Source organism: Erpetoichthys calabaricus, chromosome 3 (genome assembly GCF_900747795.2).
Source record: "Erpetoichthys calabaricus chromosome 3, fErpCal1.3, whole genome shotgun sequence".
Classification (NCBI taxonomy): Eukaryota; Metazoa; Chordata; class Cladistia; order Polypteriformes; family Polypteridae; genus Erpetoichthys; species Erpetoichthys calabaricus.
The window spans coordinates 33054239-33126327 of NC_041396.2; the positions used below are offsets into that span (position 1 = coordinate 33054239).

General features: G+C 41.5%; 1 protein-coding gene across 2 annotated transcripts; it reads right to left on the minus strand.

The window, feature by feature from the left end:
- Positions 1 to 42188: 42188 nt before the first annotated feature.
- elf3 (E74-like factor 3 (ets domain transcription factor, epithelial-specific)) lies at positions 42189 to 50248 on the minus strand. Of its 2 annotated transcripts, XM_028796575.2 has the most exons (9): positions 50099 to 50248; positions 49358 to 49495; positions 46802 to 47026; positions 46606 to 46707; positions 46229 to 46369; positions 45892 to 45984; positions 45693 to 45809; positions 45416 to 45611; positions 42189 to 43143 (listed from the first exon to the last, which is right to left on the minus strand). In XM_028796575.2, exons 2-9 carry the CDS (start codon positions 49485 to 49487, stop codon positions 43032 to 43034), a joined length of 1116 nt encoding a protein of 371 aa, XP_028652408.1. In that variant the 5' UTR covers positions 49488 to 49495; positions 50099 to 50248; the 3' UTR covers positions 42189 to 43031. The 2 variants fall into 2 exon arrangements, with proteins under 2 accessions (XP_028652408.1, XP_028652409.1); XM_028796576.2 differs by lacking the exon at positions 46229 to 46369.
- Between the last annotated feature and the right edge of the window lie 21841 nt (positions 50249 to 72089).

Here is a 72089-nt window from a genome sequence, read left to right on the forward strand (position 1 = left end):
GAGAAGTATGTAAGAGTTGTACAGGATATGTACAAGGGACATGTGAAAGTGGTGAGGTCTGTGGTAGGAGTGATGGATGCATCAGGGATCGGCTCTGAGCCCTTTCTTATTTGCAATGATGATGGACAGGTTGACAGACGAGATTAGACAGGAGTCCCCGTGGACTATGATATTTGCTAATGACATTTTGATTTGTAGCGAGAGTAGGGAGCAGGTTGAGGAGGCCCTGGAGGGGTGGAGATATGCTCTAGAGAGGAGAGGAATGAAGGTCTATAGGAACAAGACAGAATACATGTGTATGAATGAGGGAGAGGTCAGTGGAATGGTGAGGATGCAAGGAGTAGAGTTGGTGAAGGTGGATGAGTTTAAATACTTGGGATCAACAGTTCAGAGTAATGGGGATTGTGGAAGAAAGGTGAAAAAGAGAGTGCAAGCAGGGTGGAATGGGTGGAGAAGAGTGTCAGGAGTGATTTGTGACAGACGGGTATCAGCAAGAGTGAAAGGGAAGATCTACAGGATGGTAGTGAGACCAGCTATGTTATATGGGTTGGAGATGGTGGCACTGACCAGAAAGCAGGAGACAAAGCTGAAGGTGGCAGAGTTAAAGATGCTAAGACGAGGATGGACAGAATTAGAGATGAAGACATTAGAGGGTCAGCTCAGGTGGGACGGTTGGGAGATAAAGTCAGAGTGGCGAGATTGCATTGGTTTGGACTTGTGCAGAGGAGAGATGCTGGGTATATTGGGAAAAGAATGTTAAGGATAGAGCTGACAGGCAAGATGAAAAGAGGAAGGTCTAAAAGGATGTTTATGGATGTGGTGAGAGAGGACATGTTGGTGATGGGTGTAACAGAACAAAATGTGGTGGACAGAAAGATATGGAAAAAGATGATCCGCTGTGGAAACCCCTAACAGGAGCAGCCAAAAGAAGAAGAAGAAGACCAGAAGTGAGTCTCAATTTTTTGTTAATATATAATAATCTTTTACAATTTAAAACAAGTACGTATAAATATACATGAACCCATGACAGAAGGAATTATTAAAAAATCAGCAAAGGGATTGACTGTAATTCAAGGGTTAACTAAATGTAACATTAAGATGAAAGCACAAGAGCTCTCTGCCACGTCTTAGAGAAGCTACCAACATAATTTTCCAAGGTTGGAATGAGGTAAATGAGTTAATGAACACTTCTCCAGAAAGCAGGGATAAACTAATGGGAAAGTAGTGCTAAGATCAAGAGGACAATCCGCACAACACCCCTGTTAACGAAGCGGTGTTCAGAGTAATGGGAGAATTAACATGAGTCAGAAATTAGTGGTGACATTAGTTGATTGGAGGAGGTAATAAAGGTCGGCCTATTGACAGTCTGATGATGTGATGTATTAAATGAGGTAATGGTAATTAGAAAAACAGATGAATTGTTTAATTAATTGCTCACTCTAGGGACTGAGACAACAGTACGTAATTCTGTGCAAATAAGGAAATGTTCTGTATTCTCATCTGGGCTCCCTGACTTCCTTCTTTGTAGGTGGAGGAAAGTTTTTTCCATGCCAATACTTGGTTTAAAAAAATCAACTAAAGCTGTTGGAAGACTGCAGTATTTACTGGGGTACAGAGAAGTTGTCCGGTAATTATGTAAGCAGCTGAAATGAAAATTCGCAGAACTGTTTGAGAGCTTTGGACTAAATTAATACAAGGAGAAACTGCAGCTCAGTAGAGTGGAGTCAAAGTACTGAGTATTATTACTGGGTAGGTAAAGCTCACCTAAAAAGGACAGTACAAACAATAATGGACAATAAAGGGTTGGGGTATAAGAATTGCTATGATTAGTATTTTTCTGAAATTTTTTGTACCTTTCCTGAGTAATTTTTTGAAAATATATGCATGAAGTTTGGGGTTTTTAACCCAAAAATGCTTAATTTTGCATTAGCTTGCTTTCAGACATCATTGTTAAAAAGGTTAGTTATTTTACCGTCTATAATGTGACTCCATTTTGTTTGGTTATGGGGTTTGCCATTTTAAATCAATCAGGTCTAAAATTACAATGGTGATCATACCCGGGATGATCTGTGACTATGTTATGATTATGTTTTGTTTCTAATTGTTATCTTGGTTTCTAGAGATATTCCTGCACTTAGTGTTTTGGAAACTATGGTTTTTTCAGTTGCTGAATCCATTTCCAATGCTATTTTCTTGATTAGGTTTTATTTAAAATTATTTGCGTCTTTTTCCGATACCATCTTGTTTTTCACAGTTGCTGGCATTGTTATGAGCTAGAGGGGTCCCAAGATTTAAAGTCCCAAATATACTCAAGTTCCCCAATAGAGGGGGAGATACCACCAAAAACCCTGCTAGTTACACAAAGGGCAAAGTAGAATCTTCATAAAAAATGTATGTTTACAAAAATGCTGTTGAACAAAATTAAATTCCATTGAGCACAAATAAAAAAAAAAGTGTTGCCTAAAATAATACAGGCAATCTAGGTCAAAGTATCAATATGAAATCTAAGGTGAAGTCAAAAATGGTCACATAATCCAGTAAATCCCAAATAGCACACTAATCCACAAAACTCATCAAGTCCCAAGCAAATTCAAAATTCAAAACCACAAGGGACTATGGGTTTTCCCACCCCTAGATAGGGCTGAGGGCAGCCTCTTAATGGTGATGGAAATATGGCCTCACCTCTTAGGAGACCACCCACAAAACAAATGACAACAAGTTCTCTCTAGGCTACTAACACAAATCAGAAAAATCAGACGTGTGAAATAGCAACCACCATCTTAAATAGCGCCGACTCGATGACGCTACACTTTCAGATTTCACTTGTTGACAATGGGACACCGTCACAAAAAACAACACAGCTGTTGTGTGTCTGTCAAAAAACACAAAATGGTGCCACATGTGCACAAAAACAATAACCAAAATGGTAGTACAAAAATTTTATAAAAATTACAATAATAAATATTTTGTCCAAAATGAAAATATACACATAAAACAAGCATACAAATTAATTCAGCACACCTTTCAAAATCTCCAAGTCATTACAGACACAAATAAAATAGTAAAAAAATAACAAACATAACTAATTCACCTTAATAAAAAGATACATGTCTGTGTGTCTGTCTGCGTATATCTGGTTGCCATGTCTCTGTTATCGCAAAGGATGGCACATCACAAACGTTAACACTTATTTTACAAATCCCTTGCATATAACAGTGATATATGCATCATATTTGTCCTGTCAACAGATGGTGCATCACAAACATTTGCAGAAATGAATTTTATTACTACAAATATTTGTGATGTGCCATTTGTTACATTGACAAATACAATGCATTTTTTTTACTACACGCATTCCAAAAGAAAAAAAAATGACCAGCAACATCTGCTGAACCTCAAGAGGATTTCATTGGCTGATGCCATGACAAAGAATATCATAATAATCCATCCATCCATCCATCCATTCTCTTCCGCTTATCCGAGGTCGGGTCGCGGGGGCAGCAGCTTGAGCAGAGATGCCCAGACTTCCCTCTCCCTGGCCACTACTTCTAGCTCTTCTGGGGGAATCCCGAGGCGTTCCCAGGCCAGCCGGGAGACATAGTCCTTCCAGCGTGTCCTGGGTCTTCCCCTGGGCATCCTCCCGATTAGACGTGCCCGGAACACCTCACCAGGGAGGCGTCCAGGAGGCATCCTGATCAGATGCCCGAGCCACCTCATCTGACTCCGCTCGATGCGGAGGAGCAGCGGCTCTACTCTGAGTCCCTCCCGGATGACTGAGCTTCTCACCCTATCTTTAAGGGAAAGCCCAGACACCCTGCGGAGGAAACTCATTTCAGCCACTTGTATTCGCAATCTCGTTCTTTCGGTCACTACCCATAGCTCATGACCATAGGTGAGGGTTTGAACATAGATGACTGGTAAATTGAGAGCTTCGCCTTGCGGCTCAGCTCCTTTTTCACCATGAGAGACCGATGCAGAGCCCGCATTACTACGGACGATGCACCGATCCGCCTGTCGATCTCACGCTCCATTCTTCCCTCACTCGTGAACAAGATCCCGAGATACTTGAACTCCTCCACTTGAGGCAGGATCTCGCCGCCAACCCTGAGAGGGCACTCCACCCTTTTCCGGCTGAGGACCATGGTCTCAGATTTGGAGGTGCTGATTCCCATCCCAGCCGCTTCACACTCAGCTGCAAACCGATCCAGAGAGAGCTGAAGATCACGATTATCAAGATTATCATAATTATGATAATAATAAGAAGAAGATGAATCACAGCGTAGGGTGGACCTCAACGTCCTGGCCATGCTGGCCGCCTAATCATCTCCTGTCCCTAATTGGCTAACTATCTCTTTCACCCTTTCACCACTTAAATGCTAATGTGTTGGTGAGCATACTTGCACAAAATGGCTGCCATTGTATCATCCAGGTGGATGCTGTACATTAGTGGTGGTTGAAGTGGCTCCCCACTCAATGTGCAGAGTGCTTTGAGTACCTTCTATCACACACGTGCACATGGGATGCAGTCAAAGGGCTTAATGGAGGGTAAGATGTCAGTTTGAGGGTTGATAAAGTGCACTAAACTCTCTTCTTCTTCTTCTACAGATCCACAGAAGGGAAACCCGTGTAAACCAACACCAACTTCCACCCTCTTTTCCAGTCCATGCCCTCCTACTGATCTCACTTCCGCCATTCCCCACATGGACCCACCTCTTCCTCTACAATAACTATAAAAGCCTGCACCTTCCTTCCTCAGTTATACTCTTCATGACTGTTTTGTTGTTGCCTGTTATTATACGCGGTGGAATCCCCAAACCTTTTTCTCTGTCCTGTCTTTTCATTACACTTGAAAAACACTCATATAAATTTAATGAATTAATTAATTATCTGCTTAATATCAAGTGGGAGGTGTAGAAGGAAGGAATGACAAACACAGAGACATGCTTGCAATCGTCACAAAGGTGTTCAGAATCCAGAAGGAAGCGTGAGTTCTTATATGTGTAAATAGTTGGTGGAGAATTTACTGTTGTCTAACTTTTTGTTGTGTCACACATCCCACTCCCTAATATGAGAGGCTCCTTCCTTTACTACTTTAAACCATTATGCTTTACTTTAACTGGCTGTTTACACACTGAAATACATGGTAACAACTGAACCGATCATCAAACATTCAAACTTCTGACCATTTAAAGCATTACCTTTACCTCTTTACATAGATCTTTCTTTGAAGACCACTATTTAGCAAAGTTACCGTCCATCAGTGATGTGTTCAATGTCACACTGTATTTTTAATGCTGAAAACAAGAGTGTGTGTTGTCAAAATAGAAAAGTTTAATCTTCAAATACTGCAAACATCCAATCACATGCAAGCATTGCTTTACATTCTTAGATCAATGTTTGTTTGAGGAGCAGTGCTTAGGAAATTTACGTCACCACTGTGGTCACTGTTAAGTTCTATTTTTTAATGGTGAAAACAAAAAGGTTGTTATGCCAACATGGAAAATTTCAGCTCACTCCGTATGACTGAGTAGGGTGGAGGTAGGCTCTGGTAGGGCGGAGTGGTGGCTCTGAAGCTAGGGATCTGCACTGGTAAGGTTGCCGGCTCAATTCCTGTAAATGCCAAAAATGACTCTACTTCATTGGGCCCTTAAGCAAGGCCCTTAACCTGCAATTGCTCAGTCTCAGGTATGATGTTACCCTGCATGTAGGCCCTCCAACCTTCAAGGAAAAACCTAGGCGTTGGTGGTAGAATTGGCACTCCAGCCACCATAAAAATCCTCACACTGTTCCATTGCACCTGAACTAGTGTGGTGCTGAGGTGTCACCCGTTGCATGGCGGCACTTGGGTCCTAATCTGGGATTCTGAGTTGGTTTGTGCAGCAATGTTCTCTATCAGCATGTGCTCCTAACTCCCTCTCTCTATATGACCCACCTTTAATTTAGCATCATAAATCCATGTGTTTCACTAGCTTATACTAAAAATGAGCAGAATTTAGCAAAACCAGATCCAGAGTCCTAAAAATTAGGATTCATAACACTCAGAGGAGCAATACTGTTACGAGATACTTAAATATCTGACGATAATTGTAAGTGGCCAAAATGGACCATGATCTTATATACGTATGCAAAGACGTTGTCAATACAGGCAAGGAGTTTGAACTGAAGGATAACCATCCATCCATCCATTTTCCAACCCGCTGAATCCGAACACAGGGTCACGGGGGTCTGCTGGAGCCAATCCCAGCCAACACAGGGCACAAGGCAGGAACCACTCCTGGGCAGGGTGCCAACCCACCGCAGGAAGGATAACCAGGCAACCAAAAATCAAAGGATTAAGACATGAATGAAAAAACAACTTTGAAGTATAGCTACCTACACTAGAGAGATTTTTACGACCTTAAGTACGCACTGAGGGATAGCACATAGTGTAACTGACACCATATTTATAGCATGGAATCAACAGTGTAACAATCATAATCACAAGACAAGAACAACATTTCAACTTTGTTAAAACAAATCAACATGAAAAGTGAACCTTAAAAATGGAACCTCAATAGCAAAAAACACAAAACATACCAAAAATAAAATGTGTTAAATATTATTACCGTTCTTGAGGGATTGGGAATACCTCTGGGGAGATGCCATCATGGCCAGATCTACCATGAAGGCATTCTGGGTGCGTAACCAGGGACCTTATCAAGGTGGAATTAAAGCATTGAAATCAGCAAGGGGGGAACTCGATGAATATTTTAGGGAAAGCCCACCCCACTTGATGAAATGATCAGGCGCCTACACGTGGAAATCATCAAGGGAGAATCCCCTCAGCCTTCTTTACTGCTTGAGTCTCTGCTGAATTAGTGACTCGGTGTGTGTTAAATTTGCTGCATTGTTTCACATATGATCAACTCTTTGTTAAGGAGCTCCATTTGTTAAGTCAGCCAGTGGGTTCTGGGGGTCTTAATCTGACCTTGGATGTAATAATGGAGTTACTGGAGGAATTTAGTAGTATGGGCCTGGATTAACAGAAGGAGACATATGTAATAAAATTAATAAGGCGCAATGGTAGCACTGCTGCTTTGCAGTAAGGAGGTTGTGGGTTTGCTTCCCGGATCCTCCCTGCATGGAGAGCACTTTGAGAAGTGAGAAAAGTGCTCCTTAAATGTTCAGAATTATTATTTAATGTTATTTTTTTTGAAGCGCCATCTCAGCCACCACCAAAGTGTAGCATCTGTCATGAACTAGGAGTTCCAAAGTGCGTTAAGTTGCAAAAGCAGTTCCGAAAATGTACTCTAAAAAGAGAAATCCCATGAAAAACCCTGACTTGACACAAAAAGGACCTCATAAAATCTTACTTAAATAAAGTATGTATTCTTCATAATAAAATGTTTTCTAATAACAACGAAGTTCCATGGAGCACAAAGGCAAAAATTGAATTAAGATCGTGTATCAAGAAGGCAATCCAAATCAAACAAGTCCCAATTCAAATTCAAATAGCAAGACACAGAGCAGAAGTCCAAAAAAATAAAAACAAAAATCACAAAGTATACTGAGTTTGCAAAAAGCACAAGAACTTTGCTCAGGATAAACCAGCAGGTGCTATGGAAGGATTTATAGGGTGAAGGGCAGTTCCTGGTGGTGATTGGCAGGTGGCCCCACTTCTTGAAGGACCACCCAGAAAACACAGGCTTAGATCAAGATATGTAACACCTGAAGAGTACTGCAAATCTTAAACAAAAGAAACAGTAAGACATATAAATAAAGCAAACATGTACGACAATGACACAACAGTTATATGAACCCCAGCCAGAGAAACATATGACAGTATCCACCTGGATGATGAGATAGCAGTCATTCTTGTGACAGCACACTCACCACACATTAGGTACTAAGTGATGAAGGGTGAAAGAAAGAGATACTCAGTTAGAGACAGGAGATAATTAGGGGGCCAGAATGGACAAGGTCATATTGGGAGATTTAATCAGAACATCTGGAAACATTCTACTCTTTCCAAAAAATGCCCAGGGATCTTTTAAGACCACAGAAAGTCAGGACCTAAGTTTTATGTCTAATCTGGTGGGTGCCACCAGTTTTTACAGCAAAGAGTCCCTGTTACTACACTAGGGCGTTGAGACCTACACACAGACCATAGGGTAAGATCCCTCTGGTGGCCTCACCAACTCCTCTTCCATCAGCAACCCAAGCTTTTCCTAGATGGTCTGCCATTCAAGTACTGGCTGGGCTCAGACTGTCATGATTAAGTCTGAATGTTGGGGTCTTATAGCCTTTTTCTATAGTGGAAGCTATTTTGCATAACCGTTGTTTGGGGCGTGGTCTGTGGGGTCATAACCCCAAGTTCATCAACAATTAAAGGTCAGCAGTTGCATTAAGTTTTATCTGATCTGCAGAAAAATCCTGCAAAACTCTTATACTGTAGTTGATCTCTCTTTGTGATTGATTTTCGTATCTTGCCTGGTTTTCAAGTTCTTGCCTGAAATTTGGCTGTGATTCTTCGGTTGTTTTGTTCTTCTTTTATTTGTTTCATTTTACCTTTTGCACATATCTCCAGTTCAACTCATAATATTGGTTATCGGTTTCCTGCCAAGTCAGGACACAAACATGGTTAGCTTCAGGAGGATTACCTGTTAGAGTAGGTGTGTTGTCTACTGGCATTAGCAGCTGCTATAGCTTTATACTACCTGTGGGGAGTTCTGTTCTAATGGGGGCTCCAGTTCGTGGGATCTGTTGTTAACGCTGGCCTATACTTCAGGGCAATGGAGATTCTTTTACATGGGGGCTCTGGTTTCTAGGGATAGGTTGAGGTGACAGGAGCGGTTCTGAAAGTCTCTGTTACAGAGTGGGTTGCAGTTCTTTGGAGAGTCTTGAATTCATAAGATGGAGCTCAAGGGAGGCTCCCACCTCACTGATCTGCTGAACCTGTTCAAGTGTGAAGGCCTCTGATTTAATGGCTGCCCCGGGCCTCTAAGACTTGATAATCCTGAAACTCTGCCTGCCTCTCTTAAGCCGTTAAACTAATGGTCACAAATTCCTGTTCCCTCGGCAAACTGTCAAAATCACTTTCTCTTTCTCTTTCTCCCTACAATATGAGTCAGTTTTAATTTATTGAAAAGAGAAAGAGAGACAAAATAAAACCCTTTTGGAAGAAGGTAGATTTCCTGAGAAGGCCATGCATAATGGCTGGTTTTCTATTAGCCAGGCAAGTGGAATGCCTCCTTGAATTAATAATGACCCTGTGTAACTCGATCCCTTAAAAGTCTCAAACAAATTCCAGCAACAGCATTTCACACCCATGTGAATTCAGAATTGGCCAGGTTTCCAGTCATGGGGACAGAAAGGGGGGCTTGGAGAATATGTACAAAAGGATGATTAGTGGATCTACAGGGCTCTTCATTGTACATCTGATCACGTTACAGGGACAAGAGGGTGTTGGGCTTCAAATTGGCACTCGGGTGCGTTAGCGGTCACATCTGACAGCACAGGATGTCTCAGAAAAGAAGCTAGAATGACCTGAAGGGCAGCGGTGTTAGAGAACAATCACTTCGACAAGCATTAATGCATTTAACAGACAGAAACAACTGGGGACATTATATGTAGATTCAGCTGGGCATGAATGACCCACAGTGAGGAGTGTCTTACAGGCAGATGGGCACTTGGCACTCACACTGTCAGCATTGTGCATATCAATTACATAGTTAACAATGTACAAGTTAGTTCTTCCGTCAGCTGGGCAGAGAGCTCCAAGAGGCATTCAGATGGGCAGCTAGTACCTCAGTGAACACTTGGCATTTGCTCACTACTGTGCCAATCAGTCGTAAATTTAAGATGAAACAGTTGGCAGCATTCAGGTGAGTACAGAGCTCTCATGCATTCAAAAGGGTAGCTGGCATTAGAGAGCTGTTGTTCATACTGTCAGCACATGTGTATCTCCCAGAGAGCCTTCACTTATCCTGGCACTTACACAACATGTTGGGGACGCAGTGTTCACACAATCAGAGGGGCACCTTATACCCAAAGAGTCTTTACTGTGTGCTATCAGTCACAAACTCGAGTGGGTACTTGAAATTTGTCAAGTCAGATGAGCATTGGGCCTTCATAGAAACAAATGAGTATCTTGCTCCCTCCATATTAAGGTTGGCACCTGCCTATCAGTTAATTAGATGGTACCCAGCACTCACACAGCTACTGCTGCATACAGTATGTTCACCACATAGTTAACAGAAGTTTTTGTTAGTCCTTCAGTCAAGAAGTCTCAAAGCTGCTGGCATTCACACAACATGTCAGGAATTTTGGGTGAGACACTCGCACCTGCATATTCACTTACTAACCTAAGGGGGGTGGAGGGGACCACTGTTCAAGGGGCTACTATTTGAGAAAGCCGTAATTAGCATATATAATAGCCCTCCTTTCAGACTGGCACAGATCTCTTGTGTATTCTAATCAACAATTCTCTTAACTAGATGGGAACTACGTTTTCACTGTCATACTCAGAACATTGTAGTCCTCCATTTAAGTGGGCAAAGAGCCGCCCTCATGTAATCAAATATTCACTTTCCACTCACATAGCAATATTAGTACAAGGCTCGTCATGCTGCATTTCCACATTAGAATCCTTCTCACATACATAGGTGGGCACATAGCCATCAGCCTTTCCGAAGGTCATTTTATTTTTCTATTTTTTATGGGCGCATAGATACTGCATAATTGGATCGGTATTTTATCTTTCTGTGGTTTACTAAGACATTGTTCTCACTTAGGCAGTGTCCACACTACCAGCATTTTCATTTAAAAACACAAACATTCGTCTCCATTTTCTCCTTTCATCCACTCTACCACAATGTTTTTAACCCCTGAAAACTGAGACTTTTGAAATCCCTCTCCATCGCTTTAAACTTTTGCAAATGCGGTCTCAGCAATGAAATGTCAACAGAGAAAAATGCAGATATTTCATAACACAGACTCTAATCTCACTCTGATTGGTTCAAGCTTTTTATGTGGCTTTTCTCTGATTGGATCCTACATATCCTAATATCTGTATGCATCTAAATTGTTTTGTATGGTTTGAATGCTGCATACAAGTGCAAAAAGCAAAAAATGTAATGGCCACTAGAGTCTTGCAGTAAATCCTGTGGCTGGTGGTGTTACCACTTCTTCAAGGATTTTTCTGCTGATGCACGCATACACGAGTGTAGGAAAATGGCTGTGTTATATGCGTTTTTGGTCATTTTAGTGTGTTTGTAAATGATGTGAAAATACTACCTTCTACAGAGATCATTTTCATTCAAAACAGTCGTTGCTGTGACGAGGAAGTGCATCACGGGTAACAAAACCATGATAACAGTAAATGATGGTACTCATAAAAAATAATAATGGCACACAGAAATACATTCACCTTGACAACATTTAAGAAGTATCTGGCTGAGATATTGGGACAGCTTGGCTATTAGCTATACAAACGAGCTCTGATGGACTAATTGTTCTCCTCTTGTTTGTCAAATTTCCTTTGTTATGTTTTAAATGCATTTAATGTTCTTAAGTACAATTCTAATAATTATTTATCTAACAAAATTATACTCTACACATATTCAAACCACCAAAAGGAGGAACTTAGACTAAAAGACAATATAAAAACGATAATAAATTAAGCTCAGATCATAACAGCTGGTTATGGAGGCTGTATGGGGTGACATCATTGACATGACACTTTATAAGCACAAATCTTTCTTCAAGCTTTTGAATTCTAACTAATCATTCTACATATTTCAAGATTTTGGATCTAAGGCAGATGATCCAGGGAATAGTAAGGAGGTATCTAGCTTTTTGGAAATTGTAGAGGGAGAAGTGCTGTATAGATTAAATAGGCTGAAATCTAGCATATCACCAGGTGCAGATCAAATTTTACTCTTGAGTGCTTTAGGACGTTTGTGAGAACATAGATATAAACCCTTGGCACACACTTTTAGAAAGTCACTGCACACTGGGGAAATTCCTAAGTACTGGAAAATTGGAAATATTATCCCATTAAATAAAAAGGGCAATCAAACAAATCCTAATGACTATAGACCAGTAAGTTTAACATGCATCACAGGTAAATTAAAGGAAGGAATCATCATGGGGCAGCACATGTCTAGAACAGGAGTTTTACTGAACAGTCAGCATGGGTTTAAACGGGGAGGTCATGTTTTAATAACATGCTTTAATTCAATGAGAAAGCAACCGAAAGACACGATCAGAGTGGTGCATATAATATTATTTATCTTGATTTTCAGAACGCATTTGATAAGGTGCCACATGAGAGGTTGGGCATCAAACTGACAAAAGTTGGAGCTCGGAGTGTAATGTGTAGATTGGTGAAGAATTAGCTTAAACACAGAAAGTAGAGAGATACGCAGCAAGAAAACTTAAGAATTGGGTGAAGTTAAGAGTGGTGTCCCACAGAGGTCAGTACTAGAAACGCTGCTATTTGTAAAATATTTAAATGTCCTTGATAAGAATATAAAGAACAAGATGGTTACATTTGCAGATGATGTCGAGCAAGTAGTCTTGAATCTACTGAATCATTACAGAGGGACTTGGACAGCATACAGGCATGGGCAGATTTGTGGAAGATGAAATTTAATGTCATTAAATGTAAAGTAGGAAGTAAAAATGTTAGGTCTGAATACACAATGGAGGAGGAGGAGGTTAGGAGAACACGCTGATAGCACATGGCAAATCAACTCAGGGTCCCAGATTAGGGCCCAAGTGCAGCCATGCAACGGGTGACACCTCAGCACCACACTAGTTCAGATGGAATAGAAACAATCTGAAGTTTTTTATGGTGGCTGGAGTGTCAATTCTGCCACCAACCCCCAGGTTTTTCCCTGCAGGTTGGTGGGTCTACATGCAGATTAACGTCATACCCAGGATGTAGCAATTGCAGGTTAAAGGCCTTGCTCAAGGGCCCAACAGAGCAGTGTCACTTTTGGTGCTTTACAGGATTCGAACAGGCAACCTTCCGATTGCCAGTGCAGATCCCTAGCCTCAGAGTCACCAAAAAAATGAAAGAAGGAGAAGGAGATAGGAGTCGTAGTGGACTCAACAATATCAACTACCAGATAGTGTTCAGAAGCCATTAAGAAGGGTAACAGAGTGTCAGGTTATATAGCGCCCTGATGAGTACAAGTCCAAGGAGGTTCTGCTCAAGCTTTATAACACACTGGTGAGGCCTCATCTGGAGTCCTGTGTGCAGTTTAAGTCACCATATTATGAAAAAGACACAGCAGTGCAAAGGAAAGACCAGAGAAGACTGTCCAGGCTGATTCATGTACAGCAAGGGATGAGTTATAAGAAAAGTTTAAAAGAACTGAGCCTTTTCAGTTTAAGCAAACAGAAATTAAGTGGAGAAATGATTGATGTTTTTAAAATTATGAAGTGAATTAGTCCAGTGGATTGAGTCTGTTAATTTAAAATGAGTTCAGCAAGACACAGTTGTAAACTTCCATCCATCCATCCATTTTCCAACCCGCTGAATCCGAACACAGGGTCACGGGGGTCTGTTGGAGCCAATCCCAGCTAACACAGGGCACAAGGCAGGAACCAGAATAGAATACCAATCTCGGGCAGGGTGCCAACCCACCGCAGGACACACACAAACACACCCACACACCAAGCACACACTAGGGCCAATTTAGAATCGCCAATCCACCTAACCTGCATGTCTTTGGACTGTGGGAGAAAACTGGAGCACCCGGAGGAAATCCACGCAGACACGGGGAGAACATGCAAACTCCACGCAGGGAGGACCTGGGAAGTGAACCCAGGTCCCCAGATCTCTCAACTGCGAGGCAGCAGCGCTACCCACTGCGCCACCGTAGTTGTAAACTTGTTAAAGATAAATTTTGCACAAACATTAGGAAGTTTTTCTTCATACAGAGGGCCACCGACACATGGAATAAGTGACCAATTAGTGTGGTAGACAGTAAGACTTTAGGGTCAATCAAAAAACGACTTGATGCTATTTTGGAGGAATTAAGTGACAACTGTTCTCATCAAAATTGTTCTCATGTTCTAAAGTTCTAATGAACATTCTTGTTCCATCTTCTGACCTATCCTTTTCTGTCCTTGCAGCCTGCCATTTTTCCCCTCAGCACAAACAGATACTTTACTCTTACACCTGTGTATCACACAGTTGAATGAATCCTTTCATCTCAGCCAGTCAAATGAGCTTTTATGCCATCAGGTGGGCATGGGGCAATCATACAATAAGATAGACGACAAGCTGTCACACATTCAAACAGTCAAATGGGCGTCTGTTTCTGAAATTGGCAGGTGAGTGCAGAGTTCATATGTAGCGGGCACGTGGCTCTCGGCCTCACTGAGCTGGCAGTGTACATTTTCACTGTTTTTCTTTTTTTTTGTGTGTCATCTTTTTGTGGCTGCTTTTCTGTGTGCCTCACCCGCACTGCGACAAAGCTGTGTCACTTTTCCATTTGACTGTCAAAATCAAGTGTGCAGGAGGTGCTGGTCTTTCACACCGCACACTGAGATGGCCATTGTTCTCTAAACAAAAGATAGCCTCAGGAGTTATCAGCTGATCTAGGACCTATCTGAATGGCTGCTTTCAGTGCGGATTCTTAGGCTACAATTTGCGTACCCATAGTCAGTAGGATCCTCCTACTCATGTCGCCCACAGATTATTATCTTCAACAGAGAACAGGCTTGTTGTATGTTGTGACCATAAGCACTGAGCTTGAAGTCTGGAAACAGGCAAACTTGGCAGACTAGCCCTCTGACAACGCTGCCAATGATTTAATGGTGCCCTAAATTAGGAAAGGAACAAAACAACCAATCAGAGTTTGGAGGCCAGACTCAATTTTATCCATCCCTTATCTAAACCTGCTTTTCCAGCGCAGGGTAGTAGGGAAGCTGAAGCCTATCCCAGCAAGCATCATGCACAAGGCAGGAATAATTCCTGGATGGGGAACCAGCCCCTCACAGGTAGAAGAGGACTTAAACCCCATTTTCCTTGTTGTGCCACCTCATCTAGATTATAATCAGGATTTATTTTGAATGGTGCTTTTCAAGATAAAACACCATCACAAAGTTCTCTGTAGGTCAGTTTGTGATACTTTAGTTCTTAAGGACTGAGTGATTAAATAATAGGATTGTGTAACCACATCTGTGTAGAATTTGAATGTTCTCTCCATGCTTGTTATGATTAGTGTTCTTTTTCAATTTTTCTCAGGCTTCCTTGAACCTGGAAACCTAATTTTGTTGTCATTTTGGGGGGTGTTGACAGCCTAATTCTATAATTAGAATTTGTATTAGAACCTTCATTTTAAAATTCATTTATTTTTACTCTCTTTTCCGGCACCATTTTGTTTTGATGATTTTCATCATGATTTTACAGAGTTTCAGTCGCCATCACTGTGGAATTTTATGCCATGATGCAATGGGTCATCACCATTTATGGCGTCACCTGGCCTATCGGTATAAAGATCCTCCAAACAGACATTTAATATCCGAGATTGGACCACTTTTGACAATTTTGATTACTGTTTTTTTGATACTAGTTTTGCATTTTGTCGTTGACTTTTAGTTTGATGATTCTCTTTTTTATATCACAGTTTTCACCTTTGCTTTATCCCTCTAACCCAATTTTTTCTCCTGATCCTCACTCTCTGTTTTGAACTGACTGAATGTCTTGTGCAATGACCCTGCATCTCCATCTCTGTGTTTTGCTGCTGTGCAGGAGACTCTTATTCCTGGCAATCCATCCCAGCATCCACCCAGCCATTTTCTGAACACACTTATTCCAATACAGGGTTGCATGAAACATCAGGAAGAAGGCAGGAAGCAACCACATATGTTCTAGCTTTCCATCTCTTTCTATTAATTTTCAATTGAGTTGGTGTCACCTCATGGTGACTCTATGGACAGTTTTTCTGAATTGCACCCAGTTGTTAGCTAATTAGGTGAGACTTTAGAGAAGGGCGTCCATGGCTGGATTGATTGTGTCCACATTGCACATTGCAGGTCTTCCTCTTTTGCATTGATCTTCAGCTTTGCTGAGCAAGATGTCCTTCTTCAATATTCTCTGTGCAGTAGGAAAGTTAGGATCTAGTCAAGAATAACTTTGTCTTGATCTGCTCTAATGCTATTGTGTTTGCTCTCTGAGGTGTTCAGGATAGGCTTTCAACAGCTTTCCTTAGCAAGGCCAATTCTCACACCCTTAGACACTTACTTGTACAATAACAATTTTCAAGATGCCGAATCAAAATAATGTACATGTCACTGAGGTGTGGGGAAACCTGGAGAAATATTGAGAACATGAGTATGCCACATAGACATTGGCCACTCAAGGACTTAAACAAAAACATGCCCATAAAACTGTTGAGATGCCACCCTAGCCAATGTGCCACCCAGTATTAGTCCACTATAAATAAATATTGTAAAGTTGAAGCAGCTGTGGGATCACATTACCCTTTAAGAAATTGTACTGTCCAACCAAAATGGTCTTCAATGAGAGGTTAGTGACTGACAATGACAAGGTCACCCAGTCGCTCTGTTTTTCTCTTTCCATGCTGGACTCTTTGTTCTATTCCCTCTTCTTATGTGGACCCCAGCAGCTTGTTTTGTGTGAGGCTTCAAGGTGACAACGCTGTCAGGGTTAAGGAATGAGTAAATAATCTGTTTGATAAGCTGATGCCAAGGAATTTATATGACACCTCCTTCCATGATGGTGGAAGACATTGAGAGCAAATGAGTTGCCAGGTTAACATTTCAGTAACGAGTACTAAATAGCGTGGTGTTCAGCAAGATGGCCTCGCCTCCAGGGTCTTAGATACCACGGAGTCTGATACTTTACATTCGGCGCCAGCATGCCGCTCATTCGCTAATGTAACGGGTGGTGCCCATGCTCCTTTGATGCTGATCAGTTTACTGCCCCCCTTGTTTTGGGTGTAATCACTGGGATGGCTGCCCGTGTTTAACTTTCAAGCACCAACTCCTGTTGTGACAACACAGAACCGATAGTCGAATTTCCAGATGCCAGGTGTAGGCCCGTTGTATCCAGCTTAAACAGTTAACCTGGCCCTGACCTAGCAGCGGTCTACTGTGACCCCCACCAAGGATGTTTTGAAATAAGGTTTAGGTGGCCGTCCTCTCACGATGGCAGCATATAAGTAAGAGGCATGTAGAAGAAGCCTTCTGTTGTGCACATAAACTGGCACACAAGTAGCTTTAACCCTGTAACTGCTACCTACTGGGCACCAACTGCAGCCTGGGCGGGGTAGCTCATTGTACAAACATCTCAGTTTATTCTGAATTTTTTTATCAAACCTCCTAAAATCTTACAAGTATGCCCATGAGCATACTATTTTAAGTCTGACACTGAAAAAGTGCAAAGCAATAAAGGCTGTCAATATTAATTTTATAAAACTACATAACAAATGGATGAAAAGCACAATGGCTAGGTGCAGGAGATCAGGGACTTAATCCTCTGAGGCCCCCACCCATCCATCAAATATACCCACACATTCTACCTTCTGCAGATTCATTCTTTGTAAAAAGAGGTTGCAAAACAAATATTTCCATTATTAATATACAGATAGGCAAATCTTTCTAGATTCCCTTTCATAAGCAGCTGATGCTGTGGTCACATCTATTGGGAACAGAATACCTGCAGGCATGACATTAAGAATCGACTTCCATATATGCAGATATCCTGAAACCTGTTGCTTGCCATATCCTGCTGGGATATTGCTCAGAGTTTACACTCATATATTCAAATATTGAAAAAGCAGGACTTTAAAGATCTGCCTTCATTCATCCCTGTAAAAGTTTTCTCATTTTCGTATACAACATTGAATCACCATGGATTTGGCTTTTTTAGCAGCGATTAACAGAACAAGACTCTTTAATGTCAAAGTGAAAACAGATCTCTACAGAATGGTGTAAATTAATTATAAATATAAATAAAAAAATGCAAAGTGTTCACCTGCTTTATGTCAGTTATGATAGAAATAAAGACTCACAAAGTCTCACAAAGAGTTGGGAATGACCCCGTATAATGTCCTGGGACAAAATTACTTGAAACATGGCAAAAAAGGATCAAAGTAAGAACATTTGACAGTTGAGACTTGAATACATTGGGTTTTTATACAAAATGGTGGCAGGAAATGAGGTTGACAGGAAATGACATCACAAGCAGATGGATGGAAGTCACGTCATCATTGAGGACCAGAAGTGATGTTATTATGGCGAAGCCAGAAGTGACGTCCTAAAGAGGAGACGGAAGTCACAACATCTCAGGGGAGCTGAAAGTCACGTCATCGTTGGAATACGAAGCTGGGATTATTAAGTGGAAGCCATTTTGAGTGACTGGAAATATGGATGGTAACTTATTGTTTATCTTCTTTAGTTCTGTTGATGAAGAGAGGGAGGCATTAGTAGGTTTAATCAATCCTTTATCCTTTGTAGTATCACTCACCTTAGGGCTTGTTGGCTGCCTCCTAAGCGCACATGTGTGACACAGTATATAGTACAGTGGTTCTCAATCTGTGGGGTGGGCCCCCTAGGGTGGGTGCGAAGATGTGAAAAAAAGAAAACAAGAACCAAAAATATGAAAAATACATCTATTGAAACCAAAACAGATGAACTTAAACTACATTCTGACACTAGAAAAATAAATAGAGTTAGATAAATTTTGATAAAAGTTAAGTAGGTATAATAAAATATGCATCTATGATATATCATTAATTCAAAAAGAACAAATTGGTATTAGTGGGCTCTTTTCAAAAAAACATTAGGGGGGCGCGATTAAAACTGTTATGAAAACTCGGGTCGCAAATACTTAAAGGTTGAGAAACACTGATATAGTAGATGCACCTCTGGAGGCCACTGTCAATCTGTGTGCTCAGGTCTCTGTCAGCTTTGCACATCTGGACGCTGCCATTTTTCCCCATTCTTCTTTGCTAAACTGCTTAAGCTCTGTGAGATGTGTGATCAGCCTTTGTCAAGTCCAGTTTCAAATTCTCAGTTGGATTAAGATCTTTAACTCTACATCAGCCACTCCAGGACATTCACATTGTTATTTTGAAGCCATTCCTGTTTAGCTTTGGCTTTATGCTGGAAAACAAATCGTCTCCCAAGGTGCAGGTTTCTTGCAGACAGTTTTTCCGCCAGAATTTCCCTGTATTTTTTTTCATTCATTGTGTCCTCTTCCTTAATAATAATAATAATAACTTTATTTATATGGCACCTTATCATACACTTACATGCAACTCAGAATGCTTTCCACAGATTAATCAACAAACACATTTGCTTGGATTATTATCAATAATTAATGCTATGATAATTTCTAATAAATGTAAGTATACTAAATACAAAATCAACCAGGTATTGTTAAGCACAATTTAACCTCTAAAGTGCAAAACATACCTTCACTCTTATCAGAAAAAGGTTTTCTAATTAAAACGTTTATACATTGAGATCGACAATTGAACCACCAGATCTAATTAATATAGAGTATATAAAAATAAATATGTACAGTGTATATCCACGTTTAACCGAGGCATATGTACATGGCAACCCATTGAGTAGAAACAGTCTGATGTTATTAAAGTTAATGAAAAGATACAAAAGCAAATAAAACAGTCCAGAGCTGTTTCCGTTGATTAAGGGTGTAGATGAAGTTCTTGATTCCTGAATGTGATTGTTTGAGCAGCTGACACGGAGAAGAGGAAAACAAAAAACTCCTAGGATGGGCCATAGGAGAAAAATGGATCTCTGGAGGGCCGCATTCGGAAAACAGAAACGAGCAAATCAAATAGTTAGGTCTGATAGTAATTAGTTTCTTTCTTCACAAGCATAGCAGGGCCTGCTGCAGAAAGCATCTCCACGTTATGATGCTACCACCACCATGCTTCATGGTGAGGATGATGTGCTTTGATAATGTGCAGTGTTCAAACATGGTATTTAATTTGATTTCAGTTTTGATCAGGATCAGTTTTGCTCTCATCAGACCCCAGAACCTTCTTCCAACTGAATTCAGGCTCTTCTTTGTGCCTTTGAGCAAACTCTACCTGAGAGGTCATGTGCATTTTTTAAAACAGTGGCTTTCTCTTTGCCACTCTTCCATACAGCTGGTGAAGCACGTGGGCACAGTTGTCTTCACAGTCTCTCCAATGTGAGTCACTGTAGCTGGTAACTCTTTTTGAGTTCTCCGAGACCTGTTGATGGACTCACTCACTCACTCAACTTCTTCTTGCATCATGCACTACATTTCTGTGGATGACCGGCTCTAGCAGATTTACAGCTCTGCCATACTCTTTCCATTTCTTAATGACTGATTTAACTGGACTCCAAAGGATGTTCATTGTCTTGGATATTTTCTTGTCTCCATCCCCTGACATCATCATCATCTGATCTCTTCAATCCTCTTTCAGTGGAGTTTTTATTTTGTAAGTTAGAGTGCAATGCTGATCCCCTACAAGTTGGCCCTTCCACGTACGGTGCTTTTATACAACAATTGCTTGAAACTCCAGACAGGTGACCTCCATTAAACAAGTTCTGTCACTTCTAACACCAATTGGCTGCACCACTGATGATTTGGGTGAGTCATACTAAAGGTGGGGAATGCAGTACTTACAGTATGTGATCAACTACGAGGGGGGACCCAAAAATAACCGGAAATAAATAAATAACCTAACAACAACAAAATTCCGGTTATTTTTGGGTCCCCCCTCATATTTTATGATTTATATTTGTAATTAATGTAGACCACTTCACAGAGACCTGTTTTTACTTTAGTATTTAAGAGTCTTTTACTGTTGATGGTGTCAAAAGCCAAAATAAGTCCACTGTGATTCAATATTGTATAACAATAAAATGTAAAAACTTCCAAGGTGGTGAAGGCTTGTATAGGCACTATATGATGAAACCTACCATTGGGCACACTGGTCACATTTCCTGTCACATTTGTCATTACCTATTTCTTTACATTTAGCACATAAATTCATAAACCTGCTGCAGACACAACTATTATTTTGTGAGCACAAAATGCCCGCTGCTATGCCTCAGAGGATCACTTTCTACAAAGACACCAGCATGCCAAGGACTGGCATAGGGCACAGTAGTCATATCCCACTGATGCAAGTTTCAGAATTTACTTCTGTATATAAATATAAATACACACCCATAAATGTACAGTGGGCACACTGGTCACAACGCTTGGGCATAAGATATCCACCAGAATGATTCTCAAGAATTGTTTCAATTTAAGCGTCCATTCTAAGACCTGCCATCAGTAGAATCTGTCAGACATGATTTTCAGGATGTTCTTTACGTATCGAAAGTGTATAATATATGTAAACTGGCTGACACTAGGAAAATGTTGTTGGTTTAAAATATCCACAGGCACGATTCCAAGGCTTTCGCACATGTACACTGACACCCACCAGTCACAAGTATCCAACAATTCTGGGAATGCGTTTTTCACAAAGTTTCATGAGCTAAGCTACGGCATGCAGATGTCATGCCCGAGGGGTATAAATCTGAATTTGCAGGGATTTGATTTTCTGCAGACTCACACACGTGCTGAAACCTGCCCCATTCCCACTGGCCATGACTTCTGCCTACGCACTGTGATGAGATAAATGTTCGTTCATGAGCAAGCCTAGCCTGGAGTAAAATGCTTAGAATTTTCCAGGTATGCCAAAAATAATTGTTTTATTACATCAAAATAATCAGGATGAAAATGACGCAAAGGAGAAGCTCAAAAGTAAAAGTTACATAAGGGCTTACGGCCTCTAATGCTTCTCAGTGCATTTACAGGAGTAGCGTTAAGAAAACAGAACCTGACTATTGAATGTCACACTTTTTCCCAATCACTTGACCCTTTTACCCCAACTCTCAGTCCGACTCCAGACTCAATGGGCTTCTTTTATGAAATGGCAATAAAAAGTCCTCCAACATCTCAGAATTGCTCCCAGGAATTGCACTAAAAGTCTGACTAGGATAAGCTCTACCTCAGGGTAGGCCATGAGACGTAGTTATGAAGTGTCTAACACCCACTCCCAGCAAGTAGTAGGAGTTCATGTTTGAGAAAGAATTAAGAACAAAATGGTCCTCATTATGGCGTTTTGTAGTTTCCTTGGAAATCACGATGACATTTTGTAGTTTTCTAATACTAAGCTGAGGCTTCACCACAAAGGCAATAATAATAATAATAATAATAATAATAATAATAATAATAATAATAATAATACATTTTATTTATATTGCGCTTTATATTTAACAATCTCAAAGTGCTACAAAATAAGAATAAATTAACAAACAAGATAATCTATAAAAAATAATTTAACAAAATGTCTTTCTAAAAAGATAGGTTTTTAGGTTTTGTTTAAAAACATCAGTCGACTGTGGGGCTCTCAGGTAGTCAGGGAGAGAATTCCACAGCCTCGGCACCGCCAAAGAAAAGGCCCTATCACCTATACTGCTAAGCTTAGTTCTGGGAACTTGAAGAGTGTTAGTATGCACAGAACGGAGGGTGCGTGAGGAAGTATGAGGGATAAAGAGTTCCTGTAAATACAGGGGAGCAGATCCATAGATGCACTGATGGGTAAGGAGGGAAACCTTGTACTCTATTCTAACTGGTACAGGGAGCCAGTGAAGGGATTTCAAGATAGGAGTGATGTGGCTATGTTTTCACACCCTCAACAGGATCCTGGCAGCACTGTTCTGAATGTACTGGAGTCTCTGGATACTCTTGCAAGGAATCCCAATGAGGAGCACATTACAGTAATCCAGTAATAATAATAATACAGTAATAATCAACAGGAAGTAATTATGTTCAATTGAAAAGTTTATTCTGCTCTCATGAAGTACTCTACAGTCATGCATTGAACTGGACCACTGATGTCTTGTTCCTCCAAGTAATCTGATTGGTCCATTTGGCTCTGGTGATGAGACCGAGAGAGGAATTGCTAGTGTGAGACCCACAAGGAGTATAGGTGTAGGAGGAACGCTGAAAGTCATCTTCATAAATGAGAGTATAAAAGTGGACAAGGGTCCAAACAAGTGATAGAAGCTGAGAAGTAGGCTTTATGGGAACATGCTGGAGAGAGAAGGAGAGTGCTGGTCAAGAGACACACGGAGATACCGGGGAAAGGCGTTGAAGGTACACGTCGTGAAAGAGAAATCAAACATATTTAAAATGCATTCTTTCGACTTGTTTTCAGTGTTGAAATGAGACTAGTAAAGAATAATACTGTAACGAGCACCAAGTTGGAAACACAAAGACACCAAATGAGAGTTAAGTCCAATAACGAGTCTGCTTATTCAACAATAAGTGCTTCACAACCACACTTTTAGAAGAATCACTTTCCTGCTGTTATGGCCATGGGAAACGCCTCATAAAATAACAGTTACTTGGACTAGCCAAGGCTATACCTGTGCTGCACTCTTCCAATGTTCTCAATCATCTTCCAGAGTCACATGATGTATCTATCCTCATCTCTGTGATCCACAATTATCTTCTGCAAGGCTACCTTCTTGAATCTTCTTGGCTTGTAAAGTGTAATGTAAATGTTCCAGGGGTTCATAGAGTGCAAAGCTCTGTGTACCTGTGTGACATTTCACTGTCAATCACCCATCCAGTTCCTCCTATCTTCAGGGTGATATGCTGACTACTAAAGTACAGTTTGCATTTTTGATACTGTGAGATCATTTTCAATTCGAATATTCAGCTCAGCATATGCTTGGGTCAAAGTTCTTTCCATGTTTGCCATCAATCACACCAATGATGCCAGGAAATCTAGCGATTTGCATGAATTCAGCTTGCTTTAATATTACCTCACATGGGGGATGTGGAGAAATGTATAAATTTGTGCATTAAATTACACGTAAGGATGTTCAAAGTTTGTTGCAAAAGTTGAGAAACGGTTGGCCGTGAAATGCCAAGATCATCACTTATCGCAAAGCTGCATTTTCTCCATAGCCAAAAAAAAAAACATATTACCAACAATTTAATTTCAGCTGAGCGTTTCCGGCTTCTCTGCATAGAAGGAACAATCACATAACATGTAAGATTTGTAATGAATATTATTCCATCTCTGCCAAATTGTTATATTTATACAAGTTTGTTGTTGTCCAGTGTTTCGAAAAACCTATTCCTATACTGGAATGTGTGCAATCTCTGCCTGAACGCCATCTTCTGTCACCTCAGAATGAGTTAGGACAGCTTCTGAGCTCTTCTAAATCCTGGTTGAGTTAGGAAAACTGATAAAATTCTATTACTCGTACTCCTAAGAGTAAGACCAAATTTGTATCTCCCTGAGATTTTTGGCCCATTTTCCCTGAGATGTTTGATAATTATGGACACTAGTAGTATCTAAGAAAACTGCCTCCTGGTGACCCTAGGTATTCCTGCATGCCTAAACCCCAATTCTTGTTTAAAGGAAAAGGCAACCAAGGAACTGTAGTTTCTGATCTGCCATCCATCCATAATTAGCAGCCATGTCTCACCTATACCACACTGCCACTAACTGGACAGGAGGACTGTAACTGATCTCTTTTCATTTCCCAGTGCCTCTCTCTCTCTCTCTCTCTCTTCCAGTCTGGTACCCATAAAGAATCTCTATCCTGGGCACCCAGTTTATGTACAGTGTGTACCACTGGTGACCCTGGAACCAAATCAACCATATGGCGGGACACTTTACTAGCCACTTTGCACATGAATTGCTTATTGATACAGTAAGTGGAAAACCACTTGCCGCTGGGGCCACCAGTCCCAATACATATTGACAATCAAATCTAAAGTGGGTATACTGTGGGAAATGTGAGGAGGCACGTTAGTGAAATCCAGTAGGCACAGTCTGAAGATATGCCTAACTCAATGAGATTAATGCCAAATACCCTCAGAAGACATCAACCCCTGCGGTGCTCCATTTCCAAGATCTCCTCTTTCAACTTGCACGTATGAGGTGGTGGGTTGGGGTATTATTCATTTCTTTATAGGCTGCGTCAATTTTCTGCTGGGAGTGGAGAGGAGTCAGATTTCCATCCCCTCCCCCCCAAGTCCCTTGAGATTTTCCATCCCTAATTATTACACTCTAGTGCCTAAAAAGGAGTAAGTTTTCATGCTGTTTGTCATTCTCTCCTGTTTTACTATCTCCCGGCCCCTTAAATGCAAAAGCAGTCAAATGCATGCAAATGGAGTCACAAAGTGCTGAAGGATCATGAAAGAGCACGCACACTGATTTGCTGCCACTGAGTCAACTGAGCATAGCTCCTTGCAGTAAATATTGACTCAGCCCAGATCCTCCTGATCTCCACGTGTTGGCATGTTCTGCCCAGGCTCTGATGTCAGCAGCAGCTCTAGGTTTTTTCCCTTCTGTGTGACCTTTGAGCCCATCAAACAGGGTCTGGTCATGTCCTGGAGGTGAGAGGGATAGTGCCTTCTTTAACAAGTTTCATTCTCCTTGACTTTGCTAGTGCATGTCTGTCACAGGCCACAGAGGGTGCAGTATGGGGGGCAGTAGGGCAATCAGTCATGACTAGACATCTCAGGTGACTGTTTAAAATCTGACTGCTTCATCTCACTCTAGCTGGAAGAATTAACGTTGTTAAGATGAATATCCTTCCTAAGCTTCTGTTTTTATTTCAAAACATTCCAATATACATCAATAAATCATTTTTTAAGCAATTAGATTCAACCATAATCTCATTTATTTGGAACTCAAAACATCCACGTATCCAAAGAGCAACCCTACAAAGACCTAAGCCAGAAGGTGGCATGGCTTTACCTAACTTTCGGTTTTATTACTGGGCAGCAAACATACAAGCTATAAAAACCTGAACATGGACACAAATAGATGAACATACACAGGCCTGGTCCGCAATAGAAATAAAATCCTGCAGTCCTTCTTTATATTCCCTGTTTTGTGCCAATATTAATGCAAGTTATCGCCAATATACTAATAAGCCAATTGTGCTTCACTCACTCAGAATATGGAAAAAATGTAGAAAGATGGAGAATATTTTGTCTGTGGCACCTCTGCATGAGAACCACCTTTTTCATCCCTTGCAAACATATGCAGTTTTTAATATCTGGAAAACATCTGGGATTAAATTGCTTAAAGATCTGTACATAGACAACATCTTTGCATCCTATGAACAATTACATTCCAAATTTAACTTTCCAGCAACACATTTCTTTCACTATCTTCAAATTAGAAACTTTGTTAAACAGAACCTGCCTGATTTTCCACACCTTGCACCCTCCTCTATGCTGGAAAAAATATTGCTCAGTTTCGGGGACTCAGTCAGTATTTCTGCAATATATAAAAATATTTTACAGTCCTTCCCTTTCAAAGATCCCAGAGTACAGTGGGAAAAGGATCTCTCACTCAGCATATCAGAAAAGGAGTGGAAGGTAGCAATGTAGAGAATTCACTCGAGCTCCATATGTGCAAAGCATACGATTATTCAACTTAATATTATATATCGAGCTCATCTGTCTCACTTAAAACTGTCCAAAATGTTTCCAAAGCAAGATCCAACCAGCGAACGCTGCAATCAAGTTCCAGCCTCACTGGGTCACATGTTCTGGGCATGCACCAAATTAACACCATTTTGGACAAAATTTTTTAAGTGCCTTTCAGACAGCCTTTGTGTCACAACCCCTCCTAATCTACTAACAGCTGTGTTTGGTGGGCTCACAGAGGGGCTTAAAGTGGAGAAGGACAAACAAACAGTGATTGCCTTTACTACACTATTGGCACGCAGACTTATTTTGCTAAACTGTAAGAATCCTAACTCTTTCCTCTTTTAAGTCTGTGGGTAACTGATGTTTTAAATTATTTGAAATTGGAAAAAATCAAATTCTTAGTTAAAGGATCTGTGCAGAATTTTTTCAAAACCTGGCAGGATCTAATCAATAATATTTTAGAATAAGCTCTTAATGCACTGAGGAAATAAATATCTTCCCATTTCTTTTTATTCTCCATTTATCTTTATCTATCTATTAAACCCATCAATTTATGTATTTTTTACAAGCTTTAAGTTTTACTCCGTTGGCCATGCTCTCTTTCTCAGGGGTGGGGGTTGATTTGTTTTCAATCCTATTTTTTGTAAAAATGTATCTATTTGCATGGAATGAGTACAATAAAATCAATAAAATTAAAAAGACATGGAGTCTTGCATGTTTAACCTCAGTCTATTCCCTCAGGTATTTCTTACAAACTTTCTGTTTCCACTCTTAAACAATTTGACCACATGCGAACTTAAAAAATATAATAATCAGGCAAAAAGCAGAGGATTAATGTATTTGGGTTATCTCACCAACTTTGTTGTCTCCTACTAAATCACAAGGTCCTGGCATCACCTAAGAAACCAAGGATGCCAGTTCATCACAAGGCAAAGTCATTCATACTTTCCATAATTCAGTCTCTGTGTTAGTGTCTTCTAAGTGACTTCCCTGCTGAAACCTTTCACCACATTCATATCTGACTCCACCAAGATTAACAGGGAAGAGTCCAAGTGTGAAAACAGAAAATCAGCCTTGAATGACAAGTTACACTTTATGGTTTTGTATGATTGAAGCGTGTTGTCGATAGGCTGGTTGTAGTTAGGTACTCTGTACTTGCCAAGAAAATTCTCATCAACGTCCTGGAATGCCTTCCACATGATTTCCTGTGGCCCCACTAGCACATCTTCAAACTGCTTGCAATTAATGACCTGTTTAATTTGTGGACTAGCAAAAATCCCTTCCTTAATTTTGACATAAGTTATTCATGGAAACATCTGTCTCAGTTATCACAGTCGTTCACCTTCCTTCCACTTTCACAAAATTTTTCATCAGACCAAATTTTGTATATAGAGGAATCAGAAACATCTTTTTTGGGTCGACAAGTGGCTGATGTGCCACACTGGAACCAAATGCTTTATGGATCGGTCAGTTCTTTTTAATGTCACAAGACTCTTAAGCATGGCTGTCCCAACGGGACTTGGGACATCCAAGCTGCATTTCTAGTAAATGGCCACTACTTTAAGATCACCACACATGTTTTAGTTGTAGTAGCTTTATTTTACATGTATACTTTGTCACACATGTGCGAGTAGAAGGCAGCTAAAAGGCCTGAATAATTGTAATTCTTCAACAGACCAGGGGGTGGCGGAGTGCACTGACTGTCTCTCTCAGTTCCTTGCAGACCATACTCAGGAAATCTCGCCAGGTTCATGGGCCACTGATGATGGCACATTCGGTCTTGATGTCATCACTTCCGGTTCCACCCCTAATGATGATGTCACTTTCAGTTCCGATAACATCACTTCCGGTTCCAGCCCCAATGATGATGTCACTTCCTGTACTGGACTTTAAAGCCACCATCTTGCCTCCAAACAATCAGTTCTGTCTTGGACTCAGACCAGTGAACATCTCTGTTTAATTTCAAACCTATTTAGCAGCCATGGAACAATATGCAGGTGACTGCCCCAAACCTTTATGATGTCTTTGTCTGATCTTTATAACAACTTATAATATGAGGGGAAATGCTAAAAATATGCCATTACAATAACACAGTATGTGATAGGAAAATTTAAAAGATGATTTTTGTGATCAACAGGCCAAAATTCATAAGATACTATGAGATATAAGATCTATCTATCTATCTATCTATCTATCTATCTATCTATCTATCTATCTATCTATCTATCTATCTATCTATCTATCTATCTATCTATCTACTGAGTCACCATGCCACTCAGACTACCTACATATCTTCAAAAAATTCTATTACAAGAAAACAATGTCAAGCTTCCTTATGCTTCCAGGCCTCCACAGATGTCCTTCCCTGGCACCCTGGCAGAAGTCTGGTTTTGCCTCCCACACCACCTGTTTTTTATCACTTCTCACTTGTGACTCACTGATTCTCAAATCTCACCCCTTGGGAGTCATCAGGCTGGGCACTTTTGGCAGTTGTGGTCACTAGACCTGACCTAGCAGGTTTACTCGTTCAGTTTCTGCCTCAAGGGCATTCAATTTGTTCATTACACTTAATTCTACTTTCCCCTCATGTTTCATTCCACTTGCCAGATATCTTGTTGAACATTAATGTCGTTGCAGCGGCGGATGCCTCTTCTAGCGTAGTCTCTTTTATTTCTTGCTAGTGTTCAGGTTTGGTATGGATTGGTGACGCACTAGCTGGAGTGTGGCCTCAATACCTTTAGGGACCTCAGTTCAAATCCCAGCCTGGTCATTGTCTTTATGTTGCTTACATGTTCTCCCTGTGTCTGTAAGGATTTTGTCCAGAAGCACTGGCTTTCTTAGAAATTCTGAAAATGGCTTGGCATGAACAACATGGCGGTATATGTATGACTGTTCCTTGTGGTGGATTGGTGTCCCCTGAGAAGTGTTTTCCTTCTTCATGACTAGTATTGTTGGGATACACTCCAGCTCCAAGAAAATATGCAATTGAAAGGCAAATTTACAAAATATACTAATGTCTGAGACTATGAGGAACAATTGCTAGGTCCAAAGTTTCTGTAAGTTCCACCAAGAATCATTATCACAGGCAAATCAGAGCTGGTGGTTCCTTAAGACAATGGCTGGCAAGTATCTACTGCACATACGTTTTGGAAATTTCAAAAAGCCTAGCAGTTGGTGCTGCTGCCTAATTTTTTCAAGATATTAAGCTTGAATCCTGCGTCTCATATGTGTTCCTCCATGTTTATTGGTGTTTTTGTATTTTTTCAGGTACTTCCAATTTCTTGTCACTTCCCAAAGACATGCAGCTTAGGTGCTGGTTACTCTAAGGTGACTCAGTGTTCATGTGTGTTGGTGAGAGTGTGCCTGGTGAAGAACTAGGACTTGTCAGGGGTTGATTCTTGAGTGGCTGGGATAGTCCCACATAATCCTGATTTGGAGCCCACAAATGAATAGATGGATGGATGGATGGATGGATGGATGGATGGATGGATGGATGGATGGATGGATGGATGGATGGATGGATGGATGGATGGATGGACTTTGAAGAGCATGTTGTGAGTCTAGCTTGCTTGTTTCCCTTGTATGCATGATGTGTGTGCCAACATCATTGTACATTTGCCTGAAGTGAGTATGCATGTGTGAGTGTTTGAGGGGTGTAACATCTAAAGGACTGGCACCCCATTCAGCGTTGGCTCAATCTGGATATGTACCAGCACCCATTAATTGCACATCAAATACATTTTAGCAACAATTTTGAAGCATCACTACCCAGGAGTAGAATGAGACTACCCATCTTCTTAATGTGTTTGCACAGCAGTCTGAAGACAAAGCGGCACAGTCTTGGCATAGTTGAAACAAGCTGTACATGTGGATCTCCTGCCATCCTTGCTTAACCAAGTGAAGTTAATGTGGCCAGCAGCTGCAGAGACCCATCCTTTCAAAGCTGCCTGGTGATGTGTAGAAGTCAAAAGTTAGGAAGAGATGGCTAGATGGCTATGCAATCCCTGGCTGGCAGGAGCTGAATGGACTTACCCTGTGAAGGTTACTGGCCAGTCAGATAAATATGAACAAGCCCTTCATATTGATATCACTTGTAAGCTGCATGATGTCAAAGAGTCAGATGACACATGGATCTGGTTGGTGGCTCTTAGCTGACCGCCACATGAAATCAAAGAGCTGGCTAGAGAATTGGGCCTATCTTGCTGATATTTCTTGCCATCATTTAAAGACAGCGAGGTCACAAGCAAATGGAGAACTTCAGATGGTGTTGCTAGCCAGTCTTTTGAAGCTACGGTGGTGAGTAGTGATGAATGGAATGGGCAAGTCTTGATTTGCATACATTTTCACAAAACTGACACTAAAATATATTTTGCAAGATGATTTCAAAATTGTGAAACTCGCTAAAAAAGGAAGTGGGAGGAATATTACTCCGCAATGCTTCGTTCAAACTTTCATGTCTACCTAAGTTCTTTTCTGTAGTAGCACAATTGATGTCATTGATTGCACTTTTGTAAAATCAGAACTATTTATGCTTTTCAATGGTGGCTCTGATCAGTGTCCTGATAAAAACCAAGATCCAGGCCTTTAATGACCTCTTGCCACAGCCATCAGCAGTGTGTCTATCTACGGTGAGAGTGTCAACCTCGTCCAGAGGTTTACTCAGCAGCATTCATGCCTCTGTTGACCCCTTCTACAAAGTCAGTAGACAGATTTGGAGAACATGGGGTGTTATGAGTTGACTGGAAAGGGGTGTGTGGCACTCCCAATATCTTTGAAAAAGGACAAGTCTTCAGAGTCCTGGTGCTTCCTGTTTTGCTATATGATTATGAGACATGGATCTATCCAGTGACCTGAGATGAAGACTGGACTCCTTTGGAACTGTGTCTCTTAGGAGCATCCTTGGGTACCACTGGTTTGACTTTGAGTTAAATAAGCGGTTCCTCGTGGAGTTCTGAATGAGGCACATTACCTGCATGGTGAGAGAGAGTCAGTTACGGCACTATGGCCATGTGGAAAGATTCCCTGAGGGTGATCCGGCTCACAGTACCCAAGTGGCTGGACCAGGCCCAGGGGACGCCCACATAACACCTGGCTGCAGCAGATCATTTCCAGAGGGACTGCCTTGGAGGGGGGGTTGCCAACCAGGATCCTGAGATGTTTTGTCATGTGGTGGGTGCAGTAATGCGCTGTACCAATGCATGATCCCTAACTTGACCTGACATTGTGTGTTATTTTAAAATGTGACATTCTGCATATTTTCCACATGAAAATGTACAAAATGTGCACATGACTGTGTGTTCTGCACTAAAAGACCTCAATACATGGAAAGCTACCTAAAACCCCAATGATGTTATCTAGCATCTGCCCTTTCCTGTATCTTGTTTCCTGCTGAAAAAGATTTGTGCTCCCTAAGCACCGTGGTGGGAAGCTTCAAGTTTCAGTTCTGTCTGTGATGCATCTTTAGGATTGCGATCACCAACATTGGTGTCATAACTTAGAAGGTGTGGATCGTACTACATGAACATATCTAGAGGCTCAACAAAATATCAACAAGTGATAGAAAATACATCTATGTTTTTTTTAACCACTAGGGATCTTTATTTAAATACAAATATGACAGGAAGTAGCACATGAAACTAATACAAGAAAACATCTTCAGACAGAAACTAAACTCCTTTCTTCATGTGTCAATGGCACGAATTTTGTTAGAAGCAACATAGAATTTGTTTAGCAATTGTTTTTTTCAAAGTGAAATGCTGAATTTCACTATGAGATCAACTTTATGTGAATCATTTCACTCAGCACAAGGGCTGAGGAAGTGACTCGGACTTAACTTTAATGATCAATGATCAATGATCCTGATTTGCCTTGAGAGCCTAGCCTTGCCAAGAGTGGAGAGGAATTATCATGTGCAAGTCATTCGAAGAGAGACTGTTCAGGATGTGGGTTTCACATGCACTCTGGATGTACTTGGCCAGTCATATGAAGACTGATTGACCAGGACTTACTGTTGTACTTGAACAGCTTGGTTAGCTCGGCCTTGTTAGGACCAGTGAAGATTAACCCAATTGGCTGCTCAGATTCAGTCAGGAGGTGTGTGGACCTGACCTGTTTATGTACTTGTCCAATCATATGAAGAAAGAATAACTGGGACTAGATTTTGTTTGTAGTATGGGTGGTGACAGGCTAATTAAATGAAGACTATGAACATTCAAAGTTGATCAAATGGATGCACAATGACCAGGGATAGAGCTGGGGATGTAGCTGACCAGTTACATAGGATCACCATGGCCAGAACCCTTGCCCTGTCCTGCTCAGGCACCCTCCACCCATTCAGAAGCCTGGCCCACCCAGTTCATGAGACATTATTCATGAAAATGATTAGATGCTGTGGACAATGTTCAGTAAATACTGACGGACCATGGTAGGAAAAGTGCTGATAAAGTCATGCTATAGGAAGACCATGGGTGACAATTTTGAAAAATTCTGGTAAAGTCATGGCAATGATACTGTACTATTATTTTAGGCCTGTCCCTCATAACCACATCCTAGTTTGGAAGTTTGCGATTAATGCTTTGGATTAACTTCAGTTTGTCACATTCACACCATACTGAATTTCATTCTAGTGAATTTAAAAAAACCTGCCATTAATGGCAAATCAAAACACAATTGACACATTCTTCATAAAGAAACCTAAATTTAAGAAATCAAGCCCTACTGTTCGTCACAAGCCTAATATACTGTACAAAAGTGAGTCTGACTCCTCAGGAACATTGCCAACTCAATATAAATCTCCAGAAAGGCTGTTAGTTCAAATCCTCCATTTGATGTGTCAGGTTGGGCAAACAAGCCACTCAACCAAGGTTGGTAAAATGCCCAATTATCAAAATATTCACAAAATTACAGAGCTTTTCATCAAGCTAGCGTACTAAGTATAACTGGCTGGAATATGGCATGCTTAGAGGTGCAGTGTTTTGTAAAATGCGTAGACATTCCCCCGAATAACACAGTGGTGGGCAAAGTACATGTGTGAAAAATGGATGCAGAGATTGGAAAATTCTCAGCTGAACCTGTAAAATTCATAAAACGTGAGTAGACATAAAAAGAGGCTTGAAATTTGTGTACGCAACTGCCTGATAGTTATACCTCAACTGCCTGTGTAATATGTGCATTGTAATGGAAGTCATGCATGGACTGACGTCCCAGTTGGAATGGAACAGGGGCCCTTATCTTAGGCTAGTAAAATAGAAGGACTAGGGGAGATTATAAACTGTCAATATTGTCTCCCCCACTACACTAGATGACAGCATCCATGGACTTCAGTATGCATTAAGACACACACAGGGCATGCTGGAAACCAGAGTCCTGGGATGCAGCCCTGCTGGGTTCAGTGACTAATGCTGGGGGTGCTTCAATTCCTACATTATGGGATTTCAATGGACCACATTCTAGCACTGGAAGTACTTCTGGGTCTTAAATAAAAGGAGTTCCTCTGCTTCACTCAGGCAAGCTGTAGTCAGGTGTGAAGGACAGACTAAGCTCACCTGGGAGATGTGCTGTATCGTGTAACTGTGAAGAAGCTTGTGTATGTTATTATTATCATAATAAACCTTGCCTTTGAACCCGAGGCTTCTGTCTATGTAGTTGTGTCTGGTGTTTGCAGCTCTGCGGTGCCCCCTACATGTCACAGCACACATAATATATTAATCAGTTACTGTTCATTTCAATAGTACAGGATGATTCTAATGGGTGGGACCCGAGTTATGACGCATTACTGTCTTAATAATGAAACAATTCAAATGAAATAAAGATTACAGTATTTCTGGGAAAATGTATAAATGAGTGAGACATGGCGCTCTTCTGTCAAGACTGTCGGCGTCTGTCTGCCGGACATTGCTGCTATCACCCTTACAAGGCTTGTGGATATCTTCGCCAATTTGGCGCACTGTGTCATTCTGTGTTTGCAAGAAGAAGGCAACCATTTCCAACACCAAATGTGATTGGATCGTTTACACATCTATTAAGATATTTATTTTGTTTCTATCGCTTCATTATTATGTAATCCATCATAACTAGGGGGCCCCGCCCATTAGAATGTCCCTGTATGAAATTGTGTTGAGAAATTCTGAACACTAGCTTAATAATTGAATGTGTAAGTTTTTGTCATCTTATTCATACTGATAGGCAATGATTCACTCTATTTATAAGGTCCATTAAAGAGTTCTATAAGATAATAAATTTTCTGTGGTACAGACTTTCCAAATCTCCACCACCCAATTTGCAATTTCTGGTTTCACTTCTGCCAAGGACTGAGCTTAGTTTAGTGTCCTTCACAGAGGGTCACAAATTGTCAAATGAAGAATAAATCAGTGGGAGCTGAGTTGGCCTGCACTGTTGATTTACCTGGTCAGTTAAAGAAGATAAAGTGACCAGGAACTCATTGAACATATCCTGTTGAAACGTTTAGATAGATATTACATGATCGGGAGTTTAGTGTACTTCTCTTGCAGAAACTTGCTGGAGATCAAATGCGACCACGGGTGAATATCCTCCTTATCCTGGTGGATGTGTGTCTCAATGATCCTCGGGGATATGTTGTCTGGGGTGATCACCCAAGGTAGGGTTACCCAAGGCAAATTTGTTCTTGGTGAGGGATCAACTAAGTAAGGTTCATGTGATCTTTATGAGGAAAATTATCAAGAACATAGTAACCTCAACTGGAAAAGGGAAACCCAGAATCCAGGCCTGAGGTGTAGCTCATCAGCATGCACCTGGTTGGTCAGACCTTTACCCACTGGGTCCGGCCAGGCACAGCTCAAATAAGCAACATGGGGCTGTCCCCCAGTGGGATCACACCTGCAGGGGAGTCATAATGATCTGGTGTATTGTGGTTTGGGTGACATTTGAATGCGGGTGCCTTGGTGGACTGATCCCTGGATGGTAGGAAGGATCCATTGGGATCCCAGGCTTGTGAGCGGTACCATCTAGGTATATTTAGGTTAAACTCAACATTGAGCAAGGGCTCTGGAATAAAACTCTTGGCGAGGAGCTGGATTTTTTTTTTCCATTGTGGAGATGCACAGGATTAGAGGAGTCAGTCAAGTGTGAGTTTTCTTATAGCCTTCCAGCTATGTTCATGTAGGTGGGAGTTTACCCCAGTGGACAAGAGTGTCTCCTCCCTGCAACTTCGAGTCAGAGGAAGGGCTCTAACTCTTGCCTGTGCTTAATCTCCAAGAATTGAGTCAGAATATTTAGCCTTCTTGGAGACCTTGGGGGGATTTCTGGGTGATGATCCTTCTATTTACTCTATCGTTCTACTAGGGAACTTTAATTCTTAAGTGAGCACTTTCAAAGGTGTAATTGGGAGGAATAGCTTAACCAACATGAACCTGAGTGGTGTTTTGTTGTTGGACCTCTATGCTAGTCAAAGTTTGTTCATAATGAACAACATGTTGGAGCATATGGGTGTTCATAAGTGCACCTGGAACCAGAACATCTTAGGTCTTAGATCAATGGTAGACTTTGAAGAAATGTCATCAGATCTGAAACCTTATGTCTTGGCCACTCAGGTCAAGAGAGAGGCTGAGCTGTCAACTGATAACTACCTGGTTGTGAGTTGGATCAAATGATGGGGGAGAAGTTGCACAGCCCAGATAGACACAAACCTATAGAAAGGATTTGCTGGCAACACTTGGCAGAGGCCTCCATCTGGAATATCTTTAGCTTGTACATCCGGACTAATTTAATTTGCATTATGAAGGAGGATGGGGACATCTCAACCAAACGGGCCATGTTCCATGTCTCCATTGCTGAGCTGGCTACACAGAGCTGCAGCTGCAAGGTCATTGGTCATTGAACTAGACGTACATTGTGTTAAGTGTCAAGAAGCTGAGTGGGCCTCTATTGATGAAAATTAAATAAGAACTAAAGGTTCAGGAACTGGGTTGATCTGCACTGAGGTTTCATTTGGCCAGATTTATAAAGACAGAATGGACAGCACCTGAGTAGATCTGCATTGACCCCAGGCTTGTAATTTAAAGACAGAGCAGGCAGAAGCAGACCTGTTTGTTACATTTTAATGAAATGAGCCCCTGCTGTGGTATCTCTTAACATTTAGAGCACCAAAAAAGATCACCTTGATGGCCACAGTCACATTTATTCAGAGGAATGCAGTGTCATGCTGTGATGTCACCTGCTCACTTTCAAGTGCCTCAAGCCCGTCCCTGTCCTCAGGTTTACTGGCAGCGGGCGGAGACTTGCCGGGAAGGTACGTGATCTGAACAACCTGCTGGCCAGAGGCCAGCTGCACCTGTCACCCTGCTCACAGGTGATTATCGACTGAGAACCGCCCATCTTCCATAAGCTTTCTTGAAACCTGAAACCCAACCGTTGCACAATGGTGCCTTTGTGTACTAAAGAGTTGGGGGGGTTAAACGCAGGGCTCACTTCACACCTCACATTCAGATTGGCACGGGGTAGGGTGCAAGGTGGGAAGGGCAAGATGACACAAACGTTCTCTGGGACAAAGTTCAAGGGACTCTGTGAAACTTCTTTTTTAGCTTCCTATGACAATTTTCTGCCTTTAGACTCTGAAATGTAGGAATGATTCAAGCGTCTGACCATATTTGTGTCATGGCAGGAATATTATCGCCAGGTGTGTGAGCTATCATGATATCTCTTTTATGTCCAGTTCTGTTCAAATCTCTATGTCTCTCTGGTCAACTTTTTTGCCAACCTTGGAGATTAAAACCCTTTTCAAGCCTCTGTTTTGTTGGCCAGTCTTGTAAGTCTGAGCCCTCAACAAATTTCCGTGTCTTGCTTTCAACCTTATAAATATGGATCCTTGTCAAATCTCTATGCTGCTGTCAAATTTTTGTGTCTTGTAAATTTTAACCCTATTCAGAGCTTTATGGATTAGTTACTCTTATTACCTAGTCTTTGTGTTTCTATGGCCAACACTGCAAATATGACTCCAAGTCAAATCTCCATGTTCCAATGAGTCCATCCATCCATCCATTTTCCAACCCGCTGAATCCAAACACAGGGTCACGGGGGTCTGCTGGAGCCAATCCCAGCCAACACAGGGCACAAGGCAGGAACCAATCCAGGGCAGGGTGCCAACCCACCGCAGGACACACACAAACACAAACTAGGGCCAATTTAGAATCGCCAATCCACCTAACCTGCATGTCTTTGGACTGTGGGAGGAAACCGGAGCGCCCGGAGGAAACCCACGCAGACACGGGGAGAACATGCAAACTCCACGCAGGGAGGACCCGGGAAGCGAACCCAGGTCCCCAGGACTCCCAACTGCGAGGCAGCAGTGCTACCCACTGCGCCACCGTGCCATCCTCCAATGAGTCTGCTCTGTATATTTCATCCCTGGTCTGGCTTTGACCCTTTTCATTAACCTCTGTTGTCCCCATTTCTTAATTCTTTTTTATTTCTATGCACCTCCAGTACCAATTCACTCCAAAGATCCTTTGAATTTTTCCTTCCATCCAAGTCCCTTCACATCTTTAACTTCATAATCTGCCTCTATCACTCTTGTTTAATTTTAGGTTTTGTTGTGTTATTATGTGTTTTATATTATGATATCATTATGTTTAAAATAAATATGTTTATTATTTACTATTAATTTACTTTTTATTGCAGTTCTAATGACGGCTGCTGGGCACATGAATGCATGTTTGCACTGCTTGTGACATTATTGTGCAAAGTCTATTTAAGATGGTGGCACTCACTATCTCGCATCCAAGTAGATAGATTATAATATTAACACTTTATAAAAGAATTTGTGATTTAAAACTAGTTAGAGAAGGGAACCTTTAGCAATCTTTAGCGCAGTCTCTCTTTGACTTTGATTTTTGGAATTGTGTCTTGTTTTTGGTGTGTCATTTCTTGTACCTTCTTTGACCACAGTTAATCCACTTACCATTTTTTGCATTTTTCATCTTTCTTTCTGCATCTTCTTGGCCAGCCCATTTCCATCTGAGCATGACAGCTCCTTGTTATTCCAATCCTAGTATTATCCTAGTAATAATGATGAATGAAAAAGGCACATTTAGATTTGCATACAATTTTGCAAAACTAATAGTAAAATTCTTTTCACAGGCAATTTCTTAATTGTGAAACATGAAACTCACTATAAAGTGTTGTGAAAGAGGAACAGATCGAGGACACCAAAAGGATGATTTGGACACCAGCCAAGTGACCCCATTTAATCAATAAATTAAAACAAAATCAAGCAAACAATGCCCAGGGCACCAAAGGAGTGTGGCTTGGATCAACCTTAATGCCCAGAAAGGTCCATCATCAGGAATTCTCTCCTCAGTAAAGGTTTGGGTACAAACCCTCCCTGAGATATGGCACATTCACATTTCTGTCTTTACTTGTTTTCTTTTCCGCAGCTGTGTAATTAATATAATCTATCTCACAACAGAAAAATCAATTTTATTTATGCCTCACATTCACTTCACTTCAGTATATTTTTAAAAAAAAATGTTGCATACCTTCTACAGAAGGACCCTCCAAAATACTCCAATGCTGTGTCATTCCCACAGAAAAATCTCACTACAAAAACCACTCCCTCCTACTGTTACCTGATTCTGATTTCCACCGAAAAAGTTGAGGATATGTATTTTTCCAAACATCATGGAGTTTCAAGTTTCTTTTCTGTCTCTGGTGCATCTTTAGGATTGTGATTGCCAAGACTGTCATTGTAATTAACTAAGTGTTGATGGTTCCATCAGGACACATCTAGTGGCTCAACAAAATGTCTATATGTGACAGGAATGAGTCCAATGATTTTTATTTAAATACTGAATGACAGGCAGACACATGCAGAATTCACTTATATTAAAAGCTCCGGACAGGACTAAACACCTTTCTTCTTGTATCAATTGCACAAATTTCATTTCTGCAAAGTGAAAAAGCTGTGTCCATTTTCCCACTGGTTTATTTTTGCCTGTAATCTTTCTGTTTTGTGTTTTGGAAAACTCTGTCTGTCTGGTTACTTTGCTTTTTGGATTAAGAACTTTAATAAAAAATATCTTCATTTCACTTCTTATTCTCCTTTGCTCTTCTACTAGTCCTTCTTGCTTGCCAAGCATGATAGGGCATTTCACTACTCAAGGTACCATGGATGGCACAATTGAAGGGTTATGCTGAGATGGTGACTGTGTCTGAAGTCACAGAGGTAGTCACTCAATAACTCATTCAAATGTATCATTTGCTGTTGATGGGAAAATGAATGACAAAGAAAATACATCTCAAAAGGTTTGGATACTCCGGCTAGGGCTGAGACCATAACTAAGAAATGGAAATGGCATCACACCATCAAGATTCCATTAGTAACTGATTAAGAAAGACTACAATGAAAGAAACCATTTTGAGACCAATAGTAACATTAACAAGTTTCGAAGCTGGGACTGGAGTAGAGGTCCATCAAGCAGTAAGATAAAGATACATGCATATCACTGGCCTGAATGATCAAATGGCAAGAAACTAGCAAAAAGAAATTGAAATTGGCTGGACAGTATGTGAGTTAGGCAGCTAAGATGTGAGCAAAAGTTTTGTGGTGAAATCCAATGTAATAAAGTTAATAAATACTCACACCCATACCCATTTTCTCTCATTTCCATCATATAAAACATACACTTGCACAAACAGTTCTGTTGATGAAGATTAGGGTGTACCACAGGACTTACTGTAGTTACCATTGAGCTTCTTGGTGTTCATGATGTTCAAGGCCTGGCTATTGTGGGAACACCGTGTTATTAAGTGCTGGAGCTATTCTCTGTTACTGATGTGATACTATCATGGTGTCATCGGAGGACTCGATGATTGTGTTAAATCCATGTAAGGGGACAAACTCATAAGTGAAGCATAAATGTGAATATCAGCAGCTTTTGTCAATTTTCAAAAAGCATTCGATTCAATTGATCAAGTTACCCTGTGGGACATCTTGAGATAACCTCAAAATTGCTGGATGTCATGGCTGGCCTGTACACTTGTGCTGTGAGTGCTGTGCAGAGTGGAGGCAGAACTTCTGTGTTTTTCCCAGTTGATTCTGGGGTTCGTCAGGGGTGTGTTTTTGCTCCTATTGTGTTCAATGCTTGCATGGACTGGGTGTTAGGCAGAGTTATGGGGCCCAGGGCCTGTGGGGTTTCTGTTGGTGATCTTGATCTTGACTTTTCCGATGATGCTGTGATCTTTGAGGATTCAATGGAGGCTCTGATCAGGGCTCTCAAGAGACTGAACAAGGAGTCTGAGTGTCTGGGTTTGCAAGTGTCCTGATAAAAACCAAGATCCAGGCCTTTAATGACCTCTTCGGCTCAGCCATTAGCAGTGTGTCTGTCTGCGGAGAGAATGTCAACCTTGGTGAGAGGTTTACTTACCTTGGGAGTGACAGTCATGTCTCTGGTGACTATTCCTATGAAGAAGGTAGACGGACTGGGAGAGGATGGGGTGTCATGAGGTCACTGGAAAGGGGTGTAAGGCGCTCCCGATATCTTTGCAAAAGGACGAAGATCCAAGAGTCCTGGTGTTTCTTGATTTGCAATATGAGACTATCCAGTGACTTGAGACGAATATTGTGTCTCTTCACAGAATACTTGGGTACCGCTGGTTTTACTTTGTGACTCTTGAATGAGGCACATTAATCTGGATTGTGAGGGAGCATCAATTATGGCACTACGGCCATGTGGCAAGATTCCCCAAGGGTGATCCAGCTTACAGGATCCTCATTGCTGAGCACCAGAGCGGCTGGACCAGGCCAGGGGGATGCCCACGTAACACCTGACTGTGGCAGATAGATGGTCATTTCTGAAGGGTTGGACTGGACCACGTGTCTGCCTGGGATCCCAAGCTATTTTGTTGTGTGGTGGGCATGGCAATATGATGTACCAGTGCACGTTCCCCAACCTGACTTGAATGATTTGAGGAACTTATGTTGGCGTGTTTTACTGGTATATACATATATATACTTAATCATGGCTGTTAAGAATACTTAGATTTAGTTTGGTTAGAGAAAAGCACAGTTGGGTCATTAGGCGAGGCAATCATCTCAAGCAAGTATATAAATGGATGAAGGTCAGGGCTTTGGAGTGGCCTAATTAAAGCATTTTTACGTCTACTAAAAGCTAATGAACAGATGAAAATTTAAAAGTCAAACCCTAACTCCATAGACCCAACTAAGCCAAAACAAGGAGTTTATCATCATGCTAAAGCATTTCAGCACAGAGGAGTGGGCCAAAATTCGTCACCATCAAAGTGTGAGACCAAACAGCACTAACAGGCTGTGGCTGAATGTCTCTAAAGGCTGTGCGAGTGGTTGGCGAGTCTAAAGGGCAATGATGTTTTCACATAAGGAATGCTGCCCATCAGATGATTTTCTTAATGAGACATGTGAAACAAAGTAAATAGAGATGATATTTTGCTTTGTCATTTGTTCATTCAGGTTATGCTTATCTATTATTAGAATCTAGATGAAAATCTGATAGTCTTTCAATGTCACAGTTATGCAAAGATTTACTGATCCGAATGTTTTGGATACTATCTCTTGGATCAGTAACACGAGATGTGAAGGCTGTCTCAAAATGTATTAAAATTTAACGAACTTCCAGGCCCTGTGCCCACCCCCGGGCCATTTCTCATGATTAACAAGGTAAATCTTGATGTGCTAATAGTGAACTTGTACTCATTTAGGTTTCAAAGAAGTTTCATTTATTTGCAAAATAGTATTATATTGTACAAAATATGTATTTACACTTTTTAACAAGGCACTTTAGAGATAAACTTTTTTACAGACATAAAATACTTCAGACAATAATAATAAAATAACCAAGGTTAACCAGTCCAGCTGAATTGTTTCCTCTCATTAGCACATCTGTTCACTCAGCTTGTTGCATGAAGTGGCCAGTCAAGGACCTGAAGAGCTAGGGGTTAGTAGGCACTCGCTCCCCATTCCTGTCCTGATGTTGCTGTTTCTCAGGTCTTTGTAGTTTCCCCCACTTTCTGGAAGAATTTATAATTCTCGATTTCAGGTTGGGGAGTTGAGGGTGTGATGGGGCATCCAATCCAATCCTTTTTTGCCAACCATTATAGTAAAGAAGATATTACATCTTGAAGAAACATAAGCTATCAGAAGTCCACAGAGGGAAAGCTGTTGGTGTTAGGAGCCAGAGTAGGAAGTGCTCACTCCAAGTGACCAATGTCCCTTTAACAGCCAGCCAGAAGTTTTATGATACAAATGACAGTCTTATGAAGCATATATTCATATGCATCTTGTCTTCTATATTAATAAAGTATATATACATATACACAAGTGTTTCATCCAGAGTTAAGAATAATATAAATGTGGTTCATACAACCTACTTTAGCCACAACATTGGCTTACATTTTTAAAAGCACCAAAAAAAGGCGCAGACGCAGTCATGTCCTCTCAAAGAGGGCCCAAGTGTCTCAAAGGGTATGATACAACTATAGTCCCTGGTGCACAAGACCTCGGCTCGGCCAGGAGGCACATTCCACTTGCGGTGTCGGCCTAGCTGTGCACAGCCACCTCTCCCAGCTTCCAGCCGCTGGAATTCTTGCCAAACTTGTACACCAGTCTGCGGCCATCCACACGCTCCAGGATCTCCCTCTTGTAGTAGTACCTGTGTGAAAAAAGAACGTGTCAGTGATCAGGTAGGCAACGTGCAGCTTCTTCCGTGCAAATAGAAGAGAAAGCAGGCCAACACAATCAAAAAGCAGATGGTGATCACTAGTCCACCCGGACATGATTTGTTACATGCTGCTTTGGAGAACTTCATGGCTTACATGAACATAAGTGAAGACAATGTCTGGGACTCTTTTACTTGAGTAGATGGAATTGTCACATTTTATATTTACTGTGCACTTGTGAGATTCACTCTCCCTGAGCTGTACTCATGGGCACACTTCTAATGAATGTGTGATATCACATGTGTAATAAATGCTACACGTGACCTTGTAGATTTGGGGCACATGCCTGTTTGGCCTAAAGGTGTGCAAGCTTGAGCACTGATGTGTTTGGCCTAAAGGTGTGCATGCTTAGGCACCGACTTGTCTGTTTGCACTTAAGTATGTGTTTTGGTGTTGAAGTGTGAATTTTGCATTTATGCACAAAAATGCGTTTTTAGGGAGTATATCATAAATGCATGTCTGAATGATTAACTGTAACATGTGCTTTTGTGTGCATTGCTTTGTGAGTGAGCTCTGTGATGACATGGCAGGCAGCACTGTAGCCTCATGAATCCACAATTGTTGGGTTTGCATGGGTTTTTCCTCAGGCACCCTAGCTTTTAATTATAAGTCTTGTGTACCTGGCATTTCACATGGCACCCCATATGTGTGAGTGGACCATCTGATGGACTGGTGCCCCATCAAGTGCTGGTTCTGCCCTTATATCCATTGTTGCCAGGATATAGAATTGTTGCCCCCTGTGATCATGAATTTGATAAGTGGACTTGAGAATGATATGGTATGTTTCGGCCTCTGCACCTATTTTGTGTCAATGTACGTAATGTATTTAGGTGATCACATATACACATATACATGTAAGCAATTGGATAAGTCTGCTAAATATTTATACTTTGTATCTTTAAATATCAGGCATACCTTTTATGTGTTTGAATAATAATGTCTGAGTATGAGTGTATTTACTTGATTTTATTTATTCTGCCCTCGCATACTGTATGTGCATTGTTATGAATGTTTTGCTTGTGCACGTGTGTGTCTTTGTGTCTGTACATGAATAAGCATGCTGTATTTTGTATGACCCTCTATGTATGTTCGTCTTATGTGTGCCTCAACGGATGTGTTTCTAAGCATGTGTCTGTACATTAGAAGCCTTCTATGTTTTCAATGACCCCCTTTGTGTGTTTGTCTTACAGTATGTGTCCACATATGCCTTCACTGATGTGTCTCTAAGCATGTGAGTTTTTGTGCTTCTTGTGTGCTTCAGGGTGTATTTGCATGCATTTATGTATCCATTTGCAAATACTCTTGCATAGTTTGTATGTTTCAAAGTTACATGAAGGTTTACTTGTTTATACTGAATACTTGTGTATGTGTGAATGTGGTTCTCTACACCTCTGGACTCTTGACATGTATTTGTGTCTGTGCATTCGCAAGTATAGACTGTGTCTTTCTTCATGCATCGTGGCACACTTTACTATTATGAACTTCTTTGAGGGTGGCACGGTGGCTCAGTGCTGCTTTGCAACAAGGAGACTATGGTTCTACTTGTGTGGTGTTTGCATGTTCTGCCCATTTCCAAGTGGGTTTCCCCTCATAGTCCAAAGACATGCAGGTTAGGTGAAGGATAGGCTATGCTAAATTGGCCATTGTGGGTGTTTGTGTGTGTGACAGAGAGAGAGGGTTCACCCTTTAATGGACTGATGTCCTCTACAGATGTCATTCCTGCCTTCCTGCACCTAATGCTTGCTGGTATAGTCTTCAGCTTTCCATCAACCCTGCTCAGCATAGATGGGTTTGATAATAAATGAATGGATGGATGGATTGAGGGATAAATAGAATGTCTTTGAACTTTCCTGAGGCATGTGTATTTTTTATTAATTTGAACATGGACTTTAGAGCATTCTTGTTTGTTTACATGCTTCTTTGTTTTTCTCATGTGTTTCTTTATCTTGATGTTGCTGTACGTCTCCTATTCATGTAGATATGCATACATGTGTGGAAGGTTAGCTCTGTTGTTTTTGTGTGCATCTGTCTACATTGGTATTCAAATTTTTCCTGAGCACTCGTTTATGGATTTATCACTCAGACTCCATCCATCCATCCATCCATCCATCCATCCATCCATCCATCCATCCATCCATGTCCATCCATGTCCATTCTACTCATATGTACATTTTTGCAATCATCTGCCACAAATAAGCTGCTCACCTCATTGCCCGGCTGAGCTTCTCATACGTCATGCTGCTGTTCTTCTTCTTCTGCCCCCACAGCTGTGCTACAGCCTCCGACTTGAGAAATTTAAAGACCCCCTCAGTGCGGTCCTCCCATTTCATGAGCCCGTTGTTCAGTTCTGGGTAGATGAGAATGTCCCGGATAAACTCCCACAAGTGAGTTCCTCTTGGAGCTGTGGGCAGTAAAATTGGATGGTTAGTGAGCCGTATAGAAGGCTTGATGATGAGGAGGATGGGTAATGATGGGTACTTACAATGCTTGCTCTTCTTCACCTCTAGACAATCCACTGCACCCCGGCTCATCTTGCGGGGCCTTCCCCTCCCTCTTTTATATGGTTTGCAGTCGCTTCTCTCAGTCTTCACAAAGGATTCTGTCAATCAAAAGGTGGTAAGTTCAGAATGAGAGGAGCCTCTTGAGATGGTGACGTGATCCCAAATGCAGACACTGCTTACCTGGCATGATTGTTGGCTTGACATCTGTGCAGTCAATATCTGAGTCACTTCCACCGGAGTCTGGAGAACGAGGTATCTGAAACCTCAAGGATGCTGGAAGAAAGAGACAGGCAAAGTATGAAAATAAGGCCATTGACTCAGAACCAGATAAAGAGAGGCAAACAGCATTTTTACGACACCTGTCAGCTTTGCAATAGTTATCAATGTTTTATGTCTATATGATGCCTTTCATAGACCTGTAAAACCTGAACTCTGCTGGCCACCTAGACTTTCCCAACAGGGTCATGCAGTAAGCCTCTGATTGTAAATTCCTGCCTGCACTTTGCAGGGGACCTACCTGCGCTAGAGCTGTCGAGGCTGTCTGGAGAGGTGGGACCAGACTCATACCCAAGGTCGCTCCATGAAGACGAGTTGACTAGTAGATTAAGGGCATCATAAGACTCTTTGTCCTCCAGGTGACTGAGGTTGGACTCCAGGGCTGAAACAGAGGGGCAAGAACTTTACTGGGGGAGCTGGGTAAAGGTTTGGCCAATGATTATGGTAAAGAGATGGGGGATTTTGGTAGCACAAAAAGCCTATACAATCTAGCCTGATATTGTTTGGGTCCCCTGCAATGTTTCTCTCTACCTGGACCGTCCCTGACATATATACATTGAAGTCTGATGATCCTTGGAAAGCAAGGTGGAGGGCATGGCAGAGAAAATGTACACTTACTTGTCCCAAATCTGACAGTCTCAAGCAGACTCTGGCTGCCATCGTCTATTGGGAGGATATCACTGATGTCATTAAAGAGGGAATTGAGCTCATCATCAAAGCCTGAAGGGATAAAACAAATCAGGTCAGATGCCCACCAAGACAAGAGAGGAACAAGAAGACAAGGTTCTGCTCTCCTAAGGATGGAAAAACTCACCACTGAGCTCACGCAGACTGCGGTACAGGTGATCACCAAGTGGCCCAAATATACTGAGAAAGGATTCTCGGGAAAGGCGACTCAGCTCACTGCCATCCATGCTGCAGAAGGACATGTTCAAGGTGCTGGCATCATAGTTGGTCTTCTCAACATGATAGCTGATCCACTCCAGCACATGGTTCTTAGTCCAAAGTTGAGGAAGAACAGTATACCAGCTGCTGTGAGCTGAATATGGAAAAAGAGGGACAAGCACCGTTAGTCTGCAAGCTGCTGCTCTTCCGTTTGCTTCAGTAATTGTCAGCACAGCTCCAGGTAAGGTCAAGCGGGTACACACCAGCTCACACTCGCATTTTCAGTTCAGTATAAACTGAAACTGGCAAGACCTTATCTGCAGACAAAAGGCAGCCGAGCTGGTTACACAAGAGTGGGGCTGTTTGCACACATGATGCCTAACAGCTAGTCAACAAACTGCCATTGTGTCCCACGCCACCTGATAAGGGCTTAGAAACGGCTGCACCTGCAATGGCGTAGCCGCCGATGGGATCACGCCCAGCCCGTTGGGACTTGGACATGTGCCGGCCATGTAATAGTTGGTCTGGTCCACAGTGGTGTCAAGTCACTTTTCTGCCTAGTTCAAATCTGAACAGATTTGTGAAACAGTCCCCTTAACTGTACTCTCAATAATGCCATGTAATCCTGCATACTGTCTGCAGAAAAGTGTCAGGCCACCACATTTAGTATCACCAAAGCCTTGATAGTAGTATTTGTGTGTCCCTGCCAAGCTATTTTTATAATCTTCATGCCCCTCCTAAGTATTGGCATGATCCTGCTAAGCTATCTCCTTTAATATCTGCATGGCTTTGCCAAGCTAACATCTAGCGTATTTGCGTGTCACCCTAAAACCTACATTTTTTCCAAGATATTATGTTTAATATCTTCATAACCATGTCATACTATCCCCATTAAATAGGCATCGCCCTTTTAAGCTTCCCCTTTAATGTATCTGCCTGCCCCTACTGAACTGTCCTTTTTAGTATCTATATTGCTCGGGCAGGCTGCCACCTCTATTATATGTGTGTAGCACTAAAATCCTACCCACTTCATTGACTTGAGGGTTCTGCTGTACTATTATTTTGTTAGCTTTATGGTTCAGTCAGGCTGTCTTCTTTAGTATCTTCTTGACCCTGTCATGTCGTCCACATTAGTTTCTACGTGGTCCTCCCCAGCTGCTATATAAGAATTTATGTGGTCATGCTGTGCTTTCCTTTTAAGTATCCTCTTGACTAAATCAAGCTGTTCACTTTGGTAAATATGTAATGTTACTTTCAGTATCTTCTTGGTCCTGCTACGTGATCCTGTTAACTCCCTGTATGACCCCGTCAAACTAGTTATGTTCCATCACCAAGCTGTCTGCTCAGATGTCTATTGTGTGTTTATGTGATCCTGACAAATCACCTTCTTTGTCACCTTATTGGCTTTGTCAGGATGTCTCCTTTAGTATCCGTGTGGTCCTCTTGCACAAGTCCATAAGTACTGTGTGGTCCTACTGTATTGTCACTTTCATGGCCCTGTCATGGTATCCTCTTCAGTATTTTTGTGGCCATTTAGTATATGACCTTGTCAAGCTAAAACTTTAATAGTCCCTTGTCCCTATCGAGCTCTCCCTGTGTGGGTGCCTTTCTGTCATGCTCTCTTTAACTATTTGCATGACCCTGATAGATTTCCCCTTGAATATAAAATATTTGCGTTGCCCTGCTGTACTTTAATGTTGTGTTTTTGTACACTCTCATCTGCTATCCTCTTTAGAATTCGAGTGGCTCTGCCATACAATGTATTCCTCTTAGTATCTGCATGGTCTTGTCCTGCAATTCCAGACCTTCAAGACATTGCTACTTCACCCCTAATTTTTACATTGACAAAGTAACTGGCATTTTTAATATTTAACTGCCTTTGTTCAGTACTTTTATTGTTCCATCATGCTTTTCTCTTCCTCCTCCTCTTCTTCTTAGTATCTGCATATCCCTACTAAAGTTATTCTCCTGATGCTTTCTTCAAACTTCAACCCCTTCCCAGAGTAATATTTGCATAAATATATAAAAACATATTACTTTTTTTACCAGTACAGGACCCTGCAAAGTCATCCATCTTTAACATCATGTTAACCTCATCTCCTTCAATGTATAGCGACGCAAGTATCCATGACAAAGTGGTCTCTCTTTATTTCTGCATTGCTCTTTCAAATTACTCCCTCTTGAACCGTAGCACAGTGTAAGCCCACCTAGTGCTGCAACTGTGTGGTCCTTCTGAGATTGTCTCATTCTGCCAGGCCAACTATTTAATGATGGTCGGTCCTTTCAATTTACCTCATTGTCATCATCTGCAGTGTGGCACAGGCAAAGTGGTCTTATTTCATGCATGCACTTTTAATAAGAGAATGCCAGCATTAAGGTAACACTCTCATTATCTGTTTAGCTCTGTTAAGCTCCCTATATTCCCATAACTCTGTTTAGTTGCTATTACCATCTCGTAGCACTTCAACACACCAACATTTCTTACCTAGCACCTCACTGGGAAGCTGGACTCCCAGCAGTGGTCCGTGACACAGAATATGCTGTGACTCCTCTGTCTGGTACATGGTGCTCATCACGTTGGTGAGGATGTTGCTCAGTTCGCATGTGGCCGCCATGGCCAGTCCTGCAGACACAACACAGAATGATCAGATATCTTGCATTTTGCAGAGCTATGAGATACTAATCAGTTAATATAGCAGGATCAAAAAATATTCCTGATCTGGGAAAGCAATTAGATTGTGCAGCCCCTGAGGATGCTGGCATAGTGCAGTGATCTTATACAGAGTTTGTGCCCACCCTACATCCCCCAACCGGCACATTTTATTCTCTGCCATGAGTACTCCTTTTTGTAATCAACCTAAAGAGAAACTGGCTGCAATTTGCAGGCTGCATTCTAAAGTAAATAATATGCAAGTTTGACAGGAACATTTTTAAACCATTCCTAATAAGGTAACAGCAATTTCACTCAGCAGGTTCACGTCATCGTCATAAAAGTGTTACTCCCCCATCTAACCCCCAGGACTTCACAGCCTCCTTGGAAGTCACTAGAAAGGAGCACAAGTAAACTCTAGGCAGTGAGAATCCATAGAGGGTCATTAGCCTCTCCAGAGGTAAAGGTGCCTGTTTGTGAAGCCCTTGAACTCTGAATGTTTGCGTAAGGGTAGAGGTCAAAAAGAATTAGCCGGCCTCAGGTAAGACTCCACAAAGATGAAAGGAAGTAGCTTACCTGATTTGATCAGAAGTGCCGAGTTCAAGGAAAACCGCAGAGTTATAATCCAAAGGAGAAGCGTGTGCAGGTGGTAGGCTGAATAGGCTAATGTGTGCTTCTGTGCACCTGTCTCAGGTGAGGTTGACTGCCGGGCCTCGGTCTGCAGCAGGCTTATTTATAATTATGCAAGGGGGTGTTAACAGCCTTGCCTGCAGTTACCGGGGAATTCCAGGTTAGGGATTCCATTGTCAGTGCCACATAAAAATTTGCATAGGGCAGGTGTTTTTTTTTTTAACAATGTCCCCGCCCTATTACACTCCCCCACCCCCAGGCAGCGACAATCCCGCCCACTCCGGAAAGACTTATTAGGGTTTGCTCTCTTGGATATTTTTAGACCTGCACATCATTCCCTTCCTTCTCTCTCTCTCTCTCCAGTGCTCCAATCCTGTATGTTATTCAAGCCAGAAAATTAAGTCATGCAATGTTTACCCAAGCTGGCCCTGTCAAGGTGTGGTGATCAAAGTACTCTTGTGCTTGTAGACAAGCGGTCTGCACAGCAAGTAAAGATCTTGATTCTGTTTAAATATTTGAATTCTGTTTCACCTAAATACATACATCAAATATATATATATATATATATATATATATATGTGTGTGTGTGTGTGTGTGTGTGTGTGTGTGTGTGTGTGTGTGTGGTGAGTGCATGTGTGTGGGTATGTGTGTAATAGAAACAGCACTTTGCAGTGGCCCTCCACCACTCCAGTGGCATCAAGGATGACAAAAAGCAGAAAAAATAAAAGTGAAGTGTAAGGAAAGCAATCAACACAGGGAGAACAAAATGTATAACTTAGAAGATACACCAACAACACCATAGCTTTTGTGAGTCTTTCTCAATCATGCTGATCCCAATTTACCATTTACTATGGTTCTTCCACTTGTCCACTTCCACTTCTCTCTCTTCTCTCTCTCTCTCTCTCTCACTCCAGTTCCTTGCCTCTTTTTCCCTGAGCTTCACCTCAAGCTTTCTGAACACAGTTTACCACTTGTTGTAAGCTCTTGGGTCATTTTGGGGTGGCTTTACTTTATCCCTAGAGAAAGTAGGGAGGCCAGGTATGAAATAAAGTCCATACACCCCTGAACCTTCATTTTGTTAAAAAAAGAAATGCATAATACTACTGAGGGACAGTATTGACCCCTGTGTTTTTCTAATTAAGACGATGGAAAACAAGTGGATGTACAGACCCCACAAGCATTCCCTGTACTCTTCTTCAAATAGACAACCTGACCCCTTTTACCCCAGCAAACTGCAGTCACTCATTAGTCAGGAGGTTTGTGTAGAGTCTTGCTTGCTCTCCCTGTCCCTATTATTTATGTTCCTAGAGGGTCAAAACTATGCAGGCTGTTACCATCTCTCACTTTTGCTTGTGTCAGCATACATACAGGACTTACTGCTTTCTCGTGGCTTCTGCATGGTCACACTGACATGTGCAAGACCTCTCCTATTGTTAATGCGACTCTCCCCCCCACTCTCTCATTTATTCTATCTATCTATCTATCTATCTATCTATCTATCTATCTATCTATCTATCTATCTATCTATCTATCTATCTATCTATCTATCTATCTATCTATCTATCTATCTATCTATCTATCTATCTAATCAGTTTATTTTTGTATATTTGTATAGTATTCTTTACTGAGTGCAGGTGTAGAGAACTGTGACAATGACTCACTTAAAATACAAATATAAAGTCTACAAATGACCAAATACCGAATTCATACATGTGAAGACACAGATTTGTTAAAACACATTGAAAACAGTAGAAGCCGATTAACATACATGGAAGCCAACAATATCTGTCTATTAATTCATTGTTGACAACGGAGGAAAGAAAAACAAAAACTGCAGACAGCAGCATTCCTGGTAGTGTAGCGCTGGCATTCTGCATAGTGCTGGCTAGGATGAATAATTCTTTACATTTACATAGCACATTTTGCACTACTCAAAGTGCTTTACATAGCAAATGGAGAGCCACTTCTACCATCACTAATGTGTAGCACCTACCTAGATGATGTTGACAGTAAACTATGCAACATTCTATGATCTGCTTCTAGCAACTGAGAGGGCACCGTGGCGGATGTTTGCCGACTTGCAGACCAACCACAAGCGTTACCTGGTAGGTAACCACCCATACAATCAGATTGTGATTCAGACTACGAATGCTATGGATGTAATTACCCCGATCTCCAGGCTGTCAAATAAACGAACCACACACTGTAGCGCAACGTAAAGAGGCCTTGCCACTGACGTCCGAGGTTCAATCCCCATGAGGGGTGCAATAGAGTGTGTACGCCTGATGAGCCCAAATAAGGGCAAAACACGTGTCGTATACTCTTTGCATTATTTGACAGTAAACTATGCTATATATATATATATACTGTATATATGTGTGTGTGTGCATGTATAGACCAACAAGCACAAGCTCATGCTTTTACATCTATCCATCCATCTGTCCATCTATCCATTTAACCATCCCATCATCCATTCTGCAAATATTTTCTTGTCCAGTTCAGGACTGTGGAATGCCAGTGTCTATTAATTAGTAATTCTGGAGGGTTCACCAGTCCAGTGTGCAGCATACCCACATATACAACTATACACTCTCTGAAAGAAAAAATGAAAATAATGATAAATAATAATAAATTAAACTCTCCCCATACTCATTCATTCATACTGTATACTGTAAAAATAAAATGAGAGAGACATTGTGAAGATTTGGGGTCTTACCATAGTAAACCCCATTTAATGGTAAAATCCAAAAATGTCAAAGAAAAGGGCAAAGTAATGTGCGAAACAACAGTGTAGAAATGGTTCAAATGAAGCTTTGTCACTCGCAAGTCCATACTGGACGTCCAATTCCAGTGGGGTTTATATTGGTCTCCCAGAAAGGGTGGGACTTTCTGGCTTGGTGTGGAAGTGAGATCACTCGTCTTCCATCCAGCGTCCTTCTGAATTACAGGTGTAAAAGAAGATTGTGTTAATGACAGCACCCCATCTCATCTAGAAATTGAATTGCTTACCTGGCTGGAGACCTGAAGATGTCCCTTAAGTGCACTTGCTTGACAATACATTGTCACTTTACACTACATTATCTCATTGGGACTGGACTAAGGATTGAAGGAAGAAAGATAGGGGGTGTTACACAGCCACTACCCACATGTCTGTTTCCTTGTTTAGAATGGAGGAGAAACCATCAGAAGGTCATGAAGTAACTTCCACCCCAATGCTCCAGAATTTTTCCCACACCACACCATACTATATAGACTTCAGAACAGGTAGCCCACCTGAAAGCTAAGCATGTTCAGGCCCAGCCAGTATTTGGATTGGAGTTGCTACTGGAAGAGGTACTGGCAAGCCCAGCAGGGGACACTTACCCTGTGGTCTGAATGTGCATCCCATGTGCCATGAAGGTGGGACACTGTGCTGTAAAAATTGGTGCTGTTCTTTGGATGAGACTGACTTACTGTAGACATAAAAGATCCCAGGGTATCCTTCATAAACTGCAGGGTGTATCCCGAAGTCCTGGCTTAATTTCCCACCATAGCCTAGTCATTATGTCCCCTAATTGTCCTCTGTTTTTAATTTGACTTCTCTTACCCCTTCACCACTTAACTGTTAATGTCTGGTGAGCGTACTGGTGCTAAATGGCTGCCATTACATCATCTAGGTGGGTGCTAAACATTAATGGTGGTTGAAGTGGCTCTCCATTTGCTATGTAAAGCGCTTTGAGTAGTGCAAAATTTGCTATGTAAATGTAAAGAATTATTGTTATTATTATAACTAGGGGGCTTCACCCCCTGCTTGCTTTGCTCGTCAACCCCTTTTCACCCTAGCCAGCGCTACGCGCCATTGTGAAAAAGGGTGCTGAACGCACCCCAAGGAGACACGGTCGCTCCTCTGAAACCCCTCTTAAACGTTGATACAATGGGAAACAAGTTGTTTTTTCTACCTCCTCTTTGCTCGATCAGCTGCTGGATTGCTGCTGCTGCTGTGCCGCGTGACCTGCTTTTTGTGTGGCACTTCAAACGTTTAAAAGCCTGTACAGCACCTGTCCTTTTGTCTCACTGCCTTGTCTCTCTTGTCCCCCAGACATCCTCAAACACTTGCGATCTCATTTCGCTGTTCCATTATTTTACCGATTAATATTTTCTGTTTGTTTGCGCTAATGTGCTCTTTACTCTCATTTTTTGAGACTTTTGAATTTTCCTACTTCCATTATCTCTAACCTGCTCTGCATGTGTATCACGGGACTTGTGTCTGAAGATTGTAAGTATGATGTGACTTGTTCATCTCGCAGGATGTGAGAATGTCTCTGTCTCTCTGTCTCTCTTCAAAAGCTCACATCTCATCGCAAGTTGAAGAGAGGATGGAGCTTCTACCTGATCCAAGCCTTAATTGTTTTGTAACCAGCGCTCTGCTATTTGATGATATTTTTTCTCTTTCATTGTACTCTGGATATACTTGGGACATTAGAATGGGGCATCGCCTAGGTACCTCAACACATTATCTGCCTTACTTGATTTATTATGCAACACAAACACATCTCAAGAAGGATAATCACAGGAAGTCAATGGTTGAACTGAAATGAAACCATTATTGTGTCCCAAGACGATACATGGAGTCAGAGGCTGAACTGGAGTTGTTTGCATTGGGTATCATGAACATCTACTTTCATACACATGGTGGCAATATTAAAGGATGCAGAGTGGTCAGTGGGTGTGCTGGGATTGGACCCTTTTAGTGTCACCCCATCTCGCCTCATTAAGGGATAAGATAATTCTGAGTGCTTCAAGACGTGAGAAGCTAAATAATACTGGACTCTCCAGTTTACCAACAACTTGCTTTCTAATGCAAATTAGTGACATGCTTAGGTGACACAGGGGTTGGGGATTATTACCCAATCTCTTCTGATGGACAAAAGTACAAAATAACTTGGAGCGATACAGTTTTCAGTTGCTGACCAGAATGTCACACACCCTTCTCCATAACTGAAGCAGGTGACATGGCAAACAGGCAAAGATTAATAATCTTGGACCCCTTTCTATAAAGTGATATCCAGTATGGTCCTAGACACTGCAGCTTGAAATGAGTCCAAGTCAAACTGGGAGTCAGTGACTGATTTGAGAAAATAATCGTCTATCAAATATCCTTTTTTTGCTAACACAGGGGGTGACATTGTGACACACTGGATGAATGGCTGAGCTTCTCACCTGTTTTATATATTTTATTAATTTTAAGAGTATATTCAATCCCGGTAAAGCAGAAAAATATACTTTACTAGGTCTTATTAAAATCAAGTCATCTCTTTTCTAACAGTATGGGGTGATATGACTCCTCAGAATTACCGAAGTTAATGGCTGAGCTAGGAAACTACCTGACAGAGCTGATCCTGATAAAAATGTAACATGACTCGATGACATACAAGGAGTTGGTGGCCTTGTAACACAAAGTGGTAACATGACACAGACGGTCAGTTCTTGGACCCTCCTGATGCACATCTTACTATTCAAGACAGGGTGGCGACATGCATTAGATTATACACTGCATTAGAAGCTGAAATGGGTCAAGACCACACTGGTGTCACACATCCTGTCTAGAACTAGGGGCTACTATGACCTCCTGTCACTCTGGAAATCAGTGACTTGTTGGTGGGCTTGAATTTGCTTGAAGTGCAAACCCAGTAGTGGAAATGATGTAATTCCATTTCTTCTGAGGCAGAAGAAGGATAATTTACCTCGGGGTCCAACAAGGGTTCCTTTAGGTAGAATCCCTTGCCACATAAATTTCTTTCTAGCACAAGGTGCCAGAACTCGGCTTGGTCCTCTCTTCACTTTAATACTAATGGCCGAGCTGCTCTCAAATAAAAGACTTTAAACAAAGTAAAGCAAGAGGGAGAGTGGTTGAGCTTTAGCTGTACCCTCTCAGCATTTTATGTCCTGTTTACTAAAACAACGGTCCTGCTTTACAGTGACACAGGGCTGATCAAATAAGCTGCTTATTCCTTCTTCTGTTGCCTCTAGCACTCAAGCATGAGATTATTTATAATAGCAAATTGGGGTCAGTGAATAAGTTGGACCCCTGGAGTTACCCAGTCTCAGCTGACTCACAAGATGATAACTCAACTCCTGATAACACAGGCTGGATCAGAACTATACCCCCCAGGTGTGCATCTCAAGGTGGTGACACATCTTAACAGATATAAATTAGTGGGTGGCATTCCTTACAGTGACACAGGGTATCATTGGACACCCTGCTCTAAGTTCTCTCAAACACTAGGGAGTCATAAAGTTCATAGCAACATGGAAAGAAGGAGGTTAAGATCTTCCTTGTACCGCAATGGAGTAACAAAACTCACAATAACACAGCCTGGACTAGGACCATACTTACCTGATGTACACATCTTTCTTTGTAAGACAAGGTAGTGGCACATCTTAGTGGATCTGGATAAGAGGGTGACATACCTTACAGTGACACAGGTTAGCATTGGACACCCTGCTCTAATGTTCTCTCTAACACTATGGAGTCATTATGTTCTTAGCAGCATGGAGAGAAGGAGGTTAAGATCTTCCTTGTACTGCAATGGAATAACAAAACTCATAATAACACAGCCTGGACTAGGACCATACTTACCTTTGCGCACATCTTTCTTTGTGACACAAGGTGGTGACACATCTTAAAGGATGTGGATAAGAGGGTGACATGCCTTACAGTGACACAGGGTGTCATTGAACAACATCCTCTTGCATTTTCTCAAACACTGGGGAATTGTACAGTTCCCAGAAGCATAGAGAGAAGAAGGTTAAGATCTCCCTTGAACCATAGCTGGGCTAAAAAAAAACTCACAATAACACAGGCTGTACTATACTTACCTGTTGTGCACATCTTTCTTTGTAACACAAGGTGGTGACACATCTTAATGGATGTGGATAAGATGGTGGAATGTGTTACAGTGACACAGAGTATCATTGAACATCATCCTCTAGTGTTCTCTCAAACACTAGGGAGTCATAAAGTTCTTAATAGCATGGAGAGAAGGAGGATGGACTAGGACCATACTTACCCGTTGTGCACATCTTTCTTTGTAACACACAAGGTGGTGACACATTTTAATGGATGTGGATAGGAGGGTGACATAACTTACAGTGACACAGATTACATTGGACACCCTGGTCTACTGTTCTCTCTAACAATAGGGAGTCATAACATTCCTAGCAATATGGAGAGAAGATGGTTGAGATCTTCCTTGAACCACAATGGAGTAACAAAAATCACAATAGCAAAGGCTGGACTGGAACTATACCCACCTGGCATGCACTTCTTTCTTTGTAAACACAAGATGGTGACACATCTTAGTGTATGTGGATAAGGTGGTGGAATGCCTTATAGTGACACAGGATATCATTGGACACCCTGCTCTACTGTTCTCTCTAACACTAGGGAGTCATAAACTTCTTAGCAGCTTGGAGAGAAGGAGGTTAAGATCTTCCTTGAACCGCAATGGAGTAATAAAACTCCAAATAGCAAAGGCTGGACTAATAAATAATAAATAAATCTTTGCATTTATATAGCACTTTTCTCACTACTCAAAGCGCTCAGCAGTTACAGGTAAAGGGCCTTGCTCAAGGGCCCAACAAAGCAGAGTCCCTATTGGCATTTACGGGATTCGAACCAGCAACCTTCCGATTGCCAGTGCAGATCTCTAGCCTCAGAGCTTACTTACCATATTTACCTGTTGTGCACATCTTTCTTTGTAACACAAGGCGGGGACACATCTTAATTGATGTGGATAAGATGGTGGAATGTGTTACAGTGAGACAGAGTATCATTGAACATCATCCTCTAGTGTTCTCTCAAACACTAGGGAGTCATAAAGTTCTTAATAGCATGGAGAGAAGGAGGTTAAGATCTTCCTTGAATCACAATGGAGTAACAAAACTCACAGTAACAAAGGCTGGATTAGAACCATACTTACCTGTTGTGCACATCTTTCTTTGTAACTCACAAGGTGGTGGCACATCTTAATTGATGTGGATAGGAGGGTGACATACCTTACAGTGACACAGGTTACCATTGGACACCCTTCTCTAGTGTTCTGTCTAACACTAGGGAGTCATAAAGTTCCTAGCAGGTTAAGATCTTCCTTGAACCACAACAAAACTCACAATAGCAAAGCCTGGTTCGGAACTATACCAACCCAGCATGCACTTCTTTCTTTGTAATACAGGGTGGTGACATGTTTGACATGGATGGTCTGTGATTGAGCTGAACATGTATCCCCCTGTGTGTCATCATCTCTCCTCTCAAACACTAGGAGTTTAGGGTGACCTAAAACTGAATACTTTTGCAATCTACCACTGGGCAAAATGACTCAGAATGACACTGGAAGCTGTTTGAAAGTTTTGCCTATCACACTGGCAAAATGAGAAAAAAAAGTATATTTAGAATTAGGAGAACATTTTATTTGAGTTCACAAAGGGGCAGCAGGGTGGCGCAGTGCCAGCGCTGCTGCTTTGCAGTAAAAAGACCGGAGTTGGCTTCCCGGTTCCCAAATGCGTGGAGTCTGCATGTTCTGCGTGGCTTTCCTCCAGGTGGTCCGGTGCAGGTTAGGTGGACTGGTGATACTAAATGAGCCCAAGTGTGTGGTTGGAGTTCTGTGTGTTCACCCAGTGATGGACTGGTGCCCTATCTGGGGTTTGTTCCTGCCTTGAACTAGCTGGGATAGGCTCCAGTACCCCCTCGTGACCCTGTTCTGGACTAAGCAAGTTAGAAAATGTCTGAAAGACTGACATTTTGGTAAACTTTCAGGTTTAACTGCTTTCCACAAGCAATTACACCTCAGTTCATCGATGTTTCCAAACCAAGCCAGACATGTAAACTATGACAAAATGAACATCTCCTGCTGGCATAGGTAAAAATAAAAGTGATTTGTCGCATTTGGCAACACAATTTAGGGATCAGCCAGGGGATCTGCAGTTAGTTCAACATATGTTCCCAGACATCTCGCGATTACTTGAGCTCGCCTTGCCTCTGAAAAGTAGCTGGGGCAAAAGAGAGGTAGCTAAATGAACTTCAGCACCTCATTTTGATTTATTTATAGTAATGAAAGGTAAGCTTGTTGACTGGCTTACTCCCAAGGCTCTTATTGTTAAAGGATTAAGCTTAATCACACAAGAAAGGCATAGCTGCCCTGTCATTAGACGCTGTGGGCTAATGCAGTTACTTTGCTGTGTAAGGAGACCAAGCCACTTTAGCTGACAGGGTGCCAATTTCATTTTGAAGCCTGTGGGCTTTTCTTGTAGGACACTTTCAAAAAAGGTTTGGCTGGATTCTTAAAAACAGACCTGGCTGAGATGCAAAGCTGAAAAGCTGAGAGGCACAAAAATGAAAAATTAAGCTATCATCGTTGATCCAATTCAAAAATGAAACAATGTGAATTTCTCCCTGGGATTAATAAAGTATCTATCTATCTATCTATCTATCTATCTATCTATCTATCTATCTATCTATCTATCTATCTATCTATCTATCTATCTATCTATCTATCTATCTATCTCTGAAGACTTCAAATCTTTCAGTCCATGCACTGCAGCTTTGTGTTTAGTCGCTACCTTGATGTGTACCCAGCTTTGCAAGCAGTGTTCACTACACCTGCGCCAGTTACAGCAAAAAGGACACACCAGCCCTTTAAAATGAGGTGACCTCCTGTGTGGCACAGCAGACAGCAGCCTGTGCCAAACGCTGCAGGGGCTGGAACAAACTGGCAGAAACTTGACAAGCCGACACTGAGAAAAACAATGCAGAATGAAACCTGTTAATCGTTTTAGTCTTAATAAGGCGCCCTCAGGTGGTCAATATGGGGAAATGAACAGCTTTCCACAGCATAGGAGAGCCAGAGACTTTCAAAAATGTTCTTGTTGTGTCGTAGTACCCCTTAGGAAAATTTTACTGCTCAATGGTTGACCTTTAATGGCTCATGAGACTTAAAAGAGATTCACATTTATGTTTCATTTAAAAATCAGCTTTTCCACAGACGTTTCTCCTTGTTGCTGCTGCTCTCCATGCTACCCTGTCCCATCTGGAGCACCAGGGCAGCTATGTACGTTTCCTCTTTATTGATTTTAGCTCTGCTTTTAACACCATCCTCCCTCACAGATTGGTGTGCAAGCTGCTAGCCCTGGGACTCCCGTATTCCACCTGTATTTGGATTAAAGACTACCTGACAGACCGCACACAAAGAGTTAGGGTGGGCCCTCACATCTCCTCGGCCATCAGCATCAGCACTGGCTCTCCTCAGGGCTGTGTGCTGAGCCCCCTGCTCTTCACGTTGTACACACATAACTACGCCCCCGGCCACCACAACAACACCATTGTCAAATCTGCAGATGACACCACTGTGGTGGGCCTCATCTCTGGGGAGGATGAGTCCACCTACAGGGATGAAGTGGAGCGGCTGACAGTGTGGTGCACTGACAACAACCTGCTCCTGATCACAATTAAGACCAAGGAGCTCGTTGTGGATTTCAGGAAGAAGAAAACAGACATCAAACCACTCTACATCAGAGGGGACTGTGTGGAGAAGGTGTCAGACTTCTGCTTCCTGGGAGTCCACATCATGGAAGACCTGTCCTGGGGTGTGAACACAGCTGAGCTGGCGAAGAAGGCTCAGCAGAGACTTTATTTCCTGAGAGTCCTCAGGAAAAATAACATCCCCCAAAAACTGCTGGTGTCCTTCTATCACTGCTCTATTGAGAGTATCCTGTGCTACTGCCTCTGCGTGTGGATTTCCAGCTGCACAACAGCACAGAGGAAAACACTTTAGTGGATCGTAAAGACTGCCCAGCAGATCATCGGCTGTTCTTTACCCTCTCTGGATGAACTGCACAGTTCTCGCTGCCTCAGGAAAGCAGAAAACATCTTAAAAGACTCCTCACACCCCGCTCATGATATGTTCCAACTGTTGCCATCAGGCAAAAGATATAGGAGCATCAAAACAAAGGCTAATAGACTGAATAACAGTTTCTACCCTGTTGCTATTAGGGCACTGAAAGCCACCTAATCACCTCCAATGCAGCAGTGCAATAGATCACATCTTGTGCAATAGTGTTCATGTGCAATAAGGTCTTATGTTGAATGTTTGTGTTCTACCTTATTTCTTTTTATCCTTTCTTATCCTTTTGTAATTATATTTATTTATATTTTGACACCGCAGGGACTGCACCTAAATTAATAGTATTTGTTACAATGACAATAAAGATATTCTGATAAAATTCCTTAGGAGAAGAAGCTTCAGACAAAAAGAAGACCTGAGATACAACGGAGGTAAAAGGAGTCAAAACTGAGAACTTGGTTTGAAAAGCATGTTAGGTTTTGTGAGATCTCATTCTAATCTTGTTTTAATCTCTTTACAGAGTTCATATTTTTTGCTTATTATTGGGTTGATGCCTTTATCTAAGGCAGGGGTGGGCAAAGTCATTCCTGGAGGGCCGCAGTGGCTGCGGGTTTTTGTTCCAACCCAGTTGCTTAATTAGAAAACAATCCTTGCCAATAATTACATTTCATGGCTTGTTAGTGCTTTAACTCTGCTATGTCAAGTCATTCTCATATCCTAGATTTTTTTTCCATTCTAAGGATATCATCCAAATACTTTGAAGTGTAAAACGGATGGGTAATTCTCAATCCTTCACCTTTTTCTCTTCTCTTTCCTTCCAAGTATTTAATTAAACCAAATAGTGCACGATAAATATACACAGGTGTAAAGGGTAACAAGCAAAATGGATAACTGCTGGTTTCTTTTGTCATTTGCATCTTATTGTTAATAAGGAGCAATTAAAAACCGAGAATGCAGCTGTTTAAGACTTAAATAAGAAATAAGGGTTCAAAATCTTAATGAGGGAGATAACTAAAATGAAGCAGAAGTGTTTCTAGAGCAATAAGTGCTTCTTATTAAGCAATTGGGTTGGAACAAAAACCTGCAGCCACTGCGGCCCTCCAGGAATGACTTTGCCCACCCCTGATCTAAGGTGATTTCCAACATTTAAGCTACAATCAATCTTTTGTTTTTCCATTTGGAGCACAGGTAAGTAAAGTGACTTTTTCTGGGTCACACAGTGGTGTCAGCGGTGGGATTTGAACCCAAAACCCCAGCATTTGAAGTCCAAAGCCTTAACCACTATGCCACACTGCCTGCCCGTTCTTCTACAACAAGTAAACAGTAATATAATTTAGAGCACCTAAGAGTATTATTCAAAACCAAGGCCTACAGTTTTACAATCCTAGTAAAGGGTTTTACTACCACAAACAACTGCCCATACGTTTCACAAAATATTACCGAGCACACGATGCAAATACTTTCAAACTGCAAGAAAAATGTCATGACACTACTTGGAAAATCTGAGCCCACTGTGTGACTTTGCTGAGGTGACACATGTCAGAATACTGGGGGATTTGTTTCTCAGAAGAAAAATCTGAGAAGCAGGAGGAAAAAAGTAAATGTCTCCATTTAATTGAATTCTGATCTCATTGTTGTCTAGAAGAAACCAAAAGGATATCTCTTATTTTGATTTTTCAGTCTTTTCAGTCCCCTGGTGATATGATTTCAACTTTGAGAGCAATATTCCATTTTATTATGTGTAAACCTAACGCTTTACGACGGCTCACTCCTTCTTCACATATAAACAACTCAAGCACGTGCTGATCAGCAGCTCTGCGTCTTTTCTTTGTCTTACCAACGCAGCTTATGAAACTGCAGCTTATGATGTGAGTGTTTGTTTGTCATCTGTGGCATGTCTGGAAAGCTTTCTGAGTTTAAGGGCAGCTCAAAGTCTGTAAAGATCTTTTGTAAAATTTGATAGGTGTTTGTATTATGCTTAGCAGTCCTTATAACTTACAATTCTTAAATTACTCAAAATTTAAGATTGTGGAAGATGGGACTTATCCTGGCAGCCGTGGATGGAATGTTAGTTCATGACAGGTTCACTCATGTACTCACCGGGCCAACTTGGAAATCGTCAGTCAACTTAATTTAGACATCTGCTGTGATGTGAAATTTTGCATACACGTTGATAAATATTTTGTACGTCTTTATTTGTAACTTAGGCAAAGCAATGTAATATTTGTGTTACATTAGTGAGAAGTGTTCATGTTTACCCCCCTTTTAGGGATGAGTCTCTTTGAATTTTACGACAGGGTTGGGAGAAGTGCCTCAAACAAGTTTGGTAAGTGTTTCTCTGCTATTTCCCATCAACCCCCACAGGAAAGCCAGGCTGCCTAGCTGGCAAACTTTAGTTCAACAAATGGTTTTGGGGGGTGGCAGCTGTGAAGATATTCTGTCCCCCCATTGGTCTGAAGTATGGCTGTTTGGAACTGTCTTGAATCAGAAGCCTTTAAGTACCACAACGTCCTATTGGCTCTAGGGGTTGGACAGAAAACCTCTCAATTTGCTTGCTTTACCTCGCTCTCTCTCTTTTACCAAACTGATGAAAGACCATCTCACACCATGAACTGAAAAGGACAACATAATGAAGAGCACAGCTCGGCAGCCATATTGAGACAGGCATGCAGCCTGTTCTGAAGAAAGCTGACCACAAATGATGCCTTAACTAGAGACATTTTAAGTAACTAACAAGTCTGTGTGCCGCCTGAAACTACACATCAGCATTTATCAGGTTGTATGGATGCCAATATTCAAATGTACTTTGCATATTGTTATTACTTATGAATATTATCAATAATACATTATTTAAAGTGTAACTTAATTCCTGCTTATCGTTTACTACACCTAATTGCCTGAGGTTATCCATGTAGAAGGGAAGGTGGGGAGAAGTTATAAAGTACAATACCTTATAAACAGTGGTAAGTCTGGGAGATTTGAGGCATTCTAACAAAGGCTACATATTAATACAGTAATCCCTCGCTACTTCGCGGTTCACTTTTCGCGGATTCACGACTTCATATGTAAGCATATCTAAATATATAACGCGGATTTTTCGCTGCTTCCCGGGTTTCTGCAGACAATGCGTCTTTTTACTTCTGGTATTTGCTTCCTCAGTTGGTTTGCCCAGTTGATTTCATACAAGAGATGCTATTGGCGGATGACTGAGAAGCTACCCAATCAGAGCACGCAGTTAAGTTCCTGTGTGCTGCTGATTGGCTCAGCGACGGAGTGCTGCATTAACCAGGAAGTCTCATCTCACTCATTCAACATTAACGCGCTCTTGCTACTGCATTCAGGGGATTATCACCTTCAATTGTCATCATTTTTACTGCGCAGCATATTCATCACCATCATCACGTCATATATAGCTACGTATACTTCGCTATACAGTAAGTGTAAACTTATCTACCGATTTCATATTGCTTAGCAGTTGTCCCTGTTATTAATAGAGTAAAGGGTGGGTTGTAAACAATACAGGGAGGGTTTAAAAACGTCCAAGTACACGTTAAATAATTAAATAAATATGGTGTCCCTACTTCGCGGAAATTCAGTTATCGCGGTCGGCCTTGGAACCTATCTCCCGCGATAAGTGAGGGATTACTGTAATACAAAAGGGGAAAATAGAGTAAAATATTACTCTACGTAGACAAAATAACATCTTAGACTTGTGAGAGGAAAAATGGAATGCACAGAAGAAAAGCCACATAAGCACAAGGAGAACATGCAAACTCCACACAGACAACAACTGGGCCATGGTTTTAAACCCAAGGCACTGCGGCTTACTGTACCCCTGTGCCACCTGGCATTCTTTATGCAAGGTGTATTTGTAAAGTTTGGTAAGGCAAAGTGTATTTTTCAGTTAGAGGAGTGTCTGTAAATTGTACAAAGTTGTTTAAAACCTGTATTGGTGATGGCAGGTTGAATGACTGCAAAGCATGTGGGTAATGTGCAGTATGCTGTCTGTGGGAAGCATGTTTAAACAATACAAAGGGTGTTGCAAGAGTTTGTAAAGAGCTAAACTAATGAGATAAACTTTACTCTTTCTTGAGTTTATAAAAAATTCTTACCCACAGGAAGTCTTGGTGAGTGGTAGGAGAGGGAAAATTGAGGGAAGTGGAGGTCACACCTGTCTGATTCTGAACTTTTCCACCGTGATGATACGCCGGCACGCACTGTAAAGCAGACCATTGAAATTTTGGAGAAATTAGGTTGTACCCCTTCCTTTGTCACCCAAATTAGCACTTTGTGATTTCTTGCTATTCCGAAAATGTTAAAGAATCTTCAAATGGAAAAGTTTTTTAATCGATGAAAATATTGAATGAGCAACTTGAGAGCCCAACTGAAGGTGATGACAAATGGCTCAGGCTCATGAAGACGTGCACTGATGCTGTGCTGAGGTCACCAATAAATGAGCTTCCTTTGGGGAAAAATGTCATGTCATGTCATTTTATAATCTGCTTAATCAGGGTTGTGGGGTGATGAAGCTGAAGCCTTTCCCAGCTAGCAGAAGGTGCAAGGCAGAAACAAACCCACCTACACAACTCCAAACACACACTAAGGACCAGTATGGCATCACCAATTAACCCAATTTGCATGTCTTTGATCAGTGGGAGGAAACCCACGCCGACACGGGAAGAACATGCAAACTCCACACAGGAAGGACCTGGGATGTAAGCCTTGGTCTCCTTACTGTGAGACAGCAGGGCTACCACTTCCATGAAAGGCTAAGGAAACTTCACTGCATACTTATGTTAATATTTGATAAGCTTTTTAATGTTAGTTAAACTTCAGTAAATTTGTAATCGTTGCTTGATCTGTTGTCCAGGACAAGAATTGTCCAAGAATGCTCAGAAATATGACTTTTACATTGGAAATTGATATTCTCTCAACAGATACTGTGTACAGTACACACTGAAGTGTGTAAAATTCAATAGGGAGATGTCAAATGAGGATGAAGAATCCTAAGGTCAAGGTGGATGAGGAGCCGATTGCTTAGTTTTATTTTTATAAAACATTGAATCACAGTGGATTTAATTTGTCTTTTTTGAAACAGATCAATAAAATAAGGCTCTTTATTGTCAAACTGAGAAGAAATCTCTGCAAAGTGGTCTAAATAAATTGTGAATATAAAACACAAACTCAATGATTGCATGAGTAATAATAATAATACATTTTATTTATATAGCGCCTTTCCCATGCTCAATGCACTTGTATAACTATATAATATGACACCCCTCAGTCATCACTGGTGCAGACAGTTGGTTTTAGATGTTCCAATAAGAGTTCCCTGTCTGGGATTTCAGTCGACTGTAGTATAAATGCCTCCGTAAGGTCCAACTTGTGGTGAGTCATTATGGTGGGCTAACCTATACAATGAAGACAAAAGAAAACTCCACATGAAAAGGAGATTGAAAAGCCCAAGTCAAGGGATAGAGACAAGAACATTTCCAAGCCACTAAATACCCCTTGGAGTCCAACTAAATCAAAAGTATGATAGAGCTATAAATCTGCTAGAGCAGACTATCCATAAAAACAAAATTGTGCAAGGAAACCTCTCACAGCTCTGAAGGAGATACAAGATACAATGGCTAACATCAGAGAGACTTGTAAAGAAAACTATGGTTGCTCGGGTGCACCACCTGTCACAGCTTTATGGGAGGGTGACTAAGAGAAGGCCACTATTAAAAAATTGCACATGACATCTTGGCTGGACTTTGCCAGAAGGCACATGAGATAGTCAGAAGTCAACTGAAAGAAGGTTCTATGATTTGATAAGGCCAAAATGGAGTTTTTGGTCTCATTACAGTACTTTGTAATAAACACACCATCCCCACCATTAAGCGAGGTGGTGGCAGCATCAGGCTGTGGGGATGCTTCTCTACAGCAGGCACTGGAAGGCTTGTAAGGCTAAAATGAAAGCAGCAAAATACAGAGATATCCTGGTGGAAAACTACAAGAAACCTGCACCTTGGGAGAAGATTTGTTTTCCAGCAAGGCAACAACCCCAAGCATAAAGCCAAAGCTAAGCAGCAATAGCTTAAAAACAACTATTTTAATGTGTTGGAGTGGTAAAGTCAGAGTCCAGATCTCAATCCAGTTGAGAATTTGTGGCTGGACTTGAGACAGAGCTTGAGTAGTTTTGCAAGGAAAGAATGAAGGGAAAATGGCCATGTTCAGAGAGACACCAGTGCACAGGGCTATCATGGCTGCCAAAGGTGCATCTATTAATTACTGACCTGAAGGGGGTGAATACTTATGTGATCAATTATTTTGTCTTTTATAGTTATAATTTGTTTAGACCACGTAAAGAGATCTATTTTCACTTTCACATTAAATAGTTTTGTCCTGCTGATCAGTTTGAAAAGGCACTGGACTCAAGGAAGTACAACAATAAAATGTGAAGGTTTACTATTTATAAGCACTCAATGTTTCTAATGTTTGCTGAATGTCTACAAAGTGCTTGCATAAGACACCCTGAAATTTGACATTGATAAGTTTCTGGGGCGTTGTAAAGCTGCTTTATTACAAACTTTCCTGAACATCAGCAGTTGAAATGCATTAGTAACGTACAGTACACTCCAATTTTCAAAAGTTTTACTGTGTTGTTCTGCAGTCAAAATGCATTGAAAATTGATCCTGAAAGTCTAAAAGGGGTATGAATAAACCTTACTTACATCCACCCATCCACTTTTCCATGCTACTTATCCAATCCAGGGTCAAGGGGAGCTGCTGCCTATCCCGGTTAAACTGGATGCAAGGTAGGTGCCAGCTCTTGACAGGGCGCCAATAAACCGAATGGCACTCACGTGTGTACTGAAACCCTTTTGATCTCCTCACTTGAACTGTAAAATACCCCAAGCACCATCCTTAGATCGTGGCATTTGAATTTCTAATGGGGAAGTCACAGAAATTGTCATGCTGCTCCTTGCTCTTCACATTCATAAATCAGTGTAATGCGTAACAACGTAATGGCACTTATGTATGTCCACTTCAGTGCATGTACATTCACATCTGCAGACTTTAAAGTGAGATTACATACAACCAACGAAAAACACAAAAAGAAATGCTGAACTTAAGTGAATGATGTAAACAGGTGAAAATTGTAAATCTACTCTATATATTGTGGAAAGCAGCCGTGACACAGACAGGCAGACACCGATGGTTGAAACCCATTGTCCATATTTACAATATTTACAAGTGTCGCAGACAACCCAATGTTCCTGCACCACAACACCCTTCCTCGGGCCTCTTTCTCTAATGCCTCTCCTGACCGCCTCTACTTCTCTCCTCCGAGCTCCAGCTGACGAATGGAGGGAGGCAGCCCCTTTTATGTTCACCCGGACGTGCTCCAGGTGCCTCCTGATGAACTTCTGCCGGCACTTCCTGGTGTGGTGGAAGTGCTGATGGCCAGGGCTCTTCAGGCATCAGGGCACCCCCTGGTGGTGACCACGGGCCCCTATAGGTTTGAGCTTCCATGTTCTGTTCCCGTAGTCCCCACACCAACCAGGGCGGGTGCCGTCTCGTAGTCCGGAGGAGGCGTAGTCCCTCTCCCGGTCTTTCCAGGCGTCCCGGCTGGGTACCGCCCCCAGCCGCTCACCACAACATGTAAAATCCTAAGCATAAAGTGCAACGATTTTATGTGATGGTTTTTTGTCACGCTTTAAATCGGGCTTAATATCTAATAATGATAATTATACATACTCAGATTTCACATTATTTCTACTGAGCTTCCTTTCAAAAGAATTTGCACTTTTACAATGACCATCAACAAAAGCCAAGTCACTAGAAAAAGCAAGAATTGAACTAATTGATCTGTTTTACTCATGGACAACTGTGTATAGCATATTCAAGAGCAGGGTTGGGCAAAGTCGTTCCTGGAGAGCCGTAGTAGCTGCAGGTTTTTGTTCCAACCCAATGGAACTGCTCAAGTAACACTTCTGCTTCATTTTGGTTGTCTCGCTCATTAAGATTTTGAACCCATAGTGCTTATTTTAGTCTTAAACAGCTGTATTCTCGGTTTGTAATTGCTCCTTATTATCAATAAGATGCAAATGACAAAGGAAAGCAGCAGTTCTCCATTTAGCATGCTAGCATTTATACCTGTGTGTATTTATCGTGCACTATTTGGTTTAATTAAATACTTGGAAGAAAAGTGAAGAGAAAAAAGTGAAGGACTGAGAATTACTCCTCTGTTTTAGACTTCAAATCATTGATATCCTTAAAAAGGAAAAAAAAAATCTAGGATATGACAATGACCTGACATAGCAGAGTTAAAGCCCTAACAAGCCATGAAATGTAATTATTGGCAAGGATTGTTTTCTAATCAAGAAACTGGGTTGGATCGAAAACCTGCAGCCACTGCGGCCCTCTAGGACTGACTTTGCCCAACCCTGTTCAAGAGTAAGCAGGTCCAGTGACCTGACATTATTACTTAATATCTGACAGACAACTTTATCCAAGGCGACTTACAACATCTGAGATGCAATTGGTTACACTTCATGTGTTTTTCCAGATGGAGGTAAAGTGACTTTCTCATGGTCACACAGGAAGCAGGATTTGGGTTTGAAGTCTCAAGGCTTAGCCGACCAAAAGAGTGGTGAGTGGTGACATGTGGCATATTGGTTGAACTCTGTACCTGTGACAGTATTACACATTGTCTGCTAATAACATTAACCCTTGGTTAAATGCCTAGAAATATTGCATACTGTAAGTACTTATTGCATAGAACTTTTAATACACTGACAGCACTGTAACTTAGGATCATTGTTTTAATGAAAATTTCCCATGGTGAAGCCGGGTAACACAGCTACTTTTAAATATACTTATAATGGAACTGTTTGACAACCTTTCATTCAAGTATAGTCAGGCAGTCAGTCAGTCATTCTCCAACCCGCTATATCCCAACAATTGGTCACGGGGGTCTGCTGGAGCCAATCCCAGCCAGCATAGGGCTCAAGGCAGGAACAAATCCAGGGCACCACAGGGCACACACACACACTAGGGACAATTTAGGATCGCCAATGCATCTAACCTGCATGTCTTTGGACTGTGGGAGGAAACCGGAGCACCCGGAAGAAACCCACGCAGACACGGGGAGAACATGCAAACTCCACGCAGGGTGGACCCGGGAAGCGAACCTGGGTCTCCTTACTGTGAGGCAGCACTGTGCCACCGTGCTGCCCTATGTGATATCATCTGCTGTTAAATTCTGCTCTGTACTTGCAATATTTCTATTGCACTAGTATATTTTATTGAGGATTACTTGCATTCTATTCTGCACTTGCACTGTGCTGCCCTAATTAAAGTATACTGTATGTAAAATGTGCAATAAAAGTCTGGGAAAAAAGAAATTTGGGATGCCAACCGGATTGTCCCGTTTAATAAACAACAAAAAATAAACAAAAGAAATGCTCCTTAAGCATTGTTGCCCTTGTCTTTGGGCTACAAAGTGCTGAAAGTAAAGCACGGCTTCTTATTGGTGGGTTAGGGTCATCGTGCTTGGGAGCTTCATCCGGCGGATCGCACTTACCAAAATGACTCCTCATTCCAGGTGTTCTTATAATGAGGGACTAGAGGGGACGGAGTTAGATGCCCTCACTGGGTGGTTTCTCAGTGCTGTGGAGAGAGAAGGAGAAGACACTTCTGTTATCCATAGTGCCCCCTCTTGTCCTGGCGGGTGTTCACATACTTCAACAGAGCCTGTAAGGAGATCCTCTGACACATGTGCATGAACCTATAAATTGATTGCGTGAAACATATTGAAATGATCTGTGGTAAATTGCATCAGCTGTCTGTAAATATCTTTTATTATAAAATCTAACAAGCACCTGCACTTGAGGAATATTAATAATGTGTTCTTAACGACTGAAGTGTTTCTGTATGGCTCTGTTAACGTGAGCCATAAGTGCCTGCAGTTAACTTTTATCTATGCTGAATGTCTACTGCTTGTACAAAGTATACTGCAATGCAGTTTTATTAAGTTGTCAACTGCCTCATTATAATGACCCTTTGGTGATGTATATCTTACCAGTGGTCACGTTTGTTTCCAGACATGACATTTGTCATGGCGAGGCTCTCCCAGATTAGACTGACTTGGGCCTGGGTGAACAGGCCTCCCATTGACTGCTACTGAGGGGTTTGCTGTGGGTTGTTGAGAACCAGGAAAGAACACTGTGGGCTGCCAACTGAATAGCAGTGAACTTACCAGACATCAGATGAATATCCATGACTCCAAATTCATTATATCTTTGTCATCATTACAGCCGCTACTTCTGGAGGTTTCTTAGAGATTTCTGCACAAGGTTTCATGAACTGGGAGTATAAATGAACATCAGGTAAGATGATTGGTTTTCTATTCAGTAAAGTTAACTTTTCTCTGGTGTTGGACAGTGGTGACATGTGGCATATTGGTTGAACTCTGTACTTGTGACAGCATTACTACTACTAAAGTTTGTTTAAAGTGCAATTACTATAAATTGCAGTCATGTGAAAAATAAGTAGACACCATGGAAATTATATGATTTGTTTGGCTTTATTGTCCACAAGTGGAATTTAGCTTTGATAAAGTCAGCAACATACAAGAGCACTTTACTACATAAAAGGCATGCAATAAAATATAAATTGGTAATATATTTATTTACATAAAACACAGAATTGTTGACTTTTTCAACATATCTGGATAGGCAAACATTAAAACTTCATGCAAACAGTGCCAACAGATAAAGGTGATCAACTCGAACAAATGACGCATACAATTGACATGGTGTATTCATTCACATAATCGAAATCTTCAGTTGTCCCCGGGCGCTGAAAACCCTAGCTATGCCACTGGTTCCAGATGAGGTGCTAATTATTAGAAGCTTCTTAGGGAGTCTGCAGTGAACCCTTTCTTGTTAAAGCCTCTGGTATCAAGGGTCTGGTGTTCACTCTGCTATTGACGTGTGTGGTGCCATCATGCCACAAGCTCTCTAAGGCCTTCAGAAAGAAGGTTGTAGATGCCGAGGAGTCTGGCAAGG

Coding starts and splice junctions, on each gene's coding strand:
- elf3 (XM_028796575.2), bottom strand. CDS start 49,487: ATGGCGGCCACATGCGAACTGAGCAACATCCTCACCAACGTGATGAGC. Junction 46,708..46,801: donor CAGTCTGCGTGAGCTCAGTG/GTGAGTTTTTCC, acceptor TTATCCCTTCAG/GCTTTGATGATGAGCTCAAT. Junction 45,810..45,891: donor CAAGCCAACAATCATGCCAG/GTAAGCAGTGTC, acceptor TTTGATTGACAG/AATCCTTTGTGAAGACTGAG.